At 38.0% G+C, this 72089-nt stretch overlaps 3 protein-coding genes and 1 pseudogene across 3 annotated transcripts; 2 read left to right on the forward strand and 2 right to left on the reverse strand.

Annotated features, from left to right (window-relative positions):
* Positions 1 to 2874: 2874 nt before the first annotated feature.
* On the forward strand, positions 2875 to 9888 carry LOC104248942 (linoleate 13S-lipoxygenase 2-1, chloroplastic-like). The gene is made up of 8 exons (XM_070162207.1): positions 2875 to 3084; positions 6387 to 6732; positions 7235 to 7320; positions 7467 to 7577; positions 8246 to 8547; positions 8673 to 8939; positions 9109 to 9449; positions 9874 to 9888. The coding sequence occupies exons 1-8, from the start codon at positions 2875 to 2877 to the stop codon at positions 9879 to 9881; spliced, it is 1671 nt and encodes a 556-aa protein (XP_070018308.1). The 3' UTR covers positions 9882 to 9888.
* An 11123-nt stretch (positions 9889 to 21011) lies between these two features.
* On the forward strand, positions 21012 to 22868 carry LOC104245799 (linoleate 13S-lipoxygenase 2-1, chloroplastic-like). Its single transcript, XM_070162208.1, has 5 exons — positions 21012 to 21172; positions 21400 to 21508; positions 21617 to 21740; positions 22450 to 22580; positions 22668 to 22868. Exons 1-5 carry the CDS (start codon positions 21012 to 21014, stop codon positions 22866 to 22868), a joined length of 726 nt encoding a protein of 241 aa, XP_070018309.1.
* Positions 22869 to 24788: 1920 nt separating this feature from the next.
* Positions 24789 to 27526, reverse strand: LOC104245797 (G-type lectin S-receptor-like serine/threonine-protein kinase RLK1; annotated as a pseudogene).
* Positions 27527 to 34463: 6937 nt separating this feature from the next.
* On the reverse strand, positions 34464 to 36237 carry LOC104245798 (uncharacterized). Its single transcript, XM_009801470.1, has 4 exons — positions 35398 to 36237; positions 35199 to 35270; positions 34858 to 35145; positions 34464 to 34676 (listed from the first exon to the last, which is right to left on the reverse strand). The coding sequence occupies exons 1-4, from the start codon at positions 36235 to 36237 to the stop codon at positions 34464 to 34466; spliced, it is 1413 nt and encodes a 470-aa protein (XP_009799772.1).
* Positions 36238 to 72089: the final 35852 nt, after the last annotated feature.

Consider the following 72089-nt stretch of genomic DNA (forward strand, 5'->3'; position numbering starts at 1 on the left):
AAAATTTGATTGAACAATATTTTAGCAACAAACAAACCTATTTTCAGATTCAACAACAACAACAACAACAAACAAGTATATTCAGATTTATAAATTCAATAATATTGAACTTAAAATCAACTCTAACAACATTACAACCAACAACTCCTATATTAAACTTAAACAAGATCATGAAGCAAACTGAAGAAATAATCAAAAAATGATAATCAACAATCAAGAAGGTCATACTATACTAATTTCGGATTCAAGATAAACCAAACAAAGTATGAACATGAATGAAATCTATTTTTAAACAACAAAACATGACGGATTCACATGATTTAAACAATGTTAACAATTTCTGAAAATACATAAAACACATGAAATAAATTGAAGAAATAATTAATATAAACTTCAATTTGAACTTAACAAACATTAACAGTTGCATGGGCAATAGCAACAAGAACGGAGGGGAATGTTCAGCCTTGCATCAGTGAAGCAGTAGCATCAGCTACTGCTGGACGTCGGAGCTTTGACTGAGGCAGAAACTCGTTGGTGCAGCGGCGACAGTAGCCATGGTGGACTCCTGTCTTTTTTTGGAGGAGGAGATGAAGCAGTGATAGTGGTGATGATGCTGCCAAGGAGAAGGTAAAGCTTTGAGCAGCTGGGGAGGTGGAGGAGGCGTCCATGGATGCTGGACGAAGAAGAAGAAACAACGAAGGTGTTCGGCGGAGGGGTCGTCGCTGGTTCGAAGGAGACGGAGGCAACGGGGTCGTAGCAGCCATGAACGGCTGCTACGTGCATTGTGTGTGTGTGTGCAGTGAGGGTGAGGAGGATGGAGGGGCAGCCATTGATGCTAAGGAGGGGAGCTTGAGGAAGAAGAAGAAGATAGGAGGGGGGGCGGATGACTTAGCTTTTTTTAGGGTTTTCTTCTCCCTTTTTTTTGTTTTGTGTTATTTGTAAGATAATAGGGGTGTTGGGTTATGGACTGGGTCGACCCAGTTCGAAATGGACTGGGTCATAGGGAAGGTTGGGCCATTTTTTGGGCCTGTGGCTTGAAATTGAAGAAGAGGCCCAATTCCGATTTTTTGTATTTTTGTTTTCTTTTTTCTTCTTTTATTTATCTAAAACTAAATTATAAAAATACTTAAATTATTTTTAAGAACTAAATTAAGTTATAAAAGCGCAAATTAACTCCCAATAACAATTAACGCATAATTAAGTAATAATTAAACATAAAATTGTATATTTGGACATTAAATGCTAAAAATGCAAACGATGCTTATGTTTGTAATTTTTATTTTTGTAAAACAAACTTAATTACTAACAATTGTAGAATTAAATCCTACATGCAAAATGCGACATATTTTTGTATTTTTAATAATTTAACAAATAAACATGCACAGACAAACATACAAATAGTTACACAAAAATACCACAAAATTGCACACCAAGGAAAATCATTTTATTTTTGAATTTTTGGGAGTAATTCTCATATAGGGCAAAAATCACGTGCTTACAATCCTCAGCAAGTTTTGATAGCGTAATGAAACACAGAGCGGGGAAGGGAGAAAGGGAAAAACCATCCCCATCAGGAGTGACACGACCACTCACCATGTTTTAAAACTAACAAATTTTCTTTGGTTTGAAGCAGGAAAAAGAAATCTTATTAATGGCGAAAAAACATGCCACAAGGAAAAGCACCAAAACTGGGGCAGAATATTTTCTGCCATTGTCGAAATTTTCTCGGAGGAACGAGGAAATCAATTCAAGTTTTAAGAGATAGCAAGACAGCACCATTTTAAGAAAAACAGTCGGAGGTAAGACAATTTCAAGTTTTGAAGATGGGTCTATCTGCCCTCGAATAGGATATTTTGGGTTCATCCGCCCTCGAATAGGATATTTTGGGTTAATCCGCCCTCGAATAGGATATTTTGGGTTCATCCCCCATCGAATAGTATATTTTGGGTTCATCCGCCCTCGAATAGGATATTTTGGGTTCGTCCGCCCTCGAATAGGATATTTTGGGTTCGTCCGCCCTCGAATAGGATATTTTGGGTTCGTCCACCCTCGAAAAGGATATTTTTGGGTTCATCCGCCCTCGAAAAGGATATTTTGGATTCATCCGCCCTCGAACAGGATATGATGGGTATATCCACCCTCGAATAGGATATGATGGGTCTGTCCACCCTCGAACAGGATATGATGGGTCTGTCCGCCCTCAAATAGGATATGATGGGTCTGTCCGCCCTCGAACAGGATATGATGGGTCTGTCCGCCCTCAAATAGGATATTTTTGGGTTCATCCGCCCTCGAATAAGATATTTTGGGTTCATCTGCCCTCGAATAGGATATTTTGGGTTCGTCCGCCCTCGAGTAGGATATTTTTGGGTTCGTTCGCCCTCGAAAAGGATATTTTGGGTTCATCCTCTCTCGAATAGGATATTTTTGGGTTCATTCACCCTCGAAAAGGATATTTTGGGTTCATGCGCCCTCGAATAGGATATGATGGGTCTATCCGCCCTCGAATAGGATATGATGGGTCTGTCTGCCCTCGAACAGGATATGATGGGTCTGTCCGCCCTCAAATAGGATATGATGGGTATGTCCGCCTTCGAACAGGATATGATGGGTCTGTCTGCCCTCGAATAGGATGTGATGGGTCTATCCGCCCTCGAATAGGATATTGAATTTAATCCTTCCTCAAAAGGACATTTAATTTATTTCGACCCAAGTGGTCCTGCTTGTATAAACATTGCCAAAATATATATTTTCATAAATCATTGCCAAATGCATTTTATTTTCAAAGTTGCTGATGAAAGTCAGGAGCCCGCATGGAGAATGGAGGGCGTTAAATTCTAAGATTGTTGAAGAAGTCAGGAGCCCGCCTAGAGAATGGAGGTTGTGTCATCTTTCAAAAGTCAAGGTGGAGTCAGGAGCCCACTTGCAGAACAGGAGAATACATTGAAGTTTGAAGTCAGTAAAGCAGAGGGTTACAACAAAAATCCCCAGCAGAAATCAGAAGGAAGACCACAAGTCGAGCTAGAAGTAAAGAAATACCAGAGGAAACACAAAGCAACGAGGCAGCAACAATCACATGACCAAGTTCGAGAATAAATCTTTGTAATTCATAGATCATAGCTTAGTATAACTTCTTGTTTTCTTTCTAGCAATGGTGTAATAAGGAGATCGAAAAGCAACGGTAACAGCATGCAACAACAGTAACAGTAACATCGCAATCCCATGGTAGTCCCAGCTACCAAAACTTTCTGAACTACACGCGACCTGATTCCCTTATAACCAGGGATATATAGGCTGTCCAAAACCAGGACTCGGTTGCGCCTTTCCTTTTTTATTTTCTTCCTCTTTTGAATAACGATATGATAAAAAATTAGTCGCATTGTTCACTTTATCTTTGCCCGAAAGCTCTTCGTGTTTTCGAGCAAAGAGGGGCAGCTGTGAACACCTAATTTTTGACAACATTTAATTTTTATCACTTCTTTTATGTAAATATTTTAGGGGGTTTTAACCTACTATTATTTTAGCTTTATTACACTTTTTATTATAGGATAAAAATACCAAAAAATTAAAAGGTGAATTATCACTATTAATATTTTTTTTTGTTTTTTTATATAAAAAAATCCGAAAATATATTATTTTTTTTAAAAAAAAATTTTTTGGGAATGATTTAAAAAATAAGAAAAAGGGAAGTATTGAATAAAAAAATACATAAAAGTAAAAATAGGTAGAATTCTCTTTTAAAAAAAGTAAAAGAATGTAGAAAATTTAAAAAAATAAAAAGTTTTGTGGAAATTTTAAAAAAATTTAAAAGTAAAAGAAGGTTGGAATTAAAAAATAAATATAAAGGTATCTAAAAATATAAAAAATTTAAAGTAATTGAAAGTAGCATTTTTAAAAGAAAAGGAAAACATAGTGGTTTGTTTTTTTTAAAGAAAAGTTAAATAAAGTGAGATTCTCTTTTAAAAAAATAAAAAATGGGATTTTAAATAAGATAAAAGTAATTAAAGTTGGAATTTTAAAAATAAAAGTAAATAAAGGTGGGATTTCTTTTTCTAAAAAAATAAAAGCAATTTGTAAGTGAGATTTCTTTTAATTAAAAAATAAAAAATAATAAAAAAACAAATCTAAAAATTTCGAAAATTTTACTATAAATAGAAGAGAAAATTTAGGAAGAAAAGAGCTAAAAAAAAAGAAGAAAAAATAGATAGAGAGAAGAAAAAAAGAGGGGGCGGAGAGAGCGGTATACACCCGATATACACTCTGGATACACTGTTTATACAGGGACAGAATTCATTTTGGAGAGAGTAAAAAAGATAGAACCAAATTTTCTGAAATATTGAGAGTGGAAGAACACCATAGAGAGTTCAAAGCTAGAAAGAAAAAAATAAAGAGAGATTTCCGGACTATTTTTCTTCTCCATTTTTACTAATTTTCTCCGTGTTACTGGGATTTCTGGATTGAGGTATTGAAGCTACTGTGTTGGGCTTTCTGTTGTTGTATGTTGCTGTGTTACATACTACTTTGCTGACCTTCTTCTTCTTGTATTGACAATACCGGGTACACAACTGTAACTTTGGCATACTGTAAACTGAAACATGAAGCATGAATATGAAATGAAGAGTTGAAGTTCTGAATTTATCTTAGTTATATTTTGAATTTTATTCGTATATGTACGTTATTTAGCTTCCTAATATCAGAATCATGTAGTTGTTTAATATATATAATGGAACATCTGACAGTAGTTTAGTGGACGAACTGTCTATGTATTGTTAAAAAAAATGGTGTAGTAACTCTGTCCAGTTAGTTTGTTATTGTTAGATGATTATTATGTCTCAAAAAGCATGTTAGCTGATTTAGACTATTCTTAAACATTCAACAGTTAGCTCATTAAACGAATAGACCGTTTCAGAACTTGTAGGAATATTGTTTAGCTAGATACTATTGGTTAATTTCAGCATATAAATGGTCTAGGATTAAAATTAGATTGCCAAGTTTTTTTTAATTTGACAAACTGTGAGCATGCCTAGTATAATGTAGCTAGGTAGTAACATGTGAATGAGATGACCCAGGTCCAGTTTTGTGCCATACACGTTGGGCCTGGGTCCACGTTGGCCAACGGGCTGCCCATATTATGTTTACATTCTGATTTAACAAATTGCATTCAGAACCCGACTATAACAACGCGTAAGCATTGTAAATAAATTAGGACATTTTCTCTTTCATTTTTTTTAGAGACAAATTTAACAGAAAAAATGTAGGCACTTTAGGATTATCCTTTTAAAATAAATGAGATGAGCCTCACCCAATAAAATGCACAAGTTGCGGGGCCCTCAATAAATGGTTAATAATTGTATAGACTTCGGGATCGGTCGTTTAGCAAATTTCACGGCCTTACCCAAAATAATGATATACTAGTCGCTTTAGGCGCACCTTTAACAATTTATTTTCTTAAACTCGGGTGCACATTTATGTGACCCAAATCCAAATCTCAACAGAGTCGAAATATGTCGATAACCACAGGTACATTGATGTGACGTGGTTCGAGATATATTTTCACGATGTTGCAATTCTCGATAATAATAATAATAATAATGATAAAAGCGATTAAAAGTTAAAGTTCGCATATATGTTCAACATGTATTATATCAGATAACCAAGCCGAATATGACAGTTGAGCGACCGTGCTAGAACCACGGAACTCGGGAATGCCTAACACCTTCTCCCGGGTTAACAGAATTCCTTATCCGGATTTCTGGTGCGCAGGCTGTTAAACAGAGTCATTCTTTTCCTCGATTCGTGATTAAAACCGGTGACTTGGGACACCACAAATCTCCCAAGTGGCGACTCTGAAACAAATAAATAAATCCCGTTTCGATTGTCCTTTAATTGGAAAAAACTCCTTTCCGCGTCCCTTTGCGTGCTACGCGGGCGAAAAAGGAGGTATGACAACTATAAATAATTTTTATATTGCTATATTATTTTATCCGTTGTAACTGATTGTTTGTCATATTATCCAAGTGCTAAATTTACTTATTATGGATCGTTACCGTATTTATCTTTTAAGTGGTATAATAATGTAAATTCTGTTAAATTTATAATTAAACTTGGTTGAATCTAAATTATATACAATAATCGTGTAATTTCTTTTTACACTCTCTGCAGTTTTACTTCTATAACATAACATGTTACCATAATTTGCATTTTATCAAACTGCTTGTAATAAATAAAGAAAAAACTGTAAGGATTCAAGTTATATTATATTAATAATATAACAAAAAATTATCTTTTTTTTTGTTTATCTAAATTAATTTTCTGAACTCACCTTAAATTAATAAATAATATTTTTAAAAATAAAAAAATTAAACTCGAAATGAATTTTATACTAGTCGTTTTGTTGTTGCATTGCAGATCCATTACCTGAATCAAGGAGTGCCTTTGTATATGTACCAAGAGATGAAGCATTCTCAGAAGTAAAGAGCTTAACATTCTCAGGCAACACACTTTACTCCGTTCTGCACGCGGTGGTGCCGGCGTTGGAGTCCGTCACCATCGATGATCCGAACGCCGGATTTCCACATTTTCCGGCCATTGAGTCACTGTTCAACGTCGGAGTCAGACTTCCACCACTTAACGATAAAAGTAGCCTATTGAATATCATACCAAGGCTCATTAAGGCCATTTCTGATACACAAAAAGATGTCTTGCTCTTTGAAACCCCTGAATTGCTTCAAAGTAAGTTCTGCTCGGATTCGTCAAAAAATCATAAATCACAATATTATATCAGAAACTTATGTTGCTGGATCCTTCAAAATAATGTCACATCCATCGATCTTCTAAAAATGCATAATATATTTGGATAATTCGACACGAAATAGGGCAATATTTTTTTGGAAAGATATAGCTTAATTTTCATAATTTAAGTGGAACTGTCAAAATAAGTGCACGGTATGTTGAAAGAAAATAAACAGAAATAATATTATTGCACCATTTGCATCCGTGTCTTATTACCTTGTTATTGTTACTGTCTGTTTATTGCTTTATTTTCACTTTTTTTGAGCCGATGGTCTTTTGAACATAGTCTTTTTACCGTCATAAGGTAGGGGTAAAATCTGCGTACACTTTATCCTACCTAGACTTTACTTGTGAGATTTCACTGAATTTGTTGTTGTAATATTATTGCAGTAAAGTCGTTGTAAAAATCTAAGTTAGTGCATATTTTTCAACGTTATTGCAGGGGACAAGTTTTCTTGGTTTAAAGATGTGGAATTTGCTCGTCAAACCTTAGCTGGTTTGAACCCCTATAGTATACGCTTGGTTACGGTATGGTTGATTTCCCTTAATTAGTTATTTTATTTCATTTTATCATATTACTTAATTATTGTTTTATAAATCAAATCATACATTATGGTTAAAGATCAAATTATTGATAGAAACACAGGACTAAAAATAGTTCATGAAAATTCCAGGAATGGCCATTGGAGAGCAAGCTAGATCCTGAGATATATGGACCTCCTGAATCAGCAATCACAAAAGAGCTAATTGAGCTAGAAATTGCAGGATTCATGACTGTTGAAGAGGTATATATAAACAAATCCTTTGTTTTTCTAAAAAAAAAAATTATAAGAAAAATTACACTGTTTATGGTTTCTTTATGGACACACGATATTCCGCAGCCCGCAGGCCAACAGTTGGGGAAGTGCACAAATAGCCGTTCTTAGGGATGCTATTTAGGAATTAGCTTGTGCTTATTTCCTAAAAATTTTAATTTCAGGACAATTCAGGACATTTGTGTCTCAAAAAATTTAACTGAAAAACTAAAATTCGAGTCACATTGGCTAATTCCTAATTCGAGGGGTTTAGACAAGAGGGGTTGCTCTGATGGTAAGCAACTCCCACTTCCAACCGAGAGGTTGTGAGTTCGAGTCTCCCCAAGAGCAAGGTGAGAAGTTCTTGGAGGGAAGGATGCCGGAGGTCTATTTGGAAACAGTCTCTCTACCCTAGGGTATACTGGGTTGTTGTTGTTGTTGTATTGGCTAATTCCTAAATAGTAGCCCTTTAGAGTAGCAACTTAATGTCATTTCTAGCCAACGGTTGGATCCCTTTATTTGCATAAATGGTTTCTTTTAGGCCATTATTTAAATTATGACCCCCCCCCCCACAGACACACGCGCTTGATTATACACGATCTGTACGTAGTCTTCCTTCTGCCTTAACTAAATCTTGAATAATACATTATAAATTGCAGGCAGTTAAACAAAAGAAGCTGTTTATTCTAGATTATCATGATTTGCTGTTACCATATGTGAACAAAGTGAATGAACTCAAAGGAAGAGTGTTATATGGATCAAGAACTCTATTTTTCTTGACACCAGATGGCACATTGAGACCTTTGGCCATTGAGTTAACAAGACCACCTGTATATGATAAACCTCAATGGAAAGAAGTATATTGCCCTACTTGGCATGCCACTGGTTCTTGGCTTTGGAAATTAGCTAAAGCTCATGTTCTTGCTCAGGACTCTGGCTATCACCAGCTTGTTAGTCACTGGTAAGTGATAACACATGCATTATATTCCCGGCCGCTTTCAGTTAGTGTTCATAGTTGAGTAATCGCTCGCTATCTGGCTGAAAACATATGTGGAAATATTAATAGTTTGAAATTGGTTTTTGCAGGCTAAGAACTCATTGTGCTACAGAGCCATACATCATAGCAACAAATAGGCAACTTAGTGCAATGCACCCAATATACAGATTACTGCATCCTCACTTCAGATACACTATGGAAATAAATTCCTTGGCTAGAGATGCTCTTATTAATGCCAATGGCATTATTGAGAATTCATTTTTCCCCGGCAAATACTCCATGGAGTTGAGCTCTGTTGCTTATGATCTTGAATGGCGATTTGATCGACAGGCACTCCCGGAAGACCTCATTAGCAGGTAATTTACTATCAGTGTATTTTAACTTGTCGTAACAAGTTATTTCTGTCTAATTTTTTTATGTTACTGATCCCACTTATCATGGAGAATTACATACAATTATATTTTAAGTGATCTGATAGTATAAAAATTATTTACACTAATATGCTATTTGTGCAAACTTTAACAGGGGAATGGCTGTGAAAGATCCAGATGCACCATATGGTTTGAAACTAACAATAGAAGACTACCCTTTTGCAAATGATGGTTTAGTACTATGGGACATCCTTAAACAATGGGTAACAGACTATGTCAACCACTACTATACAGAAACCGAACTCATAAAATCCGATACAGAACTCCAAGCTTGGTGGTCAGAGATCAAAAATGTTGGACATGGTGACAAGAAAAATGAGCCGTGGTGGCCAGAACTAAAAACCCCAGATGACTTAATTGGAATTATCACAACAATTGTTTGGGTAACTTCTGGACACCATGCAGCAGTAAACTTTGGACAATACAGTTATGCAGGTAACCCCCCCCCCTTATCTTTTAAGTTAAAAATCTTAATTTTTGTGAATAGTTATCTTTTAGTTGACACTGATAGTGTAAAAGTTCTTATACACCATCGGTGTATAGAGGTTAAACTCGTTTTAAAACAAGTTTAAGTTCTATGCATCAGTGATGTGAAAGACATTATACAATCATCCATTTATAGGATAATTACAGGTAAATCTCAACGATAAATATTAAGTAGTAAACTGATAAAAATGATAACTATCTACTATCATAAGTTAAAACTACACTGATAGTATAAAAATCTTTACATTGTCATTGTAATCACCCCATCCACTTTCTCCAAATTTGATAAAATTATGAGTAGTATAAAATTATACATGATCTGTATAGTCTTCCTTCTGCCTTAATTAATTCTTGAATTATACATAAATTGCAGGCAATTAAACAAAAGAAGCTGTTTATCCTAGATTATCATGATTTGCTGTTGCCATATGTGAACAAAGTGAATGAACTCAAAGGAAGAGTGTTATATGGATCAAGAACTCTATTTTTCTTGACACCAGATGGCACATTGAGACCTTTGGCCATTGAGCTAACAAGGCCACCTGTATATGATAAACCTCAGTGGAAAGAAGTATATTGCCCTACTTGGCATGCCACTGGTTCTTGGCTTTGGAAGTTAGTAAAGCTCATGTTCTTGCTCAAAACTCTGGCTATCACCAGCTTGTTAGCCACTGGTAAGTGATGACACATGCATTATATTCCCGGCCGGTTTCAGTTAGTGTTCATAGTTGAGTGATCGCTCGCTATCTGGCTGGAAAGTATCATAGGAATAGTAATACTTTGAAATTGGTTTTTGCAGGATAAGAACTTGTTACAACCCATATCCACATGTGTTAGTTCATGCCATATATTAGTTAACATAAATCCAAGAAGGAATTATCTTTGAGATGATAAGAAGTCAATCCTATTGGTCTTAAGTGATACAAGAGTGTATAAGGGTGATTAACCAGTATTAGAAGTTAAACGAATCAAGGATGTTGTAACTCGTATTTTCAGGTAATCTAGCGGTGCTTAATACACTCAAGAGGTCATTTATTAAGGTATTTTAATCATATAATATCCGTATCATAAGTCTTGAAGTCAAACGAGTTATGAAACAAAAGTCGACAAAAGTTGTCGCAACTTAGGTTCATAATTTTACTTAAACATTAGGTCAAATGTTTCTAATCTTTTCTCATAATTTACAAGGAATTACGGGGTGATATACCAACAAAATTAAATATCTATGAGTCTAGTTTCCAACGCATTAAACCGTTCATCGATACGATCTCGGAGTAGAGAGATATTCGCATTTTCGCGAGACTGCGCCAAGCACCTCTCTATGGGGCCCACTAAGTCGGTTTAAGATATTTGGACCTATATAGGATGCCTCCAACCCGTTTTAAGTCATTTCCTTTCACTATTTTCAGACCTTAGAACCCTAGGAACATCCTCTCAAGGTTCTCTCAAGATTCAAGACCCAAAAAAGGGCAAACAACACAAATCAAGTGTCGGGAATTCCGTGGCGCTAGTAAGTCTCTTGTTCTTCTTGTTGTTGCTCATTTTTGTGTCGTTTCAGCTCGTGTGGGAGGTTGTTTTAAAGGGTTTATGTTCTGTAAATACTCCCTCATGTTCTTAATATCAATCCTAGGTGATTTCAAGCCTTCTAAAGTGATTCTAGTGCCGAAAAATACTAATTGATCGCTAGTTTCGCTTTTTTGTTGTTGTGGCAGCATTGGAGGGATATTTCATGGAAATTTAAGGTCAAATTGGAGTTGTTCTTTCTGTATAAAGGTAAGGAACCTCTTACTCTATATGTATTTAAGATTATCCAAGTTGCGGCTAAGCCATTGAAGCTAGAACTTGTGAGATATATATCGAAAGGTTTGGTAGTAGTGTTATTGTTTTGTGGACTGTTTTGCGTTGTTGTTGGGCTGCGTATTTTACTACTATCTTGTGGAGTTTTGGAGGAGGAAGGGTGTGTAGAAACACCATATATATGTAGGGTTATGGGCTGATAGTTATTCGTAACATTTCCAGGTTGTTTGACACGACTACGGTGGTCGTCGTATGTATGGAGTGATTAGGCTGTGTGTGGACTATTTTGGGAGGCTCAATATGTTTATTATTGATGTTGTTTGGGCTGTTTGGTGACTGTTTTGAATAGTGTGAGGTCATATATATAGGGGAGGTGCTGTCCGTTTCATCGTAAAATAGGTTGTGGTCGATACATAATAGTTATGACGCTTAAATGATAACGATAGTATCGTTTCTCTTATTGTAGACTAAGGAGTTTTGACAATTGCATAGCTTGAGATTGGGGCAGTATATACAAGGTATGTGAGGCTATCCCTTTCCTTCTTTTGCATGACTCCGATTGTACATAATGTAATGAACGAGCTTCCAAGATACTCTACTCTTAGAAGCTAGCAGTACTTACATTGTTTTCCCTCTTATGGAACGATTGATGTTAATGTTGCTTCTCTTATTCTTATGTTATCAATGTTGTTCGTACTTCCTAAATCTTATAAGGTTCATAGTGAAGAGTTAGTCCTAATAACGTGTACAGAGGATACCGACCTTACGTCACTCCGAAAGGTTTAGAATGTGATTCCATGAGTCGAGCATGCATTATATATATGTATCTATTTTACTCTACCGAGCCACGCTATAGTTGGCCGGGTACGACACCTATTGTGCAACCACTGATCAGTTGGGTTTTACCGAGCTCCACGTGGCCGGGTACGATTCTACCGAGCCTATTATGGCCGGGTACGATATGATGATGATGATGCCCACAGAGGCGAATGCTTTAAAGGTTTATGTATTTATACATATGTATCATGCATTTCATGTAAGTAGCCCTCAGAGGTACTAAGATGTTACAGGTTGTATATTCTCTATCCTTGCTTACATTACTGATCGTATTTATGGTTCCTTGCCTTACATACTCAGTACTTTATTCGTACTGACGTCCTTTTATTTGTGGACGCTGCATGTCGTGCTGCAGGTCCTGATAGACAGGCAGGTGCAGCTCCCCCACCACAGTAGACTGTCCAGTTCAGCGGTGATTGGCGAGATCCCTTCTCCGGACTTGCCTTGGTCTTGGTATGCAATTTTTGTTATAGACATTATGGGTATGTCGGGGCCCTGTTCCGGCTATGTTGCAACACTTATGTTCTTTTAGAGGCTCATAGACAGGTGTCGGCTCATGTATAGTTTGGTATGCCTTGTCGGCTAGTTTTTGTTGTATAGTCTTTCATAGTAGCGTGGTAGCTCATACCTTATACGTAGTTTCTTGATTGTCTGGTCATCCCCTGCTATGTATGTTCATGCCGTCATATTTTATTGCTGGTTGTCCATGATCTAGGTCTACCATTTATATTGATCTCGTCAGCCTTAAAAGATAATAATGAAGGTTAGATGAAATGTACGTTGGTGCTCGGCAAGTGTGGTCGGGTGCTAGTCATGGCCCTTCAGTTTGGGTCGTGACAAACTTGGTATCAGAGCAAGTCTGTCCTAGGGGTTGTCTATGAGCCGTGTCTAGTAGAGTCTTGATTATGGATGTATAGCGCGCCACATTTATAATCAGGAGGCTACATGACATCTAGGGTTGTTACCTTTTTCCTGAATCTAGATCGTGCGTAGAGTTGAGTCGTAAGTGTTTGTCTCTAATATTCACCTTGTTTTTTTCAGTGATGCCTTCGACTAGGAAGCAAACGATTAGTAGACGGCTTGATACAGCAGCGGGAGAGGGTACCAGTCAGGTGCCCCAAGTCAGAGCAGGACAAAGTGAGGCTCAAAGTGAGATGCCCTCTCATACCTCATCTACTCCATCTCCTCCAGAGGATATTAGAAGGCACCCAGCGCCTCCAGTTCCTCCGTCTGGCACTCCAGACCAGGATATGCGGAGTGCTTTGCAGTTATTGACTAGCTTGGTAGCTGCTCAGGATCAGAGGCAGAATACAGGTGCTGCTGAGAAACCAGTTAGTACAAGAGTTCGTGATTTTATTAATTTAGACCCTCCAGTGTTTACCGGATCAGACCCCAAGGAGGACCCACAGACTTTTATTGACCAAGTTCATCGTACACTTCGGGTTATGCATGTTAGTGATACAGAGGCAGTAGAGTTGGCTTCTTATCGGTTACGGGATTTAGCGGTTCTCTGGTATGATAGTTGGGAGAGATCCAGGGGTCCGAACCCTCCTCCAGCTGTGTGGAAGGAATTTTCTGAGGCCTTTCTTCGTCACTACTTGCCAGTTGAGATACGACGAGCTAGAGCTGATAAGTTCTTGAACCTTAGACAAGGTAATATGAGTGTGCGAGAGTACAATATGCAGTTTGATTCTTTGGCAAGGTATGCTCCCCATATGGTGGCCGAGATGAGTGATAGGGTGCATATGTTCGTGAATGGGTTGGGACCACATCTGATAAATGAGTGTACGACAGCCTCCTTGGTGGAGGGCATGGATATTTCCCGTATTCAAGCTTATGCCCAGACCCTAGAGGATCGTAAGCGCCAGCAGAGGGCAGTTAGGGAGCAGGATAGAGGCCAGCATAAGAGGGCGAGATTTGCAGGGTATTCTGATGACTTCAGAGGCCGCATCAGGCCACAGTTTTCGAGGAGTTCGGCGCCACCTGTAGCTAGTGCTCCTCCACAGTTTCAGAGGCCTCGATATGATCGATCCTATTCTGGTCCAGGTCAGAGTTCGCGGGCATCTGGCTCGCAACATCACAGGGATACTAGTCAGATGAGACCCCCAACACCACATTGTGATCAGTGCGGCAAGGCCCACTTTGGACTGTGTCGTCGAGGTTCTGATGCATGCTATTCGTGCGGGCAGCCTGGCCATATGATGCGGGATTGTCCTAATAGAGGAGGTGATGGTATGGCTCAGCCGACTGGATCTGTGTCTGGTTCTTCCTCATCAGTTCGACCTCCAGCACGGGGTTTTCAGCAGTCGACAGGTCGTGGTAGGGGTAGAGGTGCAGTGCCGAGTTCGAGTGGTGCTCAAAATCGAACCTATGCTCTAGTAGGTCGACAGGATCTCGAGTCGTCTCCAGATGTTGTTACAGGTATTATATCTGTGTTTTCTTATGATGTATATGCGCTGATTGATCCGGGATCTACATTATCATATGTTACACCCTTTGTGGCTAATAAGTTTGGCATTGAACCTGAATTGATAAGTAAACCCCTCGCGGTATCTACTCCGATAGGAGATTCTGTGATTGCTAGAAGGGTATATAGAGGTTGCACTGTGATGATTTGTAGTCGTCAAACCTCGGCAAATTTATTTGAGTTAGAAATGGTTGATTTTGATGTGATAATGGGAATGGACTGGTTGGCCTCATGCTATGCAAATGTTGACTGTCGTACGAAGATGGTTAGGTTCCAATTTCCGGGTGAACCCGTCATTGAATGGAAAGGGAACATTGCTACACCGAAAGGTAGGTTTATTTCCTATCTTAAGGCAAGGAAAATGATCTCAAAAGGTTACATTTATCATCTCGTTCGCGTTAGGGATGCGGAGGCGAAACCGCCTACTTTACAATCAATCCCTGTGGTCAACGAATTCCCAGATGTTTTCCCAGATGAACTCCCAGGCCTTCCTCCTGAAAGGGAGATTGAGTTTAGCATTGATGTGTTGCCTGACACTCAACCGATCTCTATTCCTCCATACAGAATGGCCCCGGCAGAGTTGCGAGAGTTGAAGGTGCAGTTGAAGGACTTGCTGGATAAGGGCTTTATTAGGCCTAGCACTTCACCTTGGGGTGCACCAGTCCTATTCGTGCGGAAGAAAGACGGGTCGTTACGGATGTGTATCGACTATCGACAGTTGAATAAGTCTACTATAAAGAACAAGTATCCACTTCCAAGAATTGATGACCTGTTTGACCAACTCCAGGGTGCCAAGTATTTCTCTAAGATTGATTTACGTTCAGGGTATCATCAAGTGAGGGTTAGGGAGAAGGATATTCCAAAGACGGCCTTCCGGACAAGATATGGGCACTTTGAGTTCTTGGTGATGTCGTTCGGGCTAACAAATGCCCCAGCAGCTTTTATGGATCTCATGAATACTATATTCAGGCCCTATCTTGATGTGTTCGTGATTGTATTCATTGATGACATTCTAGTGTATTCTCGTTCGGAGGTGGAACATGCGGGCCACTTGCGGATAGTATTACAGACGCTTCAGGATCGTAAGTTATATGCTAAGCTCTCCAAATGTGAATTCTGGCTGAACTCAGTAGCATTCCTTGGCCATGTGATATCTGATGAGGGTATTAGTGTCGACACTCAGAAGATCGATGCAGTAAAGAATTGGCCGAGACCTACAACACCATCAGAAGTCCGCAGCTTCCTAGGGCTAGCAGGATATTATAGGCGGTTTGTAGAAGGATTTTCCTCTATATCATCACCATTGACTAAGTTAACACAAAAAGCTACCAAATTCCAGTGGTCTGACACTTGTGAACGTAGTTTTCAGGAGTTGAAGAATCGATTGACATCTGCACCAGTGCTCACTCTTCCTGAAGGAACAGAAGGTTATGTGGTATATTGTGATGCCTCAGGTATAGGTTTGGGGTGCGTATTGATGCAGCGTGGGAATGTGATTGCTTATGCATCAAGACAATTGAAGAAGCATGAAAAGAATTATCCAACCCATGATTTGGAATTGGCTGCAGTAATATATGCTTTGAAGATATGGCGGCACTACTTATACGGCGTCCATGTTGACATCTACACAGATCACAAGAGTTTACAATACATCTTCAAGCAGAAAGAGTTGAATTTGAGGCAGCGTAGGTGGCTTGAATTATTGAAAGACTACGACGTCGAGATATTGTATCATCCCGGTAAAGCCAATGTTGTGGCAGACGCTCTCAGCCGTAAATCAATGGGAAGCTTAGTACATATTGAGGCAGGTAGATGGGGGTTGATTAAAGAGCTTCATCAGCTAGCCAATATGAGAATCAGATTGTTAGACTCTGATGATGGAGGTGTTACTGTACAGAATACATCAGAATCATCTTTGGTAGCCGAGGTAAAAGCACGACAATATGAAGATCCTATCTTAGTACGATTAAGAGAAAGCATTCAACAGTGTAAAAGTATGGCTTTTGGGATCGGAAAAGATGGGGCACTGAGATACCAGAGCCGATTGTGTGTGCCTAATGTGGCAGGGTTGCGAGAGAAGATTATGAATGAGATTCATCAATCCCGATATTCCATCCATCCCGGCTCGACAAAGATGTATCATGATGTCAAGGAGCAGTATTGGTGGGATAATATGAAGAAGTCTATTGCAGAATTTGTAGCCCAGTGTCCCAATTGTCAACAAGTAAAGATAGAACATCAGAAACCCGGTGGATTGCTTCAAAATATAGAGATTCCGACCTGGAAGTGGGAGGTGATTAATATGGACTTCATTATTGGATTACCTCGCTCTTATCATAAGTTTGACTCCATCTGGGTGATAATTGATCGACTTACAAAATGTGCCCATTTTCTGCCAGTGAAGACAACTTACGCGGCTGAAGATTATGCAAAGTTGTATATCAAGGAGATTGTTAGGCTTCATGGTGTGCCCATATCTATTATATCAGACCGAGGAGCTCAATTTACGGCTAACTTTTGGAGGTCTTTCCAGAAGGGTTTAGGCACACAGGTAAATCTCAGCACTGCATTTCATCCGCAGACTGATGGACAGGCTGAACGTACCATTCAGACACTGGAAGATATGCTACGAGTATGTGTTCTAGATTTTAAGGGGAATTGGGATGATCATCTTCCACTCATAGAATTCGCCTATAACAATAGCTACCATTCCAGTATTAAAATGGCCCCATATGAGGCACTATACGGGAGGAGATGTAGATCACCAGTTGGATGGTTCGAAGTCGGTGAAACAGAATTATATGGGCCAGATTTGATTCACCAAGCTATTGAGAAGGTGAAAGTGATACAGGAGCGATTGAGGACGGCACAAAGCAGGCAAAAATCTTATTCTGATGTCCGACGTCGTGATCTAGAGTTTGAGGTTGGTGATTGGGTTTTCCTGAGGATCTCACCAATGAAGGGTATTATGCGTTTTGGGAAGAAAGGTAAGCTGAGTCCAAGGTATATCGGGCCGTATAAAATTCTTCGACGGATTGGACAGGTTGCTTATGAGTTAGAATTGCCATCCGAATTGGAATTTGTCCACCCGGTATTCCATGTATCTATGTTGAGAAAATGTATTGGAGACCCTTCTCGAGTCGTCCCTATCAAAGATGTACAAGTTACAGAGGACCTATCATATGAAGAAGTGCCAGTGGCGATATTAGATCGGCAAGTCCGCAAGCTGAGAACAAAAGATGTAGCTTCCGTCAAAGTATTGTGGAGGAACAAAAATATGGAAGAAATGACATGGGAAGCAGAAGAGGAGATGAAGTCTAAATACCCTTACTTATTCCAGAATGAAGATAACAAGGATGCTGGTGGAAGACAGGATACATTGGAAGAAGAAACGGCTCTATGAGGTAAGCAATAATTTGAGAATACTCCTCCTTAATACAAAATGGTGATATGTAGATAATGTAAATACGCATAATGCTTTGTGTAGCCTTGTGAAGCCATATGTTGGGCTTAATTACTTGCAAGTTTTGCTAGTGACCATTTTATAGGGGAAAATTGATCGGAAATTTCCATTGGAATCCACGATGATTTAAACTCCCCATAAACCCTTACATTCGAGGACGAATGTTCCTAAGGGGGGGAGGGTGTTACAACCCATATCCACATGTGTTAGTTCATGCCATATATTAGTTAACATAAATCCAAGAAGGAATTATCTTTGAGATGATAAGAAGTCAATCCTATTGGTCTTAAGTGATACAAGAGTGTATAAGGGTGATTAACCAGTATTAGAAGTTAAACGAATCAAAGATGTTGTAACTCGTATTTTCAGGTAATCTAGCGGTGCTTAATACACTCAAGAGGTCATTTATTAAGGTATTTTAATCATATAATATCCGTATCATAAGTCTTGAAGTCAAACGAGTTATGAAACAAAAGTCGACAAAAGTTGTCGCAACTTAGGTTCATAATTTTACTTAAACATTAGGTCAAATGTTTCTAATCTTTTCTCATAATTTACAAGGAATTACGGGGTGATCTACCAACAAAATTAAAGATCTATGAGTCTAGTTTCCAACGCATTAAACCGTTCATCGATACGATCTCGGAGTAGAGAGATATTCGCATTTTCGCGAGACTGCGCCAAGCACCTCTCTATGGGGCCCACTAAGTCGGTTTAAGATATTTGGACCTATATAGGATGCCTCCAACCCGTTTTAAGTCATTTCTTTTCACTATTTTCAGACCTTAGAACCCTAGGAACATCCTCTCAAGGTTCTCTCAAGATTCAAGACCCAAAAAAGGGCAAACAACACAAATCAAGTGTCGGGAATTCCGTGGCGCTAGTAAGTCTCTTGTTCTTCTTGTTGTTGCTCATTTTTGTGTCGTTTCAGCTCGTGTGGGAGGTTGTTTTAAAGGTTTTATGTTCTGTAAATACTCCCTCATGTTCTTAATATCAATCCTAGGTGATTTCAAGCCTTCTAAAGTGATTCTAGTGCCGAAAAACACTAATTGATCGCTAGTTTCGCTCTTTTGTTGTTGTGGCAGCATTGGAGGGATATTTCATGGAAATTTAAGGTCAAATTGGAGTTGTTCTTTCTGTATAAAGGTAAGGAACCTCTTACTCTATATGTATTTAAGATTATCCAAGTTGCGGCTAAGCCATTGAAGCTAGAACTTGTGAGATATATATCGAAAGGTTTGGTAGTAGTGTTATTGTTTTGTGGACTGTTTTGCGTTGTTGTTGGGCTGCGTATTTTACTACTATCTTGTGGAGTTTTGGAGGAGGAAGGGTGTGGAGAAACACCATATATATGTAGGTTTATGGGCTGATAGTTATTCGTAACATTTCCAGGTTGTTTGACACGACTACGGTGGTCGTCGTATGTATGGAGTGATTAGGCTGTGTGTGGACTATTTTGGGAGGCTCAATATGTTTATTATTGATGTTGTTTGGGCTGTTTGGTGACTGTTTTGAATAGTGTGAGGTCATATATATAGGGGAGGTGCTGTCCGTTTCATCGTAAAATAGGTTGTGGTCGATACATAATAGTTATGACGCTTAAATGATAACGATAGTATCGTTTCTCTTATTGTAGACTAAGGAGTTTTGACAATTGCATAGCTTGAGATTGGGGCAGTATATACAAGGTATGTGAGGCTATCCCTTTCCTTCTTTTGCACGACTCCGATTGTACATAATGTAATGAACGAGCTTCCAAGATACTCTACTCTTAGAAGCTAGCAGTACTTACATTGTTTTCCCTCTTATGGAACGATTGATGTCAATGTTGCTTCTCTTATTCTTATGTTATCAATGTTGTTCGTACTTCCTAAATCTTATAAGGTTCATAGTGAAGAGTTAGTCCTAATAACGTGTACAGAGGATACCGACCTTACGTCACTCCGAAAGGTTTAGAATGTGATTCCATGAGTCGAGCATGCATTATATATATGTATCTATTTTACTCTATCGAGCCACGCTATAGTTGGCCGGGTACGACACCTATTGTGCAACCACTGATCAGTTGGGTTTTACCGAGCTCCACGTGGCCGGGTACGATTCTACCGAGCCTATTATGGCCGGGTACGATATGATGATGATGATGCCCACAGAGGCGAATGCTTTAAAGGTTTATGTATTTATACATATGTATCATGCATTTCATGTAAGTAGCCCTCAGAGGTACTAAGATGTTACAGGTTGTATATTCTCTATCCTTGCTTACATTACTGATCGTATTTATGGTTCCTTGCCTTACATACTCAGTACTTTATTCGTACTGACGTCCTTTTATTTGTGGACGCTGCATGTCGTGCTGCAGGTCCTGATAGACAGGCAGGTGCAGCTCCCCCACCACAGTAGACTGTCCAGTTCAGCGGTGATTGGCGAGATCCCTTCTCCGGACTTGCCTTGGTCTTGGTATGCAATTTTTGTTATAGACATTATGGGTATGTCGGGGCCCTGTTCCGGCTATGTTGCAACACTTATGTTCTTTTAGAGGCTCATAGACAGGTGTCGGCTCATGTATAGTTTGGTATGCCTTGTCGGCTAGTTTTTGTTGTATAGTCTTTCATAGTAGCGTGGTAGCTCATACCTTATACGTAGTTTCTTGATTGTCTGGTCATCCCCTGCTATGTATGTTCATGCCGTTATATTTTATTGCTGGTTGTCCATGATCTAGGTCTACCATTTATATTGATCTCGTCAGCCTTAAAAGATAATAATGAAGGTTAGATGAAATGTACGTTGGTGCTCAGCAAGTGTGGTCGGGTGCTAGTCATGGCCCTTCAGTTTGGGTCGTGACAGAACTCATTGTGCTACAGAGCCATACATCATAGCAACAAATAGGCAACTTAGTGCAATGCACCCAATATACAGATTACTGCATCCTCACTTCAGATACACCATGGAAATAAATGCCTTAGCTAGAGAAGCTCTTATTAATGCTAATGGCATTATTGATAGTTCATTCTTCCCTGGCAAATACGCCGTGGAATTAAGCTCTGTTGCTTATGGTCTTGAATGGCGATTTGATCGACATGCACTCCCAGAAGACCTCATTAACAGGTTATTCCCTATCAGTATATTTTAACTTGTCGTGGCAAGTTATCTGTCTAAGTTTTCATGTTACTGTCCTACTTATTATGAAGAAGTACATGCGATTATGTTTTAAGTGATCTGATAATATAAAAACTTCACTCTAGTAGTATATAGAAGTAAAACTCATACTAAGTAAATATACATATTTTGTTTTGTCCTTCCACATAACATGTTATTTGTGCAAACTTTAATAGGGGAATGGCTGTGAAAGATCCAAATGCACCATATGGTTTGAAACTAACAATAGAAGATTACCCTTTTGCAAATGATGGTTTAGTACTATGGGACATCCTTAAACAATGGGTAACAGACTATGTCAACCACTACTATACAGAAACCGAACTCATAAAATCCGATACAGAACTCCAAGCTTGGTAGACAGAGATTAAAAATGTTGGACATGGTGACAAGAAAGACGAGCCGTGGTGGCCAGAACTAAAAACCCCAGATGACTTAAAAGGAATTATCACAACAATAGTTTGGGTAACTTCTGGACACCATACAGCAGTTAACTTTGGCCAATACAGCTATGCAGGTACTCACCTTAGCCTTTTGCACTAGTTTTTCATATTAGTAATTTCACTTATTATGAACGGTTGTTTTTGTAGTTCTTTTAGGTGATTTGCTGGTGTAAGAGTTATTATACAGTTATAATGAAAAGTTACTTATAGCTAACTTTTAGGTGAAGTGATAGTATAAAAGCTCTTTATAGTGCCAGTGAAGTTAAACTCATATCAAAAAGTATTATGCACGACTTGGGTGAAATATATTTACAGATTCACGTCATTGATGAGGTTATTACAAGTACATCCTTGATAAGCATTAATAAATAACTTGGTAAAAATGGTTCTCCTAACCAACATACTTTCACATATTGAACTACATTGATATCGTATTTTTTTAATAGTATTTATGTAAAAAGAAGGGGGCCTTGCTATAACTGATAAAGTTGTTGCCATGACCATGAGGTCACGAGTTCAAACTGTGGAAACAGTCTCTTGCAGAAATGCAAGGTAAGGCGGCGTAGAATAGACGCTTGTGGTCCGGCCCTTCTTCAGATCTCGCACATAGCGGGAGTAGTGCACCGGGCTGCCCTTTTAGTATTTATGTAAAAATAGTAAATAAAATGTACTTTCATAATCCCACTTTCTTCAAATTTGTTAAACATGAAAGTTTTATTTTGTACTTATTGTATTTATGATGTCCTCACTTCATAGAATATGACTTTGCTATTGCATTTGTAGGTTACTTTCCAAATAGGCCAACAACAGCCAGAGCAAAAATGCCAACTGAGGATCCAACTGATGAGGAATGGGAGAATTTCTTGAAAAAACCTGAGGATGCACTATTAAAATGCTTCCCTTCACAAATACAGGCAACAAAAGTCATGGCAATTTTGGATGTTTTATCAAATCATTCTCCAGATGAAGAATATCTTGGAGAGAAAATAGAACCTTACTAGGCAGAGGATCCTGTGATTAACGTGGCGTTCGAAAAATTTTCTGGAAGATTAAAGGAACTTGAAGGGATTATTGATGGTAGAAATGCTGATAGTAATTTAATGAACAGAAATGGAGCTGGAGTTGTGCCTTATGAACTGTTGAAACCATTTTCTGGACCTGGTGTTACTGGAAAAGGTGTACCTTATAGCATTTCCATTTGATTTTCAAGACATGATTTTTGTAATAAGATGCAAGTGAAAGAATAATAAAAGGTAGAGCACCTTAGCTTCTACCTCTTTCTCCTTATTATTATTATTATAGTATTATTGTATTCATCAGTTTTGTTACTACTGTTGTTTCTTTTACTTTGGTTATCTTTATAACACAGTAAAGTAATAGGGGCAGATCTATGTAGAGGAATGGGGGTGATACGCCATCCGGTTGCTCGGGTAAAATTTCATGTAGGTTCTCGAACTTCCTGCAAAAAACGTAACAAAATTAAATAAAAAAAGAGCATGACACCCTAGTCACAAAGCGATTGTAGGTGTCGTGGTCATGGACGCCCCCACCAGGCTTTAGACCCAAGATCAATACCCACTTTTGTCATTTTAGCACAGGCTGTTTGAATTTTCCTTTTGGGAAAAAGGCCAGATTTGTCTCTCTACTTTGGTAAATTATCCACGTTTGTCCTTGGTTTTAATATCCGTTTAAATATGTCCCTACCGTTAAAAAAGTAGACAAATTTATCCCTAACCCTAATAGAATTCCAACGTGGCACCTGGGTCCACTCTTTGATTGCCAACTAGGCAAATTAAAAAACTCATACCCATTCAAATAGCCCATTACCCCATTTTCCCTCTTAAAACCCGTTTCTTCTTCCACCCCACCCAAAACCACCTCCCTTTGCCATTACAATCCTAATCCATCAATGTAAAGCTTCATCAATAACTTACAATGCCTAGCCAAATAAACAACTCAGTATCCATGCATCCAGAAGCCTTCACCAAAAGCAAAATACCCAAAGTGAGGTTCATGCACTTAAGAGAGATAAGGATAAAGCCTTCGTTATTTATTCTAATCGAATTTCTGTGACAACAGAGAGCGAGTTTGGTGACTGAATTGAAACAAGAGAAGATGGCAGGTAAAACCGAGAGTATTTTAGCTTTTGCGGTGAGGGAGAGCCTTTTATGGTTTTTCCCCTCAACTCAGAGCCATCTCCGACAGACGAGGGAGCATTTTCTACGGTGGCCTGAGGTTAAGTACTGGAAAATTATGGCTAAATATTTGTCGGGGAATACGTCAGTAAGAAGATTGGTCCATTCAGACGGTAAAAAAAAGTTTTTTTTTTTAAAATGACGTTGTATTGTGCCAACCGAATTTTTAACAACGTTGCGAAAAATATATAAGACGAAGGTGATAACTGATTCTAATGGAGCTCTTCGCAATGAGATGAGAAATTGGGCAGCTTTAATATTGAGGAGGAAGAATGGCCTCTAGGCCTTTTTGGGGTGCTTAGGATTCTTGGGTTAAAAAAATAGAATCTTTTTTTGTTTTTGATTTTCCATAGAAACAAGAGTTTTGGCAAATCGGGTCAGATAAAATGAATGAGTCTTTTTTATTTGGGTTTTTAATTTGCCTAGTTGGCAATCGAAGAGAAGGGCCCGCTGCCATGTTTAGGGTTAGGGACTAATTTATCTACTTTCTTAACGGTAGGAATATATTTAGACGAATAGTAGAACTAGGGACAAACGTGGATAATTTACTAAAGTAGAGGGACAAATCTGACCTTTTTCCCTTTCGTTTTTGATGACTTGTTCTCTCTTTCCATTTTTTTTTTAAAATTCCCTTTATTTTCATTCTTGTATTTCAACTCTATGTTCAATTATTTGTTTAAATTGTAAAAGTATATTTACTTATGTTTCTTTTTCTAGATCTCATCAAAATATTTATTTGAATATGCTTTGGATATTATTTTTTCGTTTTTATCTAGTTAATATTACTTTTTTCCCCTTGATTTCAAATAAAGAATCAAATATTTTTAGTTTGCTTATCACTTATTTATTTATGCACAAAACGAACCAAATTAATTCAAAATGACTTGAATCAGAAAAATTAATTTAAAACTACACGAACCAATCAGATGCACATCCTAACTAAACTTCATTGACTAGCGGTAAGTTTACATTGAGTACAACGGCACCCATAGCTATTAGATCCCAGATCCGCCTCCGTAAAGTAAGATGCAGATATAAAACTATGTGCCATGAATTTTGTGCAGATCATACAATTTAACGAACATTAAACATGAAAACAAGTAACATAACTTGAGTATTTAAATAGTAAGACATACAGAGGAGGTGATTGCACATAAATGAGGATGAGCTTAAACGCGAGAGATATTGAGGGTAGTAGTGCTGGAATTACATGGGCATGGTGGAATAGCCACTTCAATTGATCCTTCGAGCATTTGAGTGACCTTCCTCATAGTAGGCCTCATCGATGAATCCTCCTGAATGCACCAAATACCAACCATCACGAGCCTCTCGAGCTGCTTCTTGTCATTCAAGGCCTCAGTACCAGTTTCTGCAAGAGCTTCCAATTTTCCTTCCTGAAAGCAATCCAAAACCCAATCTGTAAGAATTGCTTTTGATCCATACCTTTCCTCATTCTCCAAAGCTGTAAACATCCACCTTAACTGTGACCTGACTATTCCTGAACCATTCTGGAGCAACATATCCTCTTGTTCCTCTAATGTTAGTAAGCGTTCGGCTCTGGTTAATCATCAGAAGTTTAGACAATCCAAAATCTGATATTCGAGCAACATAATAATCATCTAGAAGAATGTTTTGAGGCTTTATCTCACAATGGATAATCTGTGTACTGCACTCTTCGTGGAGGTATGCAAGTCCTCTTGCGATCCCCATTGCAACTTTTGTCCTTTGGCTCCAAGTAGGTTTTGGATCACCAAAAATGAAACTTGCAAGAGTGCCATTTCTCATATACTCATTGACCAACAAACGATGAGATCCCTCGTCACAATATCCAAGTAGACGGACTAAATTTTTGTGATGAGTCTGACTAATCACATTTACTTCAGCCATGAATTCCTTTTCCTTTTCTGCTTCCTGTGCAACTCTATCCAGCTTCTTTATAGCGACTATGTTTCTTGAACCGATAGGCATTGGCAGCTTCTTTTTCCAGCAGCCAATGCCATTATATATGGCAACAGCACAAAAGCAATCATTCAGACAAGCCCTTTGGCAGTCTTGTTCAGTAGAAGGGCTAATCTTCTGAAAGTCAGAGGTTGGCCAAGCAATATCACGAACCGTGACAATATTGTAAACATCTTCAGGTGAACCCCTCCCAATTTCATGACAACTTTGAATAAAATCTTGCTTGCAATAGCCATAAACATCATTCGGATCAAGCAGTGAATATCCTTGTGGACAATTACAAACTGGCCTGTTGTTTGTACCAAGACTACATACATTATTGTACCCACAAGCCCCAGTTCCTTTGTCTCCGTTAATGCTTACACATATATTATCAGGTTGAGACCACACAATATTCCAGCCACTGCTATTAGAACTCCTTGAATGATAATAATGAGTGAGAACTCCATCGAAGTTAAGTGTCACGCGATGATAATTTCCCGAAGCTGAAGGAATGGATCGCGGGGTAAGATATTGCCTTTGATTGTTTCTCTTCAACACATACATCATTCCATTCTCATCAAAAACTAATTCATCACCAGAATTGGTTACATTCGCCTCGTCAGAAGTTAGACTGTCATAGTACTCATCATCATAATCTGAATTGGAAGGCACACTTTGTGTAACAAACACCAAATTCCCATTATCAAACATGTGAAGATAAAACCTACCTGTCGAGACATAAGAATATAATTAAATGATTAGAAATGTAGTCTTCCTTACCGCTTAAACTTTTATATGAGTTAACACACAATTCATCATAGTATCAGAACAACAAGAAGTCACGGGTTTCATATTGCGCTATTATCCAAGAAGGCAAAAAGTAAAGATCAATATCACTTGTTTGGCATGTGAAAAAAGAGTTATACCTACACATGAGGGGTGTGTGAGGTGTAATATACAATGAAACAACTAAAACAAGTTGGCGTCAGTTATATATGTCATACGATCACCCCATTTAATCTCATCTCAGGCCAATATTATACAAAATAGTAATACTAGAAGTTCTCTATATATTTTCTACGGATGCATAAGTCTCTTATAGAACGTGTTAAGACATAATATAATTAAATAATTAAAATTGCATTTCCAATTCAACACTACCTTGTGAGAAATTAGCTTCTGATCTTTGAGAAACAAGGAAGCATCCTCTTTCCAATATTTGATTTGGCAACAAAGTGTCAATTGGATTTCTAAAACTTTCCCACAATGGATCAGTAGAATCATTTCCCATAATAACAAAATTTCCAGTATCATTCATAAATCCATGGTCGATATTACCAATAACCGAATCAGTTCTCCAAATTGTATTGCCTTGTGTATCACTAAGTATGAGACCTTTTAAGAATCAAGCTGTAATCTTGATCCACGTGGCACTGGATTACTGATATTTGCATGCCACACTATGGTTTTTTCCTGTATTTTTGCATACCATATACAAAGCAAGAATTGATCTTTATCTTGAAATTTTTGGAACCCAAATGCAAAATCACCAGATGGTGAAAACCATGGGGTGGTTTCATCTGTTGCAGTAAGAGAAGTGGTAGTAGCTACTCTGCCATTATTTTGAGCTAAAGTGTGTAGTGGAAAGAGAAACAGAAACAATAGAAGATAAAGAAAGGAAGAAACCATTGCAAGAAAATTTATGATTTGTTACACAAATCAAGAACATTACAGACAGAACAAAGTTGATTGGTTTTTATTTTATCTATATAAAATAAATGTAGATGGGATTTTATTATTATTTTTTACTATGAAGACTTTAGAGTCAACTTCTAATTTTCTGTTGTTGTTAATGTTTGTGTCCTTTTCTTAGTTGGAGTGCACAAATTGACCAGTTGAATAATACTGTTTTCCCTTAGCCGGCCTCAAGGAAGATGACTAATAACATCATGAAGGAAAATATAATTTTCTAAAACAGTGTTATAAAAATATGAAATCTATAACTTTAGCCTTTGTCCTTTTCATAGTTGGAGTTAGGAATGGAAATGGGGCGGTGCCGGTTACAGCGTTTGCGGAGTGGGGTGGGTTAGCGTTGATTACTAAGATTTTGATGATTAACAAAGTTTGTTCAGATGCAATGTTCGAAGAACCAAGTCCTCAATGTAACCGCTTAACTGTTCTAAGAACCAGCTCCTCAGGATAAAGGATCAGCTCTTAATGATTGATGATTGTACGTCTTTACAAGACAATAACTTTATCTCAAACTTACCCACGTCTGAGTTTGGTGGAAGAAGGCTGCTACACATGATAAAGATTGTTGTCCAAAAAGATACGAATAAATCAGTGAGAGACAAGGGCCCCAAGATTTGTGTAGTCATTGGAACAGTAGGAGTCCTATCAAATGAGAAGCTGACTATGCATATGACTCCTAGAAGATCTTGGAGTCGAGGCATTATCCGTTTGGACTACTGAGGATATCCTTTCATACATCAATTGAAGAACTACATTTGCATACTCTAGTCAGGTATCAATGTTGTATTCTTCTTGAGTTAGTCCAGTGAATGTATTTTAGGAAAATTGAGTTGTAAACAAAGTGTCACAAACAATTAGTAGTTGGAGTGAGTGTTTGCTTTACATGTTAGAGTAACTTGTAAATCAAATAGTCAGATTACAGAAGAGTATTGAATTACAGTCTTATAATCGATATATTTTGGCTCATTGTTCTAGCGGAGTTGAAGCTGAATCCTGAAAGTAAAAGGGTGGGGGGTGGGGAGGTGAATTTCTTATTTAAAAAAAATTATAAGTAGTTGACTAGTTTACAAATTAGTTGACTGGAAATAAGAACATGATAATAGTAAATGCAGAAATAAAATGCAGGAGATAAAGACACTAGGATTTTGATACTGGTTCGGATTCAATGTGAATCTTAGTCCAGTCCCCTTGGGTTGCAAGGGTGTTCTCTTCAGTGATCGATATTTCTTAAATTCAGAATGGATGATGTAGCTTTACACCAACATTTTAATCTCTATGTCTCTTTTTACAATGCCTCACCATTGTTTATCTCTTTTTCTTCTCTCACTAACTGCACAACAGATCCAACAGAATTACAATGCTTGTTTGGAGTAGAACAAAAAAGAGTAAAGATGGTTCATTCAAAGTATGTTCTTTTCAAGTCCGGAACATTTGTATATATACTTTCCAAGTGGCCTTCGAGAATCTTGAAAGATTGCGAACCCAAGGGAGTTGATCCTTAAAAGAAATCATAAATTGATTCTTTCCAAGAATAAGGTCAAGTTTCCGCTGATCTTCCTTGATTATGGTCTTGACGAGCTTTCCATCATCTAGGCATATGTTTGTGTTACTTGAGGCATATCTGCTGGATCCCTTGATTTCTGGCTTCATTGGTTTTCAGTGATCTCGTTCCGCTTTGATTTGGGGCCTTCTAGTGATAGTTTCCGTCAATCTCTTATTGATTATTCTTGTCAGATCTCCGCTACTTCTTTCTTTTTCATTTTTAATCATTAATTCTTTTCCTTGTTTGCTTTTGGACCCTCTGTTAATAGATTATTTTCTTGATCTATTTCTGACTGGTAGTGCTTCTTGAATCCCTTTAATTTATTCCTTGTGATCCTACACCAAATGTAATATATTATTTTTCATCATTGAAACCTATAAATAACAATCTCCCCATTTTTGATGATGACAAAAATAATATATATATTTATAAATAATAGTTGACTTCCCTATAGTTCCTATAGCCGACTCCCCCTTAATGAGTGTTGCATAATTCAGTCGACTACCCCTCAACAAATGCTGCTTACTTTTGTTGACTGTGCGAACGATTATGTTCTTTAGTCGACTCCTGCAATGTACCTGCAATGTACAGTTCTTTCCCCTCTTTTTTGACATCAACAAAGAAGGGATATACATATACTAAAACAAGCAATGTAAAGACCATCACATCCTATGCAATCATTATAGATACTAAAGTAGGCATTATAGAGATGCATAGTTTTAGGAGAAATAAGTAAAAGTATCCAACAAGTGGCTATCCAATCCAAAACAGCAAAACACAAAAATATTATTTTAAACTTCCACAACTAGTGACACATGAAGTAAGTAAGAGTGTTGCAAATCGCCTCCTTCATTCGTTCAAAGCTGGCATTGGCTGAAACTATCACCCCATCAATCTTGCCACTCACTTTCTTGAATGCTTTGATTGCATTTTCTCGAAGTCTGAGAATTTTAACCCTCATCTTTGAAACATCAGACCCTATCTCCTTGGAGATTGTATGGATGTCCCCAACAGTGGACTGAGTGGTAACAAGAAGATCTTTGATGATGGCCAGCTTCTTGTCAATGACACCCAATTTCTCAGCAAGATCAGGATCACTTACATTGTGATGAGAAACAAAGGCTTTGATCATGGGATCAGGTTGAACGTTCTTGACTTCACCTTCTTGTTTCTTCACCTAGGAGCCCTTTGCACACACATAACCTATACTATCAAAAGCTCTAGAATTGTAGGATTTTGAAACAGAGACATAAGAGTATTCCGAGATAGAGATGTTGTGGGCTTCCAAGATGTGAGTGATACCATACCATAAGGCAAACTGATGGGATCATCAGGACTTTCTATCATGAAATTTATGACCCAAGGGGATAATTTAATCTTGAGTTTGGTTACAAGACAATAAACAAGAAAGGTATCTCGTTGAGAAAAGGTAGAGAATGATCCAGTACGAGGAAGAAGAGTGGTTGCAACAATGTGGGCCAAAACTTGGGTTTCAAATCTAACATCACTGGGATCTAACTTGTTAGGGAGGAATCAGATGGACACTCAACAATAAAACGTTTTACTTCAAAAGAAATTTCAAAGTCATCAGGACAAGTATTCTTGAAAAGCATGGGAAAACCAGAACACTTATACTGAAAAATTGAGTCGAACACAACCAAGAAGAATGTGTTCACCTAAAACTAGGGATTCCAACTTATCAGATTTGCTAGAGTGAAGATTTGCATAAAACATTCTCACTAAGGGTTCATAGACTTTGGGAGGGGATACAGAGAGGAATTTTGACCATCCTTAAAAGACAAACATATCATTTACCTTGCAATTGGGAGCCTCCATGTCCTCAAGGACGAATTCTCTGCCATGAGCAATGGGCTTGTCTCTTAGAGCAACAAAGAAATCCCTATTCGGGTATCCCAGAAATTGAGGTCTGACTCTAGAGAACTCGAGAGGTCTATTTTGGATTTCTTGGGGGTTCCATAGGCCTTTTTCCTAATGCTTTTTCTCCTAAGTGATAAAAGTGATCTGATAGTTCTGCCTGAGAAGAGGCAAAACCTTCTGAGCGGTCAGACCCTAGGTCTACTGGTTCTGATGGCTGAGAAGAGGGTTTTTCCTTGGAGCGAGTACTTTTTCTAGTGGAGACAAATGGATTTTTGGAGTGTTTAGCCATGGAAAGACTGTTGGGAAGGAGTTTGAAAGGTTTCTGAAGAGGGTTTATGAGCGATAGGAACAATGGAGACTGAGACGAGTGGTTTAGAGATTAAAAAAGGAATTTTGATGGTTGAGTGAGGGAAAGGAAAGGGTGTCAGTGAAAGGCCATAATGATTGATTTTCCTTTCTTGAAAGCTACAACTGATGGAAAAAGAGAGGGAAATCGGAGGCGCTAATTTAATGAGTACTTACACAAACAAACAAAATTAAAAATATTAGGCATACAAGAATTAAAAATATCAAATACGTCCTAATTTTTATGATCAAGAGAAATAATACCAAGTAGTTTTCTTAGAGAGAAAAATCTATCTTCAAGTAAAGGCTTAGTGAAAATATCTGCTAGTTGATCAGTAGTGCCAACAAATAATAATTCTATATCTCTCTTGAGGACATGATCTCTAATGAAATGATGTTTGATGTCTATATGCTTAGCCCTAGAGTGATGCACATGCTTCTTTGAAAGACATATAACACTAGAGTTATCACAGAATATTTGAATAGGTTAAAAAAATAATTCATAATCACCCGTTGTTGAGACATCCATAATAAATGCGCACAATATTGTCCAATGGCGATATATTAAGCCTCCGTTGTGGATAGTGTAACTGATCCTTATTTTTTTATTGTTCCAAGATATTAGTGCCTTTCCAAGTAATTGACATGTCCCGCTAGTGCCTTTTCTTTTTTCCTTATCACCTACAAGATCAACATCTGAAAAACCATCTAGTTTAAAACTGTTCGAACGTGGATACCATAGTCCGTAAGAAATAGTTCTAATGAGATAATGAATTATCCTTTTTGCGGTAGTCATATGCGACTCCTTAGGAGCTTACTGAAACCTGGCACATTTACAAACACTAAACATAATATCTGATCGACTGGCAGTTAGGTAAAGTAAAGAGCTAATCATTCCACGATTTTTGGTTTCAACAACAGGATTTCCCTTTTCATCCTTGTCAAGACTTGTTGATGGACTCATTGGTGTACCAATAGCTTTAGCACTATTCATACCGAACTTCTGAATTAGCTCCTTTGTATATTTTGTCTGGCATATAAAATTTCCTTCGTCAGATTATTGAATTTGAAGTCTAAGGGAAAGCGTGAGCTTTCCCATCATACTCATTTCAAACTTACTTTACATAAGATTAGCGAATTCCTCCCACAAAAGAGGGTTAGAACTACCATAGATAATATCATCAACGTAAACTTGAATAATATGATTACCTTCCGATGATCTTTTGATAAATAGTGTAGTATCTACTTTACCTCTTATAAATTTGTGATCAAGTAGAAATGAGCTAAGTCTTTCGTACCATGCTCGTGGAGCTTGTTTAAGTCCGTACAATGCCTTAATCAACTTATACACATGGTAAGGAAATTTTGAGTCTTCAAAAATAGGAGGTTGTTTTACATATACCTCCTCATCAATGAAGCCATTTAAGAATGCACTTTTGATATCCACCTGAAAAAGTCTAAATCTTTTGAAGTATGCGTACGCAAGAAGAATTCGTATTGACTCTAGTTAAGTTACTGGAGCAAAGGTTTCATCATTGTCAACTCCTTCCTATTATGAGTACACTTGAGCTACTAATATAGCTTTGTTTCTAACAACCTTTCCATCTTTATTGACCTTATTTCTGAAAACCCATCTTGTTCCGATGACGGTATCATCTACAGGCTTAGGCAATAATTTCCACACTTGGTTTTTGTCAAATTAATCCAGTTCTTCCTGCATTTCTTGTACCCAGCTTGAGTCTTTTAGAGCTTCCTCTATCTTCTTTGGTTCAATTTGAGAGATTAGTGCTATATTTTTCTTTTTTTATTGAGAATTCCCCTGATTTTCATTCTTTCACTTGGATCTTCTATGATAAACTTTTGAGGATATTCTGGTTTACTTTTCTATTCATTTGGACGTGTTACACTCGTATGAGTAGTTGACTCCTTCTGTGATTCTGTTTGACTGTTGTTAGGCTCATTAGTTGACTTTGTGACACCGTCTAGACCGTCAATCGACTCTTGGGGTTTGCTTGACTGAGGTGTTTCTTGATTGAGATCTTCATCAATTGCAATAATTCCTTTCTCGGTCGTAGTGTTATTTTCATCAAATATAACATGTACTGATTCTTCTACAGATAGAGTACGTTTATTATAAACTCTAAAAAATCTACTGTATATGGAATAACCTAGAAAAATACCTTCATCACTTCTTGGATCAAATTTTCCAAGATTGTCCTTACCATTGTTGTGGATGAAACACTTGCTGCCAAACGGATGGAAATAACCTATGTTGGGTTGTTTACCTTTAAATAGTTTGTATGGAGTTTTCTATAAGATAAGTCTTATGAGACATCTATTTAGAACGTGGAAAGTTGTGCTTACTGCTTCTGCCCAAAAGTGATTAGGCAAGGAATATTCTATTGTCATAGTTCTTGCCATATCTTGCAAAGTTCCACTTTTCTGCTCAACTACTCCATTCTGTTGGAGTGATCTTGGAGTTGAGAAGTTGTGGGTGTATCCTTGATCATTGCAGAAGTCTTCAAATGCTTTGCTTTCAAATTCTCTTCCATGATCAGTTTGAATGGTCGTAATAAGGTACCTCTTTTCTCTATCAACTATTTTACACAAGATCTCAAAGTTTTTCAATGCTTCATCTTTGTGAGATAGAAAATCACCCATGTAAAACGTGAGTAGTCATCAACAATAACAAAAGCATATCGTTTTTCTCCTGTGCTAGCAGTTCTGGTGGGTCCAAACAAATCCATATGAAGCAATTGTAAAGGCTTTGATGTAGACACAATGTCTTTGTTTTTGAAAGGGTTTCTGGTTCATTTACCGAACTGACATGCATCGCATATATGATTTCTAGAAAAATTGAGTTTAGGGAGAGACCAATAACTAAATCATGTCTGGAGAGTTTCTCTATAAGATGCATACTTGCATGTCCAAGTTTCTTATACCATAACCATGGATCATCAGATATGGATGCTAGGCAAATGTGACCATCTAGAGTTTCAAAACCATCAAGTGTATAAACATTTCTATACCTTTTTCTTAGGAGGATTATTTTACATGTCTTATCTTCAATTGCACAACCTGTTTTCTTGAACTTTACTTTGTACCCTAATTCACATAGCTGACTTATACTCAGGAGATTGTAGTTAAGTCCAAAGATAAACTTCAGTAATATCACAATTGTTATTGAATGAAACTGTGTCAGTGCCGACTATCTTCCTTTTTGAGTCATCGCCAAATTTAACACTTCCTCCATTTATGTTTGTAACTTCTTTGAACAGATTTTTGTCACATGTCATGTGACTGGAACACGCACTATCTAAGTACCATTTTTCTTTGTGGCTCTTCCTGTGGTGTTCCTGCAAAACATAATTATCACTTTCTTTTAGGTACCCAAGCTTGTTTGAGTCCTTGTTGGTTAGTTTTACTAAGATCAGGGTTGTTTTTGGTTTTCCAAATCTACCCTAAAATATTAGATTTACAAAATTGATAGAAGAAATATTTATGTCTACTTTTATTACAGTAGTGACACATAGGGACTGATCCATTCTTAGATCTTCCACTTGTGTTAGTACTAGTGGACTTTTTTCTAGCTGGTCCTTTTCCAATTGACTTGTAAGTCGCCTGGTTAGACTTGACAAAACTGTAACTGGTGGATTTGCGCATGTCATTGAGTTGAATTTGCAATTCCTGAACTTTATCTTGAAGTACCTCCTTTTCAATTTCACATACTTCAAGCTTGAGTTCCCAGTCTTTCTTTTCCTTGTTGAGTCTCCTTAGTCCATTCATCATTTTTTGAGACTCTTTTAGAGTAAGGTCAAGAATTTCCTGCAGTTCATTATATCTTTCACAGTTATAAGATCTTATCCCGCTAATTTCACCTCATGCCATGAAACAATTCTCATTATCATATTTGCATTCATCGTCTGATGCATCTTCATCTGTCCAGCAACCTGAGAGTTTGTTCATGTCGTTTTCCAAGATTGTCATGAAGCATAGATTTACTATCTCTTCGTGTTCCGAATTGTCTTCATCACTCTAGATTCCAAATGATTTGTTCTTGTTGAACCCTCTGGAAACCTTTCTTTTAAGATCTAGGCATTCAGCTTGAACATGCCCATTTCTTCCACACTCGTAGCATTTTCCATCATTTTTGTCTAGTTCATTATATTGCCTGGTTCGCCTGGGTGGTATCCTACCTCTTTTTGTGTTTCTATATCTCCTCATCAAACCATCCATGTTCGTTGATACTATGGTAATCTCTTTTTCAAGAGCTTCAGGGTCGTCATCAATATCATTTTCTGTCCTTTCAGTTGTAGCCTTGAAGGCGACTGTTTTCTTCTTCTCTTCGTGGCTTGTTTTCTTGAGGTGAGTTTTCTCGAATGCTATAAGATTTCCTCGAAGCTCATCATAAGATAGTTTATTTAAATCTTGTGATTCAAGTGCAACTACTTTTGTTTGCCAAGTGGTAGGTAGACTCCTCAGAATTTTCCGAACTTTAATACCACTTGAGTATGGTTTGCCAAAAGCTTTTACATCGCTAATGATTTTGCTGAACCTCGCAAACATTTCTTCAATGGATTCTCCTTCTTTCATTTGGAAAAGTTCGTAGTCATGAACCAACATGTTGATGTGAGTTTCTTTTACTTTACTGGTTCCTTCATAAGTAACTTCTAGTTTATCCCACATTTCTTTGGTTGTATCACAACTAGAAATTTTCTCATATTTGTCTCCATTTATAGCATTATAGAGTAAGTTTCTTACTTTAGCATTGATTTGAACAACTGCCATTTGCTCGTTTGTGCACTCGTCTATATCTTCTGGATCAGTAGGTGGTTGAGCAATTGTTGGTACTGGATAGTTTCCTTTTTTGATAACTTGCCAAACTTTGACAACATAAGATTTTGCATATATTTCCATACGCACTTTCCAGTGAGAAAGGTGTTACCCATTGAAATACGGTGGCCTAACTTGTGATGTCCCTTCTTAAAAGAGTGCTCCAACAATACCTTGATTTGCCATGATCTTTTTTCACAAGTTGTTAAGCAAATGTGTGAGACTAGCTCTGATACGAATTGAAAGTACAAGGGGGGGGGGTGTGAATTGCTAATTTAAAAAAACTTTTATAAGTAGTTGACTAGTTTACCAATTAGTCGACTGGAAATAAGAACAGGATAATAGTAAATGCAGAAATAAAATGCAGGAAATAAAGACACCAAATTTTTTATATTGGTTCGGATGCAATATGTATCCTAGTCCAGTCCCCTTGGATTGTAAGGGTGTTCTCTTTCAATGATCGATATTTCTTGAATACAAAATGGATGATGTAGTTTTACGCCAATAGCTTAATCTCTATGTCTCTTTTCTTTTCTTGATACAATGTCTCACTAGTGTTTATCTTTTTTTCTTCTCTCACTAATTATACAACAAATCTAACAAAACTATAATGCTTGTTTGGAGTAGAACAAAAAGAGTAAAGATGGTTCGTTCAAAGTATGTTCTTTTCAAGTCCGAAACATCTATATATATACTTTCCATGTGGCCTTCGAGAATCTTCAGAGATTGCGAACTCAAGGAAGTTGATCCTTAAAAGGAATCATAGATTGATTATTTCCAAGAATAAGGTCAAGTTTCCGTTGATCTTCCTTGATTTATGGTCTTGGCGTGCTTTCCATCCGTTAGGCATATCTTTGTGTTACTTGAGGCGTATCCGCTGGATCCCTCAATTTCTGGCTTCATTGGTTTTCAATGATCCCGTTCCCCTTTGATTTGGGGCCTTCCAATAATAGTTTCTGTCAATCTTCGATTAAATATTCTTGTCGGATCTTTGCTGCTTCTTCCATTTTTATTTCTGATCATTGATTCTTTTCCTTGTTTGCTTTTGGACCCTCCGTTAATAGATTATTTCCTTGATCTATTCCTGACTGTTCTTGAATCCCTTTAATTTATTCCTTGTGATCCTATACCAAATGTAATATATTATTTTTCATTATTGAAACCTATAATTAACAAATCCTATGCAGTAGGTCGTGGTTTTTACACCTTTTGAGCAGAGTGATTTTTCACATAAAATTATTGTATTTACTTTTCTGCTTATTTTACTTCACGTTTAAGGAAAATGTAAGAACCAAGTTATTTAGTAGTTCATAAGGACACTCAAATTAATAGTTAGAGTATATGCCGGGGCAGGTTAAATTAATTTTTTTTTTAAAATCAGGCGGGTGCAGGGTGGATGGCGGATTGGTGTTCCGAATCTTACATCTTTTCTTTGAATTTGGTGGATCTATCATTCCTTTGCAGATCGTGATTCCAATCCCCATTCTGCTATGTCAATTATGGCTAATATTTATATGAATTGTTGCATACTATATTGCAATTCTATTTCTATTGTCCTAATATCACGGTATGAAGACTCTGTAACGGAAGTTTATAAACCTCAAGTACAATTTTGACAAATAACTGAGGAAGAGGAAGATTTAAATTGCCAATAACATATTCTCCCTCTGTTTCAAAAAGATTGGCACTATTTCTTTGTTAGTCCTTTTCAAAAATATTGACATCTTCCAATATTTTCTTATTGGGCTACCCTTTTTACACTAGTTTTTCAAGGTTAGAGACTTTAGGGAGAGAATTTGCGAGACATAAGTGCTAGGCTGCTACTTGTATAAACCTTTTGCAAGTAAACTTTATCAAATTTTTCTTTCGATATTTTTATACATTCTTTTATATTATATCTAAAATGGTGGATTACTCAGCTTTATGGAAGTATGTCTGATTGACCGAGCCATGTAATCTTTGTGTCTCCTAAGGTATATTTCCATTTATCGTCTAATTTTCCATCGTTCAGAGCATGCTTTATCAATTTCTTCATATTCTCCTGATTTCAATTCTAACAGGGTGGCTTGAGTAAATCAAATATGTTTACCCCTAAAAAATGGATAACAATTAAATTTATAAATGGTTTTAAAGATACATGAATTTATTCAATACAAACAGTAAACATTGCTAGGATAAACAGATAAGAGATGTAATAAATTATCAAAACCGCTTGAAAATAAGAGGGGGTGATTTCGGACTCGAGGTCATCCTTAATGAGGTATCCGTCTTCGATCCCAGGCTTATAATAATGAAACACTAATCAACAAATGTAAGAGCTTTGAATAATAGAAAAATAATAATATATTACCTTGGTATGTGTGTTACAATGTGTTCAATGAATAATCGGACTCCCCTTTATATAGTAGGGGAGTTTTATCGTAAGTACAATTCTATAAAAGGTAAAAAAAATTCTATTTAACTAATCACCGATTTTCTATCGATACGTACCGAGATCCACGCCATGATATTCGGCCGGTCACGGATACTACGGACTTTTGTTAATCGTGTTTGATTGCCTGATAATGTCCTCTGATGTTTTTTGGGATTTGGACCGATCTGGGGTCATGGCGCCGATATTCTCGAGGGCGAGCGTCATACCCTCAGAACCTGTCTCGATGACTCCCTCACCTTGATTTCGGCTCCTTTCCATCACGTTCCTTACTCGATTTATTTTATCGGAAACTGGGCCGTCTTATGTGTTCGATTTCACCCGTATACAGATAGCTCGGAGAGTAAAAACTTACGTAAATGACGAGGAATGACATGAGTTCTCCGATCTCTTCTTCAACACACTGCGACACAAAATGACAAAGAAACCGAAACGTCCCATCAGTCACATCATAGTGACTCCGAACGCGTGTCACCCATTGACAGGTCGTTCCTGAATGCGAAAAGGCGCGAAGACCCTATAAATACTCTTTCCTTCGTTCACTTTTTACTTTTGACCAAGCATCTACCTTTGATTTTTCTCTATATCACTTCCTTCCTTCATTTTTCAATATTCTTCCATACGTTCTCCCAGTTGAACCCTTCTTTTACCATTCACTTAAGCCTGTGCGCTTGATTTCTTAGTAAGCTCTTACCCTTTATCTCCTCATTCTTCTTCATCATGTCGAACCTTTTTACCCAGATAAAAATGGCGAAGACTTCCAAGACCGTTCCCCAAAAAGGTGCTCCTTCTTCTTCGCAGCCCACCACTGAGGTCGAGGGGAACATTTCCGATGTGGTTGTCCTCGAGAGTCCTACTCCGGGCGCGCCCACTGATGAACCAGCGGCCGAGTCCCCCTTGAAAATGTTTGTCCCCAAAGGGTATTCAGTTAATGACGACTTCAAGGTCGAAAATCCTTCTTCGGTTAAAGGCGATGCGAGGCGGTGTCATGGTACATTTGCTCCATTACTGAGGTCGTTCTTCCTATGGTTTGAAAGGACTATGGCTGGATGGATAAAGACGTAGTGATTCCCGGGTTTGATGACGACATTACTACTCATGTTGAGGGATATCTGAGTGTTTACACTTATCCCTTTACATTGGGCCCGGTGGACCCGGTCATCTTGGATTTCTATAGGAGGTACAATGTATACCTCGACCAAATTCATCCATTGTTGTGGAGGATCATAATCCTCCTCCGATATTTTATGAACAAAATTGATTCATGCACGTTCACCATCGATCATCTACTCCATTTGTACAGTCCCTGAATCTTCCGGGGGGGCTAATAAAGCTTGTATGCCGGGCTAGCAAAGCCCTATTTTCAAGTATCAACGAGGATCGGGATCGGGGTTGGCAATGAAGCTTTGTCCGGGTGAGGACCGTTGACCTAATACCTGCCGAGTGGAGGCCATTCCTCGAGAAGTGGAACTCACCTAAGTATAACTCCCTTTTAAATGTCGATTTTATGTTTTATCTTCCTTTTCTTATCGGTGTTTGCTGCGGTGTAGCCCACACTTGCATCCCAAACACCATTCCACATCTTAAGGAGTGGATTAGAGGTATTTGTTTGCATATGCCTTATGCCGAGCGCTCATGGTATGAGCTCTCGAAGGGCCACTATGAGGCCCGTTCTCACGGTAAGAGTCCTTTTCTTAGATAAGTAGCACTAGATTTTCCTTTTCAACACTATGTTTTCATTCCTTCTCTTCTCATTTTTATAGGTTTGCCTAAGACCATTGAGCTTAGGCCCTTAGTAGGGGGTGAAGATCTACTTGTCGATCATTTTGCTTCGGGGTAGTCCAGAGCCACAGCAGGGGAGAAGAAAACAAAGAGGGCTCCAATTTCACCGAGCTCGGAGAAAAAGAAGCCAAAGAGAAGGTTGGTTCATAAGCCAAAGGAAAATTCCAGCTCCCGGGCGCCTGACTCAGACCTGCTTTACTAGCTCAGGGACGATGATAAAAGCAAGTTCGGCAATCCAAACAAGAGTAAGAATTTGAGAATTAAAGGCGGAAGCAATAACAATAAGGAATTGAACAACTAGAATTAAAGTACAGAAAATAAAGGATATGGGAAAATTCAGGAAAATAATTCCAAGAACTTCCAAGAATGCAAGTACTATAGCCTTGACAAGATCCAAGCAACAACGTTTTGATTTATTGAAGAAATCAAACGCCTTTACTTAAGAACAAATCAAAAATAATAGATTCGGATCTTGACCGCTTACAAGTAACTTGAGATAACAATTAGTAACTAGTATTAATCGCCTTCTAAGAATACCACAAAGGAATCAATGAACTAGTAAAGATTGAAAGATAAATCTCAAAACATAAGTAATAAATATTCAAAAGAACTCTCAAAGTATAATATTAAAAATAAATAATGAAGCACCACAATGAATGAAAAGAACTCTTATTTATAGGAGTAAAAAGTCCTTAAAACTGGGTAGGGCGGCTATCAAGGCAAACCCTAACTTGGATGCTGTCACGACCCAATCCCCGAACCCGATCGTGATGGCGCCTCTCGTGAAGACAAGGCCAGCTAGACCAAAACAGAACACCTCTTTTAAACAGTTAATCATCATAAACGGTAATAACATATAATATAATACTCATAAATTGCAGAATTTAACGATAATAACCGCAAGAACCATCCCTACACATGCCTAAACCGGGGTGTCACAAGTCATGAGCTACTACAGAATCTGCTATAGGTCTACAAAGTACGAAATCCGATACAATAGTCTGAAGAAAACATAAATGATAGCGGATAAGAGAGACACGAGGCTGCGGACGTCAACAACTACCTCGTAACTCCAAATCACTACCTAGCCTGGAAGGAATCAGCGCTCAGGTGCGGACTCTGCTATGCCTGAATCTGCACACATGGTGCAGGGAGTAATGTGAGTACTCCGACTTAGTGAGTAATAATTATAAATAATGGCTGAAAGTATGAAAATACGTAACGGCACAAAGCAATTCCATATCAAGCAGTAAAATCACTTAAAGCAGTAAATAAGTGAAGAAATCAAATGTTATTCCTTTTAAAACAAGTAAAACTGGTAATTTAACAGGTAAATAATAAGTAGAAATCCGCCCCTCAGGCACAGTATCAATCGCTCAGCATAGTATCAGCCCCTTGGGCTAACTCTCAGTACAGTATCAGCCCCTCGGGCTCAGTATCAATCACTTAGAACAGTATCAGCTCCTCGGGCTCACTCTCAGAATAGTATCATCCCCTCGGGCTCATATCAATCACTCAGAACAGTATCAGCCCCTCGGGCTCACTCTCAGAATAGTATCAGCCTCATCGGGCTACCTCACAATCACTCATATCAGCCCCTCGGGCATAGCATCGATCACTCAGAACAATGGGTACCCGTGCTCACTGTGGGTGTGCAGACTCCGGAGGGCCCCCTTATGGCCCAAGCGCTATATCAAGCCACCTCGTGACATCATCACTCAGCATATCCTCACATCACTCAAGTCACCGCGTGGCATATAAAGTATCTCAGGCCCTCGGCCTCATATCACTCGGCCTCACATCACTCAAGCCACCATGTGGCTAATAGTAACTCAGCATATCCTCACATATGGCCCTCGGCCTCACTCAGTTCAGAAATCATCATAAGCCCCTTGATAATTAGTAAAACAGTAGTTCTCAGCCCAAAACATGATGTAGAAATATCATTTATGTTTCAAATCTGAGTAAAAGTGGCTGAGTTTGTAAAACAGTAGATATCAACAGGACTGAGTTCAAATAATAAGTCAAGCAGTGAGGAAACAGTGATAAAAATCCCCGAAGGGTTCAAATAGTTGGCACGAAGCCCAAATATGGCAATCAGCCCAAATCATGATGATAACAAATGAATTTCAGTCAAATATTCGGTAAAATCATCAATCGGGATAGACCAAGTCACAATCCCCAGTAGTGAAAGACCCCACGCTCATCATCCAGCGCGTATCTTGCCTCAATATAGCACTACGATGTGCAATCCGGGGTTTCAAACCCTTAGGACATCATTTACAACCATTACTCACCTCGAACTAGCTAATTCTCTAGCTCGCGATGCCTTTGCCCCTCGAATTGGCCTCCACGCGCGTCGAATTTATCAAAAATCAGAACAAATACGTCACAATATGCTAAGAGAACAAAGCCCAAGCGAAAACATTCGAAAAATATCAAAAATCCCAAAATTAGCAAATCTAAACCCCGGGCCCACGTCTCAGAATCAGGTAAAATTTACATTTTCAGAATCCTCATACCCTCACGAGTCTAACCATAACAAAATTATCCAATTCCGATGCCATTTGGTCCTTCAAATCATCATTTTATATTTTTGAAAGGTTTCACAATTTTCTTCCCAAATTCCATCCCAAATCACAAATTAAATGATGAATTCAGTGATAGATTCATGTATTCTAGCCAAATCTGAGTTAAAATCACTTACCCCGATGAATTTCTTGAAAAACCTTCGAAAAATCGCCAAAATACGAGCTCTCTATGTCAAAATATTAAATAAAACCCAAAACCTCGTATTTATAGGGTAACCCTCAGGTTCTAGCCTCCGCTGGCCGCACCAAAATGATCGCGGTCCGCGCAAGCCAGTGCGGTCCGCACAAACACAACCGCGGCTGCACAGGCCTTCCTCTGCAGTGACAGACTTTAGTATTTTGGCCATAAAATTTGCTACAGATGTCTAAATTGCAATATATTTACCTTTCTGGAAACTAGACACGAAGGGCTACAACTTTCATTTTCGAGTCATCTCAAAATTCCTTGTGTATCAAAAGATATGAGCTTCCGAAGTTGGACCGATGATCTGCAGATCTTCATGACCGCGGCCGCGGTCACTTTTACGCGCCCAACACTAAGCCAGCACGCCCAACGCTAATTCTACCGCAGCCAGCGCTAACAATTCTGCCCCCATCCATTTTCTAAGTTCTGAAATGTCTGTACCCACTCAAAACTCACCCGAAATACATCCGGAGCCATCAGACCTCAACCCAAACATACCAACACCTCCCATAATATCATTAACACCTAGTAGAGTTTTCGAATCACTCCGAACAACATCAAAACACAAAAATCAACTTCGGATTCAAGCCTAAGAACTCCAAGAACTCTTAAATTATGCTTTCGATAAAAAAGTCTATCAAATCTCGTTCGAATTATCTGAAATTTTGCACGCACAACCCAAATGACACAACGAAACTACTGGAACTCTCAGAATTCCATTCCGACCCCTATATCAAAATCTCACCTATCGACCGGAAAGCGCCGAAATCTCAATTTCGCCAATCCAAGCCTAAACCTTCCACAGACTTCTAAAATGCATTCCGATCATGCTCTTAAGTCCCAAATCACCTAACGAAGCTAACCAAATCATAAAAATTCCCATTCGAGATCAAATACACATAAGTCAAATTTTGGTCAACCCTTTCAAATTTTAAGCTTTCAACTGATATTGTTCTTTCAAATTCATTCTGATTAACCTGAAACCCAACACAAATGATTTACATAAGTCATAATACACCACACGGGGCAAGTCATGCCCGAGAACTGGCGGGCGAAATGCAAAAGCTCAAAGCGATCGGTCGGGTCGTTACAGAGGCTAAGCTAAATACTAGAAAATATAATAAAAACTAAGAAAAATAAGAGGGTGGGCGGCCAAATCCTTTGGGGCAAATTTGGGACTTAAAACTACTAGTTTGGGCCATTGGTTTGGACTCCAATTGGTCTCCTTTTGAAACACCCCCTTTTGGACCTCCTTTAAGCGCATTTTAAGCTCTTCTGGGTGCCCTTTTGGTGGACTTCAAGGGCTGATTTTGAGACCCAATATTCCTCCTCTTGGACTTCAATTTGGGTCACCAAATAATTGTAAAACTTGGACAATTCATCTCCTTTGGGATTGATCTCTTCCTCTATAATTAAAAGTTTCTTTATTTGCCATTGAAGTCCAACAATCTTAGTATGCAATTCTTTAGCTTGAGATCTTGTAAATGACCTTCTTGGAGCTTTCAAAACTCTATCCTTGTCCTTTATGCTATTATTCCCCTCTTCTTTAAAAGAATTCGCCCCCGAATTCGATTCTACATCAAACAAAGACAAGTCAACAACATTGAATGTAGAACTTACTTGAAACTCAGCAGAAAGGTCCAACTTATAAGCATTGTCTCCAATCCTTTCAAGGAATTAAAATGGGCCATCTCCTCTAGGATTAAACCTTGACTTTTCTTTTGAAAAGAAATCTCTCCTTTCTAATGTGAACCTAAACTAAATCTCCAGGTTGAAAAACAACTTGTTTTTGACCCTTATTCTTTCTCAAGGCAGTTTGCTCATTTTTTTCTCAATTGCAAGCCTTGTTTGCTCATGAATTTTTTTCATCATTTCAGCCTTTGTCCTACCATCACGATTATCAATATCATTAGTAGGTAGTGATAATAAATCAATGAGAGTAAAGGGATTAAAACCATAAACAACCTCAAAAGGAGGCATACCTGTAGAAGAATGGATTGTTCTATTGTTAGCAAATTCAATCATAGGAAAGTGATCTTCCCAAGAAGTTAATTTACCTTTCAAAACTGCCCTCAACATGTTTCCTAAGGTTCTATTAACTACTTCAATTTGTCCATCAGATTGCGGTGACAAAAAGTAGAAAATAACAATTTAGTGCATAACTTCCCCCGAAATACACGCCAAAAGTGGCTCAAAAACTTAGCATCCCTATCACTAACAATAGTTCTAGGTATACCATGCAATTTAACAACTTCTTTTACAAATAGATCAGCAACATGTGAAGCATCATTAATCTTTAAACAAGGAATAAAACGAGCCATTTTGGAGAACCTATCTACCACAACAAATATACTATCCTTACCATATCTTATTCTAGGCAAACCTAACACAAAATCTATAGAAATATCAATCAAAGGTGAAGTATAAACAGGTAATGGCGTGTAAAGACCATGTGGTAACACTTTAGATTTAGCTGGTTTACATTCCAAACATTGTGCACACACTCTTTCAACATCTTTTCTCATGCCAGGCCAAAAGAAATTTTCAGCAAGTATGTCTAGTGTCTTTGGGACTCCAAAATGATCCATAAGCCCTCCACAATGTGCTTCCCTTACAAATACTTCATGTAAAGGGCAATTAGGGATACATAACTTATTTTCCTTAAAAAGAAACCCATCTTGAAGATTAAACCTCTCAAAAGGACCCAACTTACAATCTGCAAAAATCTTGCCAAAATCAACATCATTAGCATAAAGTCCCTTGATTTGATCAAAACCCATCAATTTAAAAGTCAGAGTAGAAACTAAGACATACTTTCTTGAAAGTGCATCAGCAACAACATTCTTTTTCCCTTGTTTGTAAGAAATTACATAAGGAAAAGTTTCAATAAATTCAACCCACTTAGCATGCCTCCTACTAAGCTTACCTTGACTCTTCAAGTACTTCAAGGATTCATGGTTAGTTTTAGTGACAAACTCACTTTTCCATGTGGCAAAAGCCATTATCAAAGCATATAGGTTTTTGTCATAAATGGAATAGTTCAATGTGGCTCCACTCAACTTCTTACTAAAGTATCCAATAGGTTTAGAACCTTGCATCAAAGCATTACCTATTCCTTTGCCAGAAGCATCACATTCAATTTCAAAAGATTTAGAAAAATCAGGCAATTGTAACAAAGAAGCAGAACATAACTTTTCTTTCAACAAGTTAAAAGCATCATCTTGTTTTTTTCCCCATATAAAAATCTTATCATTTTTAATAACTTCAGTTAAAGGAGAGGCAATGGTGCTAAAGTCTCTCACAAACCTCCTACAAACACTAGCAAGTCCATGAAAACTCCTAACTTTAGTTACACTACTTCAATAAAATCACACGATCCACACAAAAAGAACACTTTTTAAGATTAGCAAATAAACGTTGCTTTCTAAAAACTTCAAAAACTTGTTTTAGGTGTTATACATGCTCCTCTAAAGTGTTAGAAAAGATCAAGATATCGCCAAAGTACATCACAACAAATTTCCTATGAAAATCCTTAAAGATATAATTCATTAATCTGATGAAAGTTCTAGGTGTATTAGTCAAGCCAAAAGGCATAACTAACTACTCATAAAGCCCATATTTGGTCTTAAAAGCAATTTTCCATTCATCTCCAGGATTCATTTGAATCTGATGGTAACCACTTTTTAGATCAATTTTAGAAAATATTTTGGATCCATATAATTGATCCAACGTGGCATCAAGATGAGGAATAGGATGGCGATACTTTGCAGTTATCTTTTTGATTGCTCTACAAGCCACGCACATCCTCCAGGTTCCATCCATTTTGGGTACCAATAGGACAGGAACAGATCAAGGGCTTATGCTCTCTCTCACAAGCCTTTCTCAAGCAACTCCTCAACTTGCCTTTGAAGCTCTTTTGTATCTTCTGGATTACTCCTATAAGCAGGCCTATTTGGGATTCATGATCCAGGTACAAAATTAATTTGATGCTCAATGCCACATAAAGGTGGCAATCCATTAGAAATATTCAGGAAAGACATCTTCAAAATCCTGCAAAAGAGAAGAAATACTACTTGGAAAAGAAGAAGTTAGTAACTCAGAATTAATCAAAGCTTCTTTGTAAGTAAGTAATATTATGGGAAACCACTCTTTTCTTGCATTTAAATACACTTTCGCTTTTATATAGAAACTATCATTTTTCCTTTCCTTAGCCTCTTTCCCCTCACCAAAACTTTTTATTTTTTTCACTCAAACCCCTTTTTATCTCTTCTCCCAAATTGCTGCTCTCTCTCTCTCTCTCTCTCTCTCTCTCTCTCTCTGTCTCGGCCATCTCTATTTTTTTCTAACTCTTGGTCTCCTTTCTTTTCTTTTCCTTCAAGCTCACTTTTTATCCCTCCCCTTGGTTTTCCCATTGTTTCCCTTAACCTCTTCTGATCTTCAAATAATTGAGAAGGAGATAAAGGTGCAAGAGTAAATTTCCTGTCATTAAGCTCAAAAGAATATCTATTCTTCCTTCCATCATGAAAAACATTCCTATCATACTGCTAAGGACGACCTAGTAAAGTATGACAAGCTTGCATAGGAATTATATCACAAAGAATATCATCCTCATATCTACCAATATTTAATGAAATCATGCATTGTTTGTTTACCTTTAGTTCACCACTATTATTTAACCATTGGAGTCTATAAGGATTAGGGTGTTTCATGCATGCAAGTCCCAATTTTTTCACAAAGTATGAACATGCCACATTAGAACAACTACCACTATCAATGATCATAGAACAAATTTTTCCCTATATCCTACACCTAATATGGAATATATTCTCCCTTTGTTCTTCATCATTGCTTCCCAAATTGATAGTCATAATCCTCCAAACTACTCCAATAATGTCATCATTAAAAGGTAGTTTACCACATCTTTATCTTCACTCACACCTCTCTCCTCTTCCTCACATTTATTACTCTCGTATTCTCCAATCATAATCTTCCAAGCCACCCCAATCATACAAGTATGAGAAAGTTCTATATCGTCTTCATCACTCACATCTCCCTCTTCTTCTTCTCCCTCACATTTTTCACTCTCATATCCCCCATCGTCTCTAAGAATGATGGTTCTTCTACAGGGACATTCATGCATCATACGTCCTATTCATTTACATTTTATGACATTGAATAGAACTAGAATGTGTAGACGGTTTAGGGTTAAAGGTTTTACCTCCCTCTTTGTTCTCAAATTTGCCTTTACCCTTGTCTTCTTGAGGTCTAGAAGAAATCTACATCTTTTGATTTGGCCATGTCTTCTTGGAGATGGTGTTTGACCGACCTTTCCACGAGCTAGTTTGCTTTATTTTATTTTGGTTTTATACCTTTACAAACAAATCAACTAACTCATATATTGTTACATATTATTGTATCTACTACATCAACTATTTCCTTATCTAAACCATTTAAAAACCTAGCCATTGTAGCCTCTCCATCCTCCATACAATTAGCTTGGATTATAGCCATATTCATAGCCTTAAAGTATTCATCCACAAACATGGACCCTTGCTTCAATGTTTGAAGAAGTTATTGTAGCTCTCTTTGAAAGTGTGATGGCACAAATCTCTTCCTCACCACCCTCTTCATCCCAGTCCAAGTAGAAATTGGTGCTTGTCCTTCTTGCAATCTGTCCCTAGTAAGTTTTTTCCACCAAATAGCAGCATAGTCAGAAAACTCAACAACAACAAGTTTAACCTTCTTACATTCAGAGTAGTTATGACAGTCAAATGGCTTCAACCTTTCTCTCCCAATTAAGATACAAGTCTGGATCCCTTGTTCCCTTGAAAGATGACATCTTCATCTTTATACTACTTATATTATCATCTGCTACTCTACCTCTTTGTACCCTCCTATCTCTTCCCACCCTATCAAAATCAATATCATCAAAGTCATCTATAGTGTTTTCTTGATTTACAATGGGAGCAAGGGGTACATTTCTCCTATCTTGGGGCCTAACATTATTTTCCCTCCTAAGTTCAGCTATTGTATCATTTTGCTCAACAATGGTGTCCCTCATTTCTTGGAATTGGAAATTCCACCTTTCTAATTGTTGATGCATAGCTTGCAAGGTAAAATCATTTCTTGCTTTGATTTCGGCTTCTTGGAGAACCCTTTGTTCATCTCCACTACCTGTATGTGACATCTTAAATTAAATAATTAATTTCCCTCAATTGTTCTCACACACACTTGCCTTTTTTCCTCTCGAAATAACCTTTGAACAAAATACTTTGTAGATTTATAGTTAATCCCAACTCGTATAAAATTTTTAGTAGTAAAAAATAGATTTTTGGGGAACGAACGAAAGAAGAACAAAATCCTAAAATAAGTAGGCTCGGTTGAAACAAGACATGAAGAAAAAAGAAATGATTATATATTTAGATCAGAAAGAGTAAGAAAAATTAAATTTTTTCTTATCTTTGAAATCTAGGTTCTCCTCTTCTTGTTTCCTTTGTTAATATTTGGAAATAAATTAAAATACAACATAAATTTCTTGGAGAGCAAGCAATTCTTTTTTTAACTTTTTTTAAGTTACTATTCACGATTCTACAGTAATATTTTTTCTGCTCTTAGTATTCACGAAATCCTAAGAATTATCAAGAACAAAATCTTGATATAACCGCTCTGCTACCACTTAATAACAGCAAGGTCGAGAATCCAAACTAGAGTAAGAATTTGAGAAGTAAAGGCGGAAGCAATAACAATAATGAATTGAACAACTAGAATTAAAGTGCAGAAAATAAAGGATATGGAAAAATTCAAGGAAAGAATTCCAAGAACTTCCAAGAATACAAGTTCTATAGCCTTGACAAGATCCAAGCAACAATATTTTGATTTATTGAAGAAATCAAACTCCTTTACTTAAGAACAAATCAAAAACAATAGATTGATCTTGACAGATTTACGAGTAACTTGAGACAACAAAATAACTAGTATTAATCGCCTTCTAGGAATACCACTAAAGAATCAATGATATCACAATAAAGAAGTTATCTTACTACCTTGAACTATGAACTAGTAAAGGTTGAACGATAAATTTCAAAGCATAAGTAACAAAGGTTCAAAAGAACTCTCAAAATATAATATTATTAATCAATAATGAAATACCACAATGAATGAAAAGAACTCCTATTTATAGGAGTAAAAATTCCTTAAAACTAGGTAGGGTGGCTGTCAAGGCAAACCCTAACTTGGAGGCTAAGCTAAATACTAGAAAACCTAATAACAACTAATAAAAATAAGAGGGTGGGTGGCCAAATACCTTTGGGTCAAATTTGGGACTTAAAATTACTAGTTTGGGCCATTGGTTTGGACTCCAATTGGGCTCCTTTTGAAACACCCCCCTTTTTTAAGATTATTTTAAGCTCTTTTAGGTGCCCTTTTGGTGCACTTCAAGGACTGATTTTGGGACCCAATCTTCCTTCTCTTGGACTTCAATTTGGGCCACCAAATAATTATAAAACTTGGACAATTCATCTCCTTTGGGCTTGAGTTCTTCCACTATAATTAAAAGCTTCTTTATTTGCCATTGAAGTCCAACAACCTTAGTCTGTAATTCTTTAGCTTGAGATCTTGTAAATAGCCTTCTTAGAGCTTCTAAAACTCTATCCTTGTCCTTGATGTTATCAAACGAGCCCGAGAAGGATGAACTTTTTGTGACCTATGAGCGGTCTGTCACCGAGGAACGAGCGAAAATTGAGGGGGAAATGGCGGAGGCTAATCCCCCTCAAGTCTATGAGGTTGGCACAGAGATGAGGGTCGAGACCTCTAGAGACGCCGACTCTACCCCGCCCGGTGTTATAGAAATTCATAATTGCTCTCGTTAACAGAGTCCATGTTCGATGAAGCCCGAGCAACGAAGGAGAGATCCAATGAAGGGGTTTATGGAGCGGACGATCCCCTAAATGCTTCTTTGATGGTGTAGACTCAACCGCCCTGGAAAACTTCTCTGGGTTGGGTGACTTAGAGTTCCCGAGGAAAGTCCATCCTTGGAGGTCGACAGGCCAAACTTGAACCCGAGGTTGATCAACTGGTTCCCTGCTTCAAGCTCCGATCCTGTCCAGAAGTGATCAGTTGTTATCACCATCCCAGAGGATGCCAGGGTTCTTTCTGCCCCTGTCGGGGTAGCTAGCTACCTCCGGTGCCTGTAAACAGAAGAAGACTAGGAAAAAAAGAATGAGGTGGATGCTTCATGATTGTTCAACGAAGCACAACAGGCACTGAACCGAGTAAGGTGTTATCCCACTCGTTTTCCTTCTAATTCAATTTTTGATGACTCTAATTCCTTTTCCTTTTCATATTTACAGGCCTCGGTGCTCCACCATGAAACCTTTATCCGGTATTAGGATGAGCTTAGCCAACTCGAGGCCGAGGTCAAAGACTTACTGAGAAGAGGGACATGTATAAGCTTCTCAGTGAGCAACGTGAGGGAGAAGTCAAGAATCTCCGGGCTGAATTAGACATGGCTCAGAAAAAACATGTCAATCTGGTGGAACAGGTAATCTTTAAAGTTAGTGTTGATGAATTAGACATGGAGACTAATGCTCAAAACCCGTAGGTCCAGCAGAAGCTTGACCGGATCGACCAATTTCGAGCTGAGATGGACGAGGTCAAGGCCGAGGCCGAAGAGTGGAAGGGAAAAATGGACCGATTGGCTTCAGAGAAGGAGACTGCTCGGGAACAGCTGGCCTCGGTGGAGGTCCAACTTCGAGTGGCGAGGGAGAAAGCTGAGGCCCGATCCCAGTAAATTGAAGACCTTCAGTCCAAACTGGGCTCGGCCGTTGCTGAACGAGATAACCTAGGCAAGGATCTTAAAATAGCCAAGTCAGCAGTGGAAATAGCCAGTGCCGATGCTGAAGAAATAGTGGACCAGTACAGAGCTGATGTTGAGGTAACCCAGGACCGCCTGAAAATCACTATTAAATATGTGAAGCTGAAGTCCCAAAGTGAGGCTCTCGTGGAAGTTCATGCCCGGGGTTTTGACCTATCAGCCGAGATCGAAAACACTAAAAGGATCGAGGCCAAGGCCAAGAAGTTTGAAGATCCCAAAGAGAGGAAGGCTCCGAGGGTTCTGGCGAATCTGAGGGCGGAGAAGACCCTAATGGTCCCGGTGGCGAGGTTGGCTCTGGTGAAGATCAGGCTTAGGTGCCTTGTAGATTTTCCTTTGTTTTTGTATTTTGTGAAGGCCGTTTGGCCTTTGTAAACAATTTTATATATACAAGGATTTTTTTTCTTTTTTCCCTTTGGTAATTTTCAAGTTTGTTTCTTTTGGATTTGCAAGGATTTCAAATGCCTTAGCCAAGTCAGCAACGGAAATAGCCAGGGCCGATGCTAAAGAAATGTTGACCTAGTACAGAGCTGACACTAAGGTAGCCCAGGACCGCCTGAAAGTCACTGTTGAATATGTGAAGGGGCAGTCCCGAAGAGAGGCTCTCGAGGAAGTTCATGCCCGGGGTTTTGACCTATCGGCCGAGATCGAAAATGCTAAGAGGCTCGAGGATGAGTCCAAGAATTGCAAGATCCCAAAGATGAGGAAGGCTTCTAGGGTTCTGGCAAATCTAAGGGCGGAGAAGATGCTGATGATCCCGATGACGAGGCTGGCTCCGGCGCAGATCAGGCTTAGGTGCCTTGTAAATTTTCCTTCGTTTTTGTATTTTGTTGAGGCTGCTTGGCCTTTGGAAATATCTTTATATATATACAAGACTGCTATTTTTCTTTTTCCCTTTGGCAATTTTCAAGTTTGTTTCTTTTGGCTTTGCAAAGATTTCAAATGCCTTAGCCCATAGTAATAAGATCTCGTTTGGATGTTCGAACTAGGCTTGTTTTCGATGTAATTGTGAGCACGTGATTTTTTTCCTATATGAATTACTCCCACAAATTCAAAACAAAATAATTTTTGCCATTGTTTGCAATCTCATATATTTTATGGCATTTGTGTTAATGGTTTGCATTTGTCTGCGCATGTTAATTTTGTTAACTAATGAAAAATACAAAAAAATATGTTGCAGTTGCATTTAGCATTTAATTTGCCATTTTATTAATTAGTAATTTAGTTGTTTTACAAAATAGAAAAATCACAAAAAATAGCCTATTTTACACCTTTTAATTTTAGTTTTGAATTTTTGTAGTTTTTCCCTTTAATTTGGTTTTAATTAATAGTAGTAAGTATTATTTGTAGTAATTAATTTGATTAGATAATTTGGATTAGGAATTAATTTATGTTTATTTTAGTTTTAAATTAAAAGAAATTAGAAAAATTGAAAAAAGAAGAAGAAGAAAGTAGGTTGGGCTGCCTTGATTTAATTTGCACAGGCCCAAACGATTTCCCACCAATTACCCCAAATACCCGCCCAGTACCCGCTTAACTAAGGCCCAGAACCGGTTCCCCACCAAACGAACCAAACGACCCCGTTTAGGCTAGCTTTTGATCTGGGCTGTTGTGTTGATCGGATCAAACGGTCCTGAAGTGGGGGGGATGGGTATATTACTGTCCGAATCTCATTACCCCCTCCCTCATCTCATCTCCCTCACTTCCCCTATTCTTCAGAGACACCACCCCTAAAACCCTAGCAGCCTCCCCTTTCCCCCACCGCTTTAGGGTGGTGGCGCCACCTCCGTTCACCAACAAAATTACACCCCATAAGCCCCGTGACCCCCTCTTCCTAAATCACAGACCAGTTTCCCTCGAATCATAGATCAAAGCCTAACCCTAAAATCATAAATCCCCCTGATTCACGATTTCTTGAAAATTCAAGGTCTAATTTGACTTTAATCGTGTGTTCTTGGTAAGAACACACGATTAATATCAAAATCAACCGGAGATTTGAAAATTTGAAGTTTCTTCTCAAGTGTTTACTAGTCAGGGACTCTTTAGGTATTGTTCTTTGCTTCTTGATATTTAATTTCTATTCTCTTCTCATCTTGTTATCTTTATTTTATTTTTTATTTTCGCATGTTAGTTTTAGGTTGTGTTTAATTGTGTTCTGGTGCTAAGTCCGGATGTGTTAGAATTTTGCTTCTATTGGGCCCGAATTTTCGAGTCTTTAAGACTCTGTAATTAAATATTCAAGAATTTTGAGCTTCCAATGTTGATTTGGTTTCTGAAAATCCGAAAGCCCAAATGGAGAAGGGATTCGAGTTGATTTTTGAGCCCAGGTATGGTTTAATTATTGGGTCAATTTGACCCATGATCCATGAGATTTTTGAGGGTAATTAACAGGGCTTTGAGGGATAATGTGGGTAGTATAGGTAGGGGAATCTTATGTAACAACCTTAGGAAGCTTCCAGAAAATGGGATGGGGGGCAATGTTTGAAATTCTGATAGTTGATTAGGGGAATTTGAGCTAAAATGAAAATTGCAAAAGGGTCTAGGTGCAAATCTGATCATCATCTAGCTGCCCTAAATGCCTTGCCTATAAGGGCTATCTAACTTGGCATTCAAGGCAGATTTTGGAGAGAGATTGGGGACTGGAATTTTCTGAAAATCAAAATGGCTGAGTTATTTTTGAAAAAAACTCTAAAAAGCACACTGATTGCCCTGCATTTCTTTGTGAAAATCTCAAAAATTCTAATTGGTTTTTGGTTTTTTGATCTTCATAAGTTAGTCCAAACTACTGAAAATATCAGATTCTGCATTTGGTTGAAAAATGGTTTGATTTTTAGGACTTGAAAGGCTTGTTTGAAGCTGTTTAGTATCTGGTTTTACTATTGCATTGCCTAAAGCAAGCTGGTTTCCTTGCTTTGTTTTCCTGATTGCTGGGTTGCTGCAGTTTATTGCTTTCTTACCTCTTTTTCTTTCATTTCCAGGTATTCTTCAGTCCTATGGATATCACTTGATCTGTAACTCGAAGTATAGGTTTGAAAATGAGATGAAATTTGATGCTGCTTTTATTTGAACTTCATCTTTTGTTCTTTCAATTTCATGATTATCTTATATACTTGGTTTTAGAAAGATTCTGATTGGTGTATTTATCAAGTAATGGGTTGTAATTGAAATCTAGATCATGTTAGTTAGTAAATGTTGTTTTCTTATGATTTTTGTCATCATATTCTGTCATCAATGTTGGATTTTGGCCTTGTGTGCTCATCTTTGTTTTTACCTTTGAGTTTGGTTTGTATTAGTGGAGTAAATTAGGAGTTTAGCTCTTTTGGTTTGCATGAATTAGAATTGTTGCAATTATCAGGTTTAGAGTTTTGTTATGGTAAACAATCCTGAATTGTTAAGAAGTAGGAATTTATCAATTGGGCTCTTGGCTAGATTCTGTATTCAGCGTGTTAGTATAGAACATGTTATATCAAACCTCTCGTTGCTTCGCAAGATAATTGTTGATTTAAAATAATTTGGAATGAGGATTTTTGGGCATGAAAATGGATTATAGAGAAACATATGTTAATATATGTATGCTGAATTTGAGGGAATCATATTAATCTGTATATCATTGAGTAAAGTAATTATGTATGGGAATTTTAATAGCAGTTTCTAAAATGCTCAATCGAATGGTTGCTTTAATTTTATTTGTTTGAGTATTCCCAGTAGTTAATGGTTCACTGGTTCACCGCTGAAACCAAGTGAGTTGCTTGGGGGCTGTACTACCATTCAGAGCCCAGGGCCTCTAGATGCCCAAATGGACTTGGCGTTTCCCATACTCGAACTCGAGTCCTTTCTTGCTCGAATTCGAACTTGTCCTAGGCCCAATTCAGAGGGAAATCGCAAATAGGGCTGTCATTAATTGGGTTCGAGCATTTCTTTAGAATAAAGTAGGATTTTCCTTTAGTCTTCGACGAATTATTTAGGCCCATTAATTAGTGGAGGTGAGCTATATTAAATAACACAAAATAGCTTATGGCCCTCAAGCCTCTAGTTTGAAATTCTGTTTAAAAATGGAATTGAGGCATGCTGTGCCAAATAAAATTTTAAATGCACGACCCTTATTTAATTAATTTGTGTTGATCTAGAAATCGAGGTGCGCCATTTAGCGAATTTTTCATGGCCCTCGCAAAGTTAAAAATGCGGAGTTGCTTTAGGCGCGTTATTTTAATAATTTACCTTCCTAAACTCGGGCGTGCATTTATGTGACCCAAATCCAAATCTCAACAATGTTAGATAAAATATTTCAAGGACTGTGGGTGAATTTATGTGACGTGGTTCGAGACGTATTTTAAATGACATTGCAATCTTCCTTTAAAAATAAATAAAAGCAGTTATAAAGTTAAAACTGAACCATAGGATAAAACATGTATTAAAATCAGATAATTGAGCCAATTATAACAGTTGAGCGACCGTGCTAGAACCGCGGAACTCGGGAATGCCTAACACCTTCTCCCGGGTTAACAGAATTCCTTACACGAATTTCTGTGTTCGCGGACTGTAATACAGAGTCAATCTTTTCCTCGATTCGGGATTTGAACCGGTGACTTGGGACATCAATAATTATCCCAAGTGGCGACTCTAAATTTTAATAAAAATGATCCTGTTTCGATTGTCACTTTAAATTGGAAAAAAACTCCCTTACTACTCCTTTTTAGGGGTGTAGGAAAAAAGGAGATGTGACAGCTCTGGCGACTCTGCTGGGGATCGAACCCAGAATCTCTGGTTCAGGGTTTAGAATTCGTGCTTAGATGAATTGTTATATTTGGCTTTATTTATTATCTGATTTTATTACATGTTTGGGTCTAATGTGCTAAATGTTGCTTTTTTACCGCTTTGATATTATCTGAACTGTATATATAAACTACTATGAAACCCTCTCTTCTCTCTTTCGAGGAGTGCACGCTGGTCGTGACTTCTTTCTGTTAGTGTCATGTCCCAAATAGAACGAGGTTCGGAAAAGTTGCAAAGCTGGATGATCTTTTGGTTACCGGTACGTAGCGCTCCCTCGGCTCGAGTTGTCCGCTCGAGTAAGCCAGGTCTAGAACAATACACCCAGGTTTTAAACCTATAATAACTCAGCCTCATGCCGGATCCCTATTAGGAACGCTTATCTACATCATGTGCATTTGACTTTGGAGACTCAACAAAGGGGTTGGGTCTGTCTAGGACAGGTGTACCCGAAATGAAAAGTCCATCCTGATGCATCCTACTTGCTACTTGTGCACTCATTTGCTTTGAATTTGCATGTTGACCGGCTTATAGGGAAAAGGTTGAGAGAAGGAAAGTCAATATGAGGGCTAAGAGAGATAATTGCTTGTTTTTCAAAAACCGATGTCCCAAAATATACTGAAACTCTGCCGACATTTTGAAAAAAAAACTTTTGTTTTATTTTGAAAAAAAAGAAAAATAAAAAGGTTTTTTTTATTAAATTTTTCGAACTACGCCAGTTTGATTCTCACCGGATGTGGGATACGTAGGCAACCCCCATCGGGTCCAACTTCCTTTTTGCAAAAATAGCCCAAAAGGCATCAAAATTTTCTTACTTTGTTGGAAATAAGTAAGGTGAAGCCATTCTTGTTGAAAATAGCCGAATATCCCCAAAAGGACGCTAGAAAGCTGTTTTTGCAAGAACAACCACCTTTGGTCTCTTTTTTTGACATTTTTGGCCGGTTAGCAAGCACAGCCTTAAAATCTTCTCCCCGGAAGTGCTGAAAGGCCGTATTTGCAAAACCGGGTTTTATTTTGAAATGAAAATTTGAAAAGAAAAGAGAGAAAAACAGTGTTAACTTTGTTTTTGAGTCAAATGAGTCTTGATTTTGCCTAATAACCCTAATAAATGTGCAGAATGAGCACGAGTCAAAGTTTGCCAATAACAGTCATAAACAAGATCCCTTTGGAGTTGCATATATGGTGGGAGGATCTGGGTAAATCAGAGCAAGATAAGGTCAATCTACATATGGGAGGCCTCACCGGGTTGTTGAAGATAAGGCCTAGATGAGACATCATAAAGGCGTTGGTTACGTTTTGGGACCCAGCTCACAACGTCTTGCATTTCTCGAAGTTTGAACTCACACCCACCTTGGAAGAGATAGCAGGTTATATGGGAAGTACTGAAGGTCTGAGGCATAAGTATCTGATTGCTACAAGAGCCGTTAACTCTCACAAATTCATGGATTTGCTAAAGATAAGCAAGGGAGTCTCGTACTCCGAGTTGGAGGATGGTTTATGCACTCTACGTTTTATATACCAGAGGTACAGGCATGTAGGAGGATTCAACAACCCCGAAAGCAGGGTTTATAGCAAAGGGAACCAAGCAAAATGGGATGAGCATAGGCGTTTCACTTTCATGGTAGCTTTCTTAGGCCTCGTGGTGTTTCCCTGGAAAGATGGGAATATAGATCTGCGGGTGGCTGGAGTCGTCAAAGTCTTGATTACCAACGCCAAGAGCACCCTTACCCCTATGATAGTATCTGAGATATACCGAGCTCTCACAGCTTGTAAAGCTGGGGCAGATTTCATCGAGGGATGAAATTTGCTACTAAAAATGTGGATGATCGAACACCTATGTCACCGCCCTCAGTATATGAGTTGTGGGATCGCAGAGAAAAGTTGCGTTGAAGAGTTTGACACAAGGATTTCAGGGTTAAAGTTCCCAGAGGGGTTTGGAGATTGGGTATCCCACCTTCGCTCCATCACTTCGGGGCAAATAGAATGGACACTAGGTTGGCTTCCTATTGAAGAAATTGTGTATATGCCCGCCACTGATCCGTACTTCCTCCTAATGGGTCTTCGAGGCATTCAACCTTACGATCCATATCGAGTGATGAGATAGTTGGGAAGGTGTCAGGTGATGCACCCAGATGAAGATCTTAGTGTTTATGCGGTCGAGGTTAGCTCCGATGGCCAATTTCATGAAGAAACAGTTCGTTCTATTTGGAATGGGTGCCAGTATTTGACAGCGAACACTCAAGTGTGTGACCTATCTAGAGGCGAGGTCTCACCCGCCTATCTTGCCTGGTATAGAAAGAAGAATGCCACAAGGGCTGAACCTGAAAGACTAACCAAAAAGCCTCACATTTAGGAATTCGTTGAGGCGTCGCAAGAACAGTGGGCTTGGTTGGCCAAGGAGAATGAGTACAGGGCCACAATAGGAAAACTGGAAAAGCAAGTCAGGGATCTCCAATTCCAGAATGGTTTGCAAGCCACGACGGATGAAGGTGAAAAGAAAAAGCTAGCCAAAGAAAATGAGGCCTTTCGAGCCCAGATTCGAGAAATGAAAATAGCAGCTGAAAATTCCGCTAGAAGTACAAAGGATGAAAAGCTTATAAAGAACCTTAGGCAGAAGGTGGATGAATATGGTTTTGATTTGAACAAAGCAGAGGGTGAACTAGCCAGGGCTCGACCAAAATTGGCTAAGAATGCGGAAGAACGAGCGTGCCTGGTTAAACGGTTAAAAAAGAGAAATATGACAATGAGATTGTAGGGTTGAAGAGAAAGGTTACCATCTTTGAGAACAAAATTATCAAGCAGGCAAAAGACCTTAAGGCAGAAAGGGAACATTGTTACGTAGCGATGGCATAGTTTGAAAGAGATTTGCAACAACTTCAAGAATAGAATCATGTAGCCAAACAAACTTTGGAAGCCAAAGCCCAGCAGATTGGGCGTTTGTTGCAAGAAAAGGGTGTCATAAGAGACAGAGTCAGAAGGATCACCGACTACATCGCGATGAAGTGTAGTAGTTGTGAGGATATGACCAGATCCATGTTCTTTGCCACCGTGATGACCTTTGTCCTCCAGATAGTGGAAGATCTTTACTACCTCCAAAGGGATTTAGAGTGTAGGCCCGTGGCGAGACCAAATGATGTCCCGCGGGCCCTAGGAGCAGTTGAGGCGTCGATTTATTCGTAATTTCCATTGAAGTCTGTTAGCCTATTTTCAAGTCTGTATTTTCATCTTTCTGTTAGAGTTTGTCAGTTTGTTTTGATTCTGTAGTTTCATCTTTTCATCAAAGTCTATTAGTGTCTTTTTGAGTCTGTTAGTTTTTGAGTCGTAGTAATCAAAACATTTTCTTTTGATGAAAATCTGAAAATCCCAAAATATTTTATTTTTACAGTTATCCCCCAGAACTACGCTCGGTCTGATTCATGCGGGGTCATGATACGTAGTCAATCTACCATAGTATTCGACCATAACCAAAAGAAAGTAAAAAAGAGTGATAAAAAAAGACGAGGAAAAGAAAAAGAGAGGAAAAATAAGAGCGAAAAGAAAAGGAAGAGAGAAAATAAGAAATCGTGAGAAGGAAACAATGACAAAACAAGAGAGGGAAATGAGAGAATAAAACAAAGGGAAATCAAAAAAAGGAAGTTGCAAATGGAAATAAGGAAAAGCCGAGATGATGCAAGCAACCGATCAAATGCATAATAGAAGGTTAACTGCTTAGGTGCATTCACTCCTCAAATGTGCGGTTGCTTATCTGTTAAAGCCCTAATCGCTAACAAGTTTGTTATTGATGAAATTAAGTTCAGGCAGGTGGTTAGTTTTATTGGCATTCTGGAAACTCACTCCTACAACAACCGGTCCAAAAACAAGTTGAACATGGCCAGCCAGGAACTTGAGGCAAGTATTGTCGATCCGTCAAAAGAGGTGGAAGAATCAGAGGTTAATCTGAAAGATGAGTTGTACAAGCTGAAACAGCAGATGTCTGAAATGTACCAAGCATAGGCAAAAGGGCACCCACCGCCAGTTTACCCCGCCAACCCTACTTTTATCCCGCCATTGGCTCAGACCCAGGAACCTCCCATTGTGAACTCATCTCCGGCCTTTCCCCTTTACCAACAATGCTACGACACCACTTTCCATACATCACAAGCTCCACCACCCAAACAAGTCCCGTACCCTCCTCCACCAGTCACTCCTATTTTTGTGGCACCCCCACCTGCTGCATTGCACCAATCCTATAGTGAGCCTCTGTTCCAGCCTCACAACAACCAGTATTACCCCTCGGAGCCCACTTTCAAGGTTCCCGAACCCTATTCCTACACTCCTCATTTTGACCTCCCTACGGAAACCAAAAAACTATCTAAAAATCCCGAACAGGAGGAGATGTTTAGGAAAGTTAAAAGCCTGGAACAGTCATTTAGAGACATGCGAGGGTTGGGAGGTCAAGTAAGTGTGGCTTACAAAGATCTATGTCTATTTCCAGATGTGCAATTGCCGGCAGGGTTTAAGATGCCCAAGTTTGATTTGTATGATGGGCACGGTGATCTAGTAGCACATTTGAGAGGTTTCTGTAACAAAATGAGGGGAGCTGGCGGGAAATATGAGTTGCTAATGGCATATTTTAGTCAAAGTCTGAGTGGTTCGGCACTGGAGTGGTACACTCGCTAGGATCATGGAAGATGGTACACATGAGATGATCTAGCCCAAGCATTTGCTTGCCACTTCTAGTACAATCTCGAGATTATTCCGAATCGTCTGTCTTTGACAAAACTTGAGAAAAAGCACAATGAGAGTTTCAGGGAATATGGTTTTAGGTGGAGAGAATAGGCAGCAAGGGTTGACCCTCCAATGAAAGAAAGTGAAATGGTGGATTATTTTCTGCAGGCCTTAGAACCTACTTATTACGGTCATCTGGTATCAGCTATAGGCAAGTCCTTCAATGAAGTGGTAAATATGGGCGGTATGGTAGAAGAAGGGCTCAAGACAAACAAAATCATGATTTATTCGGCTATTAAGGCAACCACCGAGGCCATTCAAAGCGAAACTAGGGGAGTAATTGGAAAGAAGAAGAAAGAGGATGTAGCAACGATTGATTTAGGAGTTTGGTTCGGACCTAGGGGCCATCACATTACTATAACCAGCCTCGACCTTACTACCAAACCTACTCTCATACCCCATATATCCCACCACAACACTACTACCCATCACCAGACCCCTATTTTTCTATCCACCATGCCCAAACATATAGCCAACCTCCGGCCCACGCACAATGGCGTGTGCCAGTCCCATAAAATACATACTCAGCTCCACAAAATGGCTATCCACCCCCAAGAGCCTACCGAAACCCACTTGGATCAGGTTTCCGGCCCAACCAAGCATTTAAGAATGAGAGGTTGCAAAAGAAGAAAACCTTCACTCCATTGGGAGAATCCTATACCAGTTTGTTCCACAGGTTGAGACAATTGGGTATGCTGAGTCCGATCGAGCCAAAACTGCAGAACCCTCCCCCGAGAAATCTTGATCACTCTGTGAGTTGCAAATATTATTCTGGTGCTCCGGGGCACGACATAAAGAAGTGCTGGCAATTGAAAACAGCTATTCAAGAGCTCATTGATACTAATCGGATTGAGGTCCAAGCTCCAGAGGCGCCCATTATCAACCAGAATCCGTTGCTGGCCCATCCCGAGACAAATATGATTGAGATAGTGCATAGGGGAGGGGAGCCTAAGAAGCCTTCGCAGACCATCATGGTGATTCAGTCTAGTGTAGTCAGGCCGGTTGAAAAGCCAACAAGTGAGAAATCAGTGATCAGGTTGAGCGGGGCAAACAGTGAACCATCTGCAGTAGTTGAGAAAGTGACCCCAAGTGATGTTGCAGTAAAATAAGAAAGAGCAAAAGTGATTGTGCCAAGAGTGGCAAACAAACCTGTTGTAATTGTGGAGGGTGCCCGCACAGATCCTGTCATTATCAAGCCGGTAACTCAATTACCGATAGTCAACAGCAAGGCGGTCCTATGGAATTATGAACGAGTGACAGTGACTTACAAGGGGAAAGAGGTTAAAGAAGAAGTTTGTGAGACCCATGGTTTGACTCGATCGGGGAGATGCTTTGCCCCCGAAGAGTTGAGAAAAGCTAAGATCTCCAAAGATAATGCGGTGCTAGTGAAGAAAGCTGTGGCCGAGGAAGAAGCAGAGGAATTCTTGAGAATGATGAAAGTGCAGGACTATTCCATTGTGAAGTAGTTGAGGAAGACACCGGCTCAGATTTCACTATTGTCATTATTGATCCATTCAAACGAGCACCGGTGGGCTTTGATGAAGATCCTGAATGAGGCCCACTTTCCTGACAAAATCTCAGCAAACCATTTGGAAAAGATAGCTAACAAGATATTTGAGGTAAATAGTCACTTTTTCTGATGATGAGTTACCCGTAGAGGGTACTGAGCACAATAGAGCCCTTTATCTTACGGTGAAATGCGAAGACTCCATGGTTACTCGGGTATTGGTTGACAATGGTTCTAGTGCGAACATTTTCCCTCTCTCCACTCTGAACAAGTTGAAGGTGGATGATGAAAGAATTCACAAGAACAGTATCTGCGTTCGGGGATTCGACGGTGGAGGGAAAGATTCAGTCGGGAACATAGTGCTTGAGCTTACAATAGGGCCAGTTGAATTTACCATGGAGTTCCAGGTGCTCGATGTGGCTGTTTCTTACAATCTGCTATTAGGTCGACCCTGGATTCATGCTACAAAAGCGGTCCCGTCTACTCTGCATCAAATGGTCAAGTTTGAATGGGATAGACAGGAAATTGTTGTGCACGGCGAGGATAATTTGTGTGCCCACAGTGATGCCATTGTTCCGTTCATAGAGTTTGAAGATGACAAAGGGCCATGTGTTTATCCGGTTTTTGACACGGTATCGGTAGAGAAAATTCCAGAAGGGAAATACGTTCCAACACCGAGGGTAGCTGCTGCATTAGTCATGGTAGCCGTTGAAATGTTGAAAAATGGTTTTGTACCGGGCAAGGGTTTGGGTGTATCTCTACAAGGTATCGTACAGTCGGTGTCTCTCCCCAAAAACTTGGATACATTTGGTTTGGGGTTCAAGCCCACATTTGCGCACATAAAAAGAGCCAGAGAGTTGAAATAGAGGGAATGAGTCCTCCCAAAGCCCATCCTACGTCTCTCCAGATCATTTGTCAGGCCCGGCACCAAGAAACGCCCAGCAACAACAGTTCCCAGTTTTGTGGTTAGTCCTGATAAGGAGTTGCTTGAAAGGTTTGAGAAATTATTCGACGAGGTGAACATGGTGGAAGCTGGAGAGGATTCTAGCAAGGCGGATATGCAATTTGTTGGGCCCAGTGCAAAGACTAACAATTGGGAAGCTACTCCTCTCCCCACCAGGAAGGAGTTTTGGTAGTTTGCTTTGATTTTCTTTCAGTTTATCTGGATTATTCCAGGGTTGCAATTGAGATTCTATGTTCCGTCCGTTTGGATGTATAAAACTTGTTATCTTTCAATTTCAATGAAATGCAATTTCTCTTTTTCCTCATTCCTGACAGTTTTATTTTTGTTTTCTTTTCTTCCTTGTACAATTCTTTTTATGCTGGTTTCAATAACATGACATGCATAATGAATCTTTGGCCCAGTCTTAAAAGCCAATCTAAGTCTGAAATAGTAATTCAAGAAATAGAGTGTGATGATGAATCAGAATACGATGAGGATGAGGCCTTTGAAGAGATTAGTAAAGAACTAAGCCATTTTGAAGAAAAACCCAAGCCTAACCTGAGTGATACAGAAGCAATCAATTTAGGGGACCCAGATAATATCAGAGAAACTAAGATAAGTGTCCATCTTGAACCTCAACTCAGGGAGGAGATAATTAAAGCGTTACTTGAGTACAAAGACATCTTTGCATGGTCATATGACGACATGCCGGGTTTAAGCACTAACTTGGTGTTTCACAAATTACCCACTAACCCGACATTCCCTCCTGTCAAGCAGAAGTTGAGAAAGTTAAAACAGACATGAGTGTAAAGATTAAAGAAGAGGTCACCAAGCAGTTCGATTCAAAAGTCATTCAGGTCACTCGGTATCCCACTTGGTTAGCCAATATAGTACCTGTGCCAAAGAAGGATGGCAAGACCAGGGTGTCTGTTGATTACCGTGATCTCAATAAGGCGAGCCCCAAGGACAACTTTCCACTGCCAAATATCCATATTCTGATTGACAATTGCGCCAAACATGAGATTAGGTCCTTTGTGGATTGTTATGCGGGCTATCATCAGATCCTAATGGATGAGGAAGATGCAGAGAAGACAACATTCATCACGCCATGGGGAACATATTGCTACAGAGTCATGCCTTTCGGTTTGAAAAATGCTGGGGCAACTTACATGAGGGCAATAACAATCATATTCCACGACATGATACACAAGGAGATCGAGGTTTATGTGGATGATGTGATCATAAAGTCTAAAAAGCAGTCTGACCATGTCAAGGATTTGAGAAAGTTCTTCCAAAGGCTTCGAAGGTACAATCTTAAGCTCAATCCTGCAAAATGCGCATTCGGTGTGACATCTGGAAAATTGTTGGGATTCATAGTCAGCCGCTGAGGTATTGAATTGGACCCATCAAAGATTAAAGCTATCCAAGAATTGCAACCTCCAAGGAACAAGATTGAAGTTATGATTCTATTAGGGAGGTTGAATTACATCAACAGGTTTATTGCTCAGCTTCCGACAACTTGTGAGCCTATCTTCAAACTGTTGAAGAAAGATGCTGCGGTCAAGTGGACAGATGAGTGTCAAGAAGCGTTTGATAAGATAAAGGGGTATTTGTCAAACCCACCTGTGTTGGTGCCACCAGAACCAGGGAGACCTTTGATTTTGTATTTGACGGTTTTGGACAATTCGTTTGGTTGTGTGCTGGGTCAGCATGACATCACCGGCAGGAAGGAGCAAGCCATCTATTATCTTAGCAAGAAGTTCACATCTTACGAGGTTAAGTACACTTACCTAAAAAGGACATGTTGTGCCCTAACTTGGGTGGCACAAAAGTTGAAGCGTTATTTGTCATCTTACACTACTTACCTCATCTCTCATTTGGATCCGTTAAAGTATATTTTTCAGAAGCCTATGCCCATAGGAAGGCCCGCAAAATGGAAAATTTTGCTCACAGAATTTGACATCGTCTATGTGACCTGGACTGCAATGAAAGCCTAGGCATTTGCCGACCATTTAGCCGAGAATTTGGTGGATGAAGATTATGAGCCGTTGAAGACTTACTTCCCTGATGAAGAGGTGATGCACATTGATGAGTTGGAACCAGTTGGAGAGCCAAGTTGGAAAATTTTCTTTGATGGAGCTGCTAACATGAAAGGCGTCGGGATAGGGGCTGTACTTATTTCTGAAATAGGGCATCACTACCCTGTTACGGCTCATCTTCATTTCTATTGCACTAACAACATGGCTGAGTACGAGGCATGTATTTTGGGTTTGAGGTTGGCTGCAGACATGGGCGTCCAGGAAGTCTTGGTCTTGGGAGACTCGGACCTTCTGGTGCACCAGATTCAAGGGGAATGGAAAACACGAGATTTGAAACTCATACCGTACTGTCAATGTTTACATGATCTTTGTCAACGGTTTCGAGCAGTAGAGTTCAGGCATATTCCAAGGATCCATAATGAGATTGCTGATGCTTTAGCTACTTTGGCGTCAATGTTACACCATCCAGATAAGGCTTATGTTGACCTGTTGCATATTCAGGTTCATGATCAACATGCTTACTGTAATGTGGTAGAAGAAGAACTCATGAAGAGCCTTGGTCATGATATCAAGGAATATATCAGGATGGGGGTGTATCCGGTACAATCCACAGGTGATCAAAAGAGAACAATTCGGCGGTTGGCGAGCGGATTTTTCTTCAGTGGAGGGGTTTTGTACAAAAGGACTCCCACTACTAGAAATCCGGTAAAAAGAGACCAAAGTTGGTCGCTTATAGGCCTAAAAGCGACCAAAAAGCGACCAAACATGCCTGATCACAATATTGCTGGTCCCTTTATTTTAGGGACCAAAGTTGGTCGTTAATTAGCGACCAACTTTGGTCTCTAAGGTAAAAGGACCAAATATTCCGGGTAAAGACTATAGCGACCAACTTTGGTCGCTTTATTATTTTAATAATATAATTTTGGTGACCAAAGTTGGTCTCTAAATGTAAAATACGTTATTTATTTATTTATTTATTATTAATCATAAAAATAATCCAAATATTATATTTTAAAATATGGAAAATAGAGACCAAGATTGGTCAATTTTTTATTAATGTTTTGAATTTTTTTTTAAAAATAAGCGACCATAGTTGGTCGCTAACTTCAAGAAATAACTTTTTTTAATTATAAGCGACCAACTTTGGTCGCTATATTTCCAGAAATTATTTTTGTTTAAATAGAATAGCGACCAAAGTTGGTAGCTTTTGAGAAATCTGGGTTAAATAGCGACCAAGGTTGGTCGCTATTGCCCAGAAAATTATTTTTTAAGGGAAAACCGACCAACTAGCGACCAAAGTTGGTCGCTTTTCTTGGTATATTTTTGGCAGAAACTGCCTGTTTTGGTAGCTATACCACCTGCCAGCTTACCAAAAATCCTAAACAGGCATTTTATGCCAACAACAACAACAACAATAAAAAGCAACAAAGTATAAAGTTCAATAGAACTAACACATTAAGCTAACAAAACTAAGTTAACGCTTATTACAAGCCCATTCGAAAACTAGTTCTATTGTCTAGTTCAAAGTATATAAAGTACTCAAGGAGTGTTCTTTCAACATCCTCGTCCGAAAGTTGGATTGCCTCGCCCGACTCATTAGGTGGCTGACTGCGTATGAATTCCCCCACATCAGCTGTGAAGCGAACCTATAAGAAAAATTATATTGAATTAGTATTTCAAAATTTATATAAAAGTAAATCAAAATACTTAATGAAAAGTAAAAAACTTACATGTATAGTCGAGGCTCGACCCTCGACCCACCTTTCTGGATCAGTCTCTTTCTTCTTCTTTACAATACGAGTCTCATTGAATAACTCATCTTACTTCATTGGCATCATAAAGTTGTCTGGTGGCTTTGGTGATTATCCTCGTGGTACTATTACTCGGGATGAACTTAGATACAGAGAGTAACTTGGATACAGTACCCGACAGGGTGTGTCTTTGATCAATTGTTGTTCTCATTAGCGACAATGATGATGAGAAGTCAATGGCATGTGTTTCAAACAGTGATGGTGTAGGTAAGAATTTAACATTTCCTAAGTAGATAGAAGAAGAGGTTATAGAGGAATTCTCTACTTCCTCTTGGAAAATAAAGTAGAAAATTCCTCTATAACCTTTTCTTTTATCTACTTAGGAAATGTTAAATTCCTACCTACACCATCACTATTTGAAACACATGCCATTGCCTTCTCATTATCTTTGTCGCTAATGAGAACAACAATTAAAGGTACACTATGCCAGGTACTGTGTCTAAGTTATTCTTGGTGGAAGTTCCATTGCATGTCTAATAAAGTCATCAACCCCTTCCACAAAATCCTCCCACAATCCTAAATTTCAACTCATATCCAAAAAAGTTCAATTCATACCCTAAAGGCTCAATTCATATCCTAAAATTTCAATTCATACACAAAAATTTCAATTCATATCCTAAAAGTTCAATTCATACACACAAATTTCAATTCATATCCTAAAGGTTCGACTCATATCCACAAAAGTTCAAGTCATATCCTAAAATTTCAATTTATAAACTAAAATTCCAATACATAAGCCAAAAATTTCAATTCATATCCTAAAGGTTCAATTCATATCCTAAAGGTTCAACTCATATCCACAAAAGTTCAAGTCATATCCTAAAATTTCAATTTATAAACTAAAATTCCAATACATAAACTAATATCCTAAAGGTTCAATTCATATCCTAAAGGTTCAACTCATATCCACAAAAGTTCAAGTCATATCCTAAAATTTCAATTTCATATCCTAAAATTCCAATTTATAAACTAAAATTCCAATACATAAACTAAAAGTCCAATTCATATCCTAAAGGTTCAACTCATATCCATAAAAGTTCAAGTCATATCCTAAAATTTCAATTTATAAACTAAAATTCCAATACATAAACTAAAAGTCCAATTCATATCCTGAAGGTTCAATTAATATCCTAAAGGTTCAACTCATATCCACAAAAGTTCAAGTCATATCCTAAAATTTCAATTTATAAACTAAAATTCCAATACATAAACTAAAAATCCAATTCATACCCGAAAGGTTCAATTCATATCCTAAAGATTCAACTCATATCCACAAAAGTTCAAGTCATATCCTAAAAATTCAATTTATAAACTAAAATTCCAATACAAAAACTAAAAGTCCAATTCATATCCTAAAGGTTCAATTCATATCCTAAAGGTTCAACTCATATCCACAAAAGTTCAAGTCATATCCTAAAATTTCAATTTATAAACTAAAATTTCAATACATAAACTAAAAGTCCAACTCATATCCTAAAGGTTCAATTCATATCCTAAAGGTTCAACTCATATCCACAAAAGTTCAAGTCATATCCTAAAATTTTAATTTATAAACTAAAATTCCAATACATAATCCTAATATCCTAAAGGTTCAATTCATATCCTAAAGGTTCAACTCATATCCACAAAAGTTCAATTTATATCCTAAAATTTCAATTTATTAACTAAAATTCCAATACATAAACTAAAAGTCCAATTCATATCCTAAAGGTTCAACTCATATCCATAAAAGTTCAAGTCATATCCTAAAATTTCAATTTATAAACTAAAATTCCAATACATAAACTAAAAGTCCAATTCATATCCTAAAGGTTCAATTCATATCCTAAAGGTTCAACTCATATCCACAAAAGTTCAAGTCATATCCTAAAATTTCAATTTATAAACTAAAATTCCAATACATAAACTAAAAGTCCAATTCATATCCTAAAGGTTCAACTCATATCCACAAAAGTTCAAGTCATATCCTAAAATTTCAATTTATAAACTAAAATTCCAATACATAAACTAATATCCTAAAGGTTCAACTCATATCCACAAAAGTTCAAGTCATATCCTAAAATTTCAATTTATAAACTAAAATTCCAATACATAAACTAAAAGTCCAATTCATATCCTAAAGGTTCAACTCATATCCACAAAAGTTCAAGTCATATCCTAAAATTTCAATTTATAAACTAAAATTCCAATACATAAACTAATATCCTAAAGGTTCAATTCATATCCTAAAGGTTCAACTCATATCTACAAAAGTTCAAGTCATATCCTAAAATTTCAATTTATAAACTAAAAGTCCAATTCATATCCTAAAGGTTCAATTCATATCTTAAAGGATCAACTCATATCCACAAAAGTTCAAGTCATATCCTAAAATTTCAATTTATAAACTAAAATTTCAATACATAAACTAAAAGTCCAATTCATATCCTAAAGGTTCAATTCATATCCTAAAGGTTCAACTCATATCCATAAAAGTTCAAGTCATATCCTAAAATTTCAATTTATAAACTAAAATTCCAATACATAAACTAAAAGTCCAATTCATATCCTAAAGGTTCAATTCATATCCTAAAGGTTCAACTCATATCCACAAAAGTTCAAGTAATATCCTAAAATTTCAATTTATAAACTAAAATTTCAATACATAAACTAAAAGTCCAACTCATATCCTAAAGGTTCAATTCATATCCTAAAGGTTTAGCTCATATCCACAAAAGTTCAATTTATATCCTAAAATTTCAATTTATAAACTAAAATTCCAATACATAAACCAAAAATTTCAATTCATATCCTAAAGGTTCAACCCATATCTTCAAATGTTCAAGTCATACCCTAAAATTTTAATATAAACTAAAATTCCAATACATAATCCTAAAGGTGCAACTCTTAGGGTTTCTTCTCTTCAAACAATTTATTCCCCAAATTAGTAGGTAAAACTAAATATTTTGGACTAAATGTATTAATAAAAACCCTAAAAATTGTAAATATTATATAACTTTGAACCCTAACATGGTTGTGATAAATTTGAACCCTAACATGGAGAAATTAACTTTGAACCCTAACATGGTTGAACAAATAATATATAACTTTGAACCCTAATATGGTTGAACAAATAATATATAACTTTGAACCCTAACATGGAGAAATTAAACAAAATCACTGTATTTCGAAAAAAACAAAGAAAGGAGAAAGAAACCTACCTTGGGAATGGAGGTCGCCGGCGGTGGAGCTGCTACCGTCGGTGGTCGTCGGTGGCGTGGCTGGCACCGCTGCTGCTAGGAGTCGGAGGGGGGGGGGATTGAGTGTGAGAGAGAAAAGAAAGATTTTGGGGATTTTTTTTGAAAGAATGGGAGGGGAAACCCGATTTTGACACTGAAATTAATAATAGCGACCAACTTTGGTCGCTATTTTGGTAGCAAAATAAGTTTTGACTTTTTGACCAAAATAGCAACCAAAGTTGGTCGCTATTTCTAAAAAAAATTTAATTACTTTTAATTCAATTTAAAATTATGTACATATGTAGTATAAATTTAGGATTTTAATTCAATTTAAGCTCTCTCTCTCTCTCTCTCTCTATATATATATATATATATATATTAATTGATATAAGTCAAGACGTTTTAATTATTGTTAATATATATACATGCATATGAGTAGGTTATAAGTCGATGAATCAATTTACAAGTGTATCAATACCTAAAAGAACCCGTCCCTGTGTTCCGAGCGCTTCATGTTCTTATATATATATATATATACTATATACTACATACTATATTATACTATATATCGAATATACCTTGATATATAATACACTTAGTATACTATACTATACTATACTATACTATACTATACTATACTATACTATACTATACTATACTATACTATACACTAAGTATTAGTGCATTAGCTAATATTATATCGAATATAGCTTATATATATATATATATATATATACATATATTAATTTATATAAGTCGATACGTTTTAATTTATTGTTAATATATATACATGCATATGAGTAGGTTATAAGTCGATGAATCAATTTACAAGTGTATGAATACCTAAAAGAACCCATCCCTGTGTTCTGAGCGCTTCATGTTCTTATATATACATACCTAATATTATATCGAATATAGCTTATATATATATATATATATTAATTGATATAAGTCAAGACGTTTTAATTTATTGTTAATATATATACATGCATATGAGTAGGTTATAAGTCGATGAATCAATTTA

The sequence above is a fragment of the Nicotiana sylvestris genome, chromosome 11 (genome assembly GCF_000393655.2).
Source record: "Nicotiana sylvestris chromosome 11, ASM39365v2, whole genome shotgun sequence".
NCBI classification, from domain to species: Eukaryota; Viridiplantae; Streptophyta; class Magnoliopsida; order Solanales; family Solanaceae; genus Nicotiana; species Nicotiana sylvestris.

Coding starts and splice junctions, on each gene's coding strand:
- LOC104245799 (XM_070162208.1), top strand. CDS start 21,012: ATGGAAATAAATGCCTTAGCTAGAGAAGCTCTTATTAATGCTAATGGC. Junction 21,173..21,399: donor CCAGAAGACCTCATTAACAG/GTTATTCCCTAT, acceptor AAACTTTAATAG/GGGAATGGCTGTGAAAGATC. Junction 21,741..22,449: donor TGGCCAATACAGCTATGCAG/GTACTCACCTTA, acceptor TTGCATTTGTAG/GTTACTTTCCAAATAGGCCA.
- LOC104245798 (XM_009801470.1), bottom strand. CDS start 36,237: ATGGAAATATATGCAAAATCTTATGTTGTCAAAGTTTGGCAAGTTATC. Junction 35,271..35,397: donor GCCTAGATCTTAAAAGAAAG/GTTTCCAGAGGG, acceptor ACAAACTCTCAG/GTTGCTGGACAGATGAAGAT. Junction 35,146..35,198: donor GAATTGTTTCATGGCATGAG/GTGAAATTAGCG, acceptor AATGAACTGCAG/GAAATTCTTGACCTTACTCT.
- LOC104248942 (XM_070162207.1), top strand. CDS start 2,875: ATGGAGGTTGTGTCATCTTTCAAAAGTCAAGGTGGAGTCAGGAGCCCA. Junction 6,733..7,234: donor AACCCCTGAATTGCTTCAAA/GTAAGTTCTGCT, acceptor ACGTTATTGCAG/GGGACAAGTTTTCTTGGTTT. Junction 7,578..8,245: donor GATTCATGACTGTTGAAGAG/GTATATATAAAC, acceptor TATAAATTGCAG/GCAGTTAAACAAAAGAAGCT.